We start from the raw sequence: 72089 nt of genomic DNA, 5'->3' as shown, positions 1-72089 counted from the left end.
GCGCAATGCCTCAATTGAAATCCACAGAGTGCAGCGCTTGTAGAAAATACGACCGTCAGAGTTTTGTCGAGAGGCGGCCGCCTCATAGTTCTCTATGCAGGAAAAACCCTGCTACTCTCCTCTATCCATGCCCAGCGCCATTTATTCCTTACTCCTCGTTCTAGTATAGCTGTGTCTTCGCCAGGTTTAAGAAACTTGGCTTCCATTTTAATAGACTCTTACTAAAGTTAGCGAGATAGCGGGCTGGTAAAAGCGAACGTCTCTACAAGCTAACATTACACTCATTTAAACTTCTTAAGGCCCGCCCCACTACTCTGCCTCCGATTGGCTAGAAGTCGTTGGTTGGCTTGAGCAATGTGATTGGTAGGCGGAACTGTCTCTTTGCTGAAGATGACTCTTTAAATTACGATGTAAACAAATAGCATGTGAATTTGTTTTGCTCAAAGTTCCCCCGCGCCGGAAATCCGGCACCGTGCCGGAGAACTTTAAGCCCTGGATTTTAGACAAACAGCCTCCCTAATCCAGCTACACTCACCTGGGGTGCTCTGACCCTGTTTGACCCAGGAAGCAAACGACTGCTGGAAGTTCTTGTTCTGCTGGAATGTCACCGGCTTCCCCAGCTTGGTGGCCAGGACCACCTTGGTGCCTTGGGTCACCTGGCTGCTCAGAGAGCCCACCATGACCTTCTGGGTGGCCGGGGTGGTGGGAGTGCCGGTGGAGGGGTTGATGGCACCAGCCTTCTGCTGCTCCAACCGTTTCTAAAACATAAACAGTGATTTAACGAACGAGCAGGTGAAGGACTGCACACAGAATACAAATACTGACTCAAAGTAAGATGATTTTGCATCCTTCAACACAAATTTGCAATGACACTATGAATTTATATTGGACAGTGTACATTAAGAATGGTTCTACTAAAGAATCATTGACACACAACTGCCAAAGTTAGCCCTTTAGAACTACTCTTTCCCAGCTCCCTGTGTTTTGTGTTTGTGGCCCCCTAGGTTTACACTGAGGGGGGGGGGGCTACACAAAAGCCAACATCACAACAGGACAACACAAAAGCCACCATCAAGAAGGCACAACAGCGGCTATACATCCTGAGAGTCCTCAGGAAGGAACACAGCAAGCAGGAGATACTGGTGACCTTCTACCGCGGCGCAGTGGAGAGCATCCTCACCTACGGCATCTGCAACTGGTTCTCCAGCTGCACAACCGCGGAGAGAAATGCGCTACAGAGAGTCGTGAGAACAGCCCAGAAGATCACCGGCGCCCCCCTCCCCTCTCTGGAAGAGCTGTACAAAACACGCTGTCTCAGGAAGGCCTCCAAGATCTCCAGGGACCCAACCCACCCTGGGTACGAACACTTTACCCGGCTGCCCTCGAAAAGGCGGTTCAGGACCATGGCCGCAAGGACAAACAGACTGAAGAACAGCTTCTACCCCAGGGCCGTCCAGGCCCTGAACACAGCAAAGACCTAGGTTCTGGGCCCTGGACAGTCTGGACGGATTGATGGCAGCTGCTGGACTAAAAAAGCAGGTGTAGTGCTGAGGCACAAATATGTACATTTCAAGCCTGCAAACTGCGACACTTTAAATAAATGTGCAATAACACTATGTGCAATATGACAACCCTAGTCGTCTATCTGTACAGTATAGTATAGTGGATAGTGTACATAGCCTTTATTTATGTAAACCAGCTCCTTCCCTTCTTGTGTTTTTTTAAAGTGTTTTTTTAAAGTTTTTTTTTCTTTCCTAACACCAGGGGAGCCACCCCTCCTAAATGTCGTTGTTTGGTACCTGTACTGTAGCAATGACAATAAAGACCATTCATTCATATGTTGGGAGTCTAGGTGTCACACCGTAGTGCATGGTGGACAATTGTCTGATCTTCCCACCTGCTGAGAAGCCAATCTCTGTTGCTTTAGCTGAATCTCCAATTGGGCCTTGACCTCCTCTGCTGTCTTCAGAGCACTACTAACCTTAACCTGGTCTGCCGCCTGGGCCTTCTCCCTCTCAACCCTGCATCAGGAAAGAGGAAAAGGTTAGAAGGCAACTGACATTCAGTGGGTTACAGTTAAAAGACCACACAACCGGTGTCTCACATTAACTCTAGCTCCAGCCCAAGGCTGAACCAACATCTCCTCACCTTTCTGAAAAGGCTCTGATCTCCCAAAGGTCCAGTTCCTCCTCAGAGAGCCACGTCTCCATGACGATAGGCCCAGTCTGCTTGGCTGGCTCAGGCTTCTTGGGCCTCAGAGCGCTGGACCTCAGGCCTTTCCTCTGGGGAGTGTGAGCCTCTGCTCAAGACAAAAAAGAGAATAGGGAATTGGGAAAGAGATATACAACCCCACAAAAAGATAGAAGACTTTGATGCCATTATGCCTTCACTTTAATGAGTAGATAGAGAACAACAGTAACTCCATTGGTACTGTGTCTCACGTTGCTTGGGTAGGCATTAGCCTGGACAGGTGCTTTATCTAACTTGAGAGAGGACACTAGATGGGAATAAGGAACAAGCTGACCGAGGCAAGGCAAAGCTTCCAAGATTCATGAGGCCACTGTAGGGACCGGAACAGCGGGATCTTGGGCGAATTTGAAGATGCCGTGTGTTTTCTCTTTTTTACCTTTGGGAGTGTCGGGAACGCCGAGGTTCTACGACGCTCTAGTGTTTCTAGTAATCATCACCTCATTACGTATATATATTACTGCCACTGTCTGCATTGTGGTTGGTAAGCTAAGCTTATGATTAAAAGGATATGACATTGATTCAGTGTCCTTGCACAAGGAGAGTGCGGGGGGGGGAAGAGAGGTACAGAGGCAGAAACAGGAGGGGGAGGACAGAAAGAGAGAGGGAGTGAGAGGAAGATGAAATAGCTGTGCACTCACCTGTGCGGGTGGTCCCCACAGCAGCGGAGGGCTTGACTGCCATGTCATCCCACCTCAGGCAGGCCCACAGCAGCCGCAGCATCAGGCTCACCCCTGCCAGAGACTTGACAGTCTGGAGACGGTACCTGCAGGGGGGGACACGGTGTGACTCATTGACCCATTAGGTGTGACTCGACCAAAATCACCCATCACCAGACAGAGACACGGAGAGACATGGTTCTCCTAAATGGTTTCAATTAATTAATTAATTTTGCCATTTAGCAGACACTTTTATCCAAAGCGACTTACAATTACGAATTACAGGGACATTCCCCCTGGAGTAACTGAGGGCTAAGTGCCTTACCCAAGGGCACACTAGTAGTGGTGTGGCTTCAGGCGGGATTTGAACTCACAACCTTCCGATCACAAGTCCAACTCACTATCCACTAGACCACCACTACCCCTTTCAGTTTCAGTTCTTAGTGTCGTGGCAATTTCACCCACCTCCATGTGATTCCATAGGTGGGTCTGGGGGAGGGATAGGGCCAGATGTCCAGGGCAGGCTTGGCGTTGTAATTGAAGATGGGCACCTCTCTGATGCCCCCTCTCCTCGCCAGTTTCTTCAGGTCGTCGTTGGGCAGGACGAAGATGCTCTTCTTGCTGCTCTTGGTGGACAAACTTGCGGTACGAGGGGAGGGCCGTGCCCGAGCGGGTCTTCTTGGAGCGGACGTACTTGAGCAGTGTGACCCTGTCTCTGGTGGAGTACCCTTTGCTGACCGTCATGGAGGTCACCGTAGACCCGGAGGGGCCCGACTTGGTGTCCGTCACCGTCGCCGTGACAACGGTCTTGGTCTCCTGGGAGACGGCTGCTCTGCCGACGGTGGCCGTGGTGACGGTGGTCGTGGTCATGGTGGTGAGGGTGGAGACGGCGCTGCTCCCTGCGGTAGACACCACTGGGGCAGGCTTACTGCTGCTGGACACCTCCGCTATCTGCACCGTCCGTGACTCTGTGGTCACACTACTGGTGGTGGTGGTGGTCGTGGTCACCTGGGTGATGGTCTTTAGAGCACCGGCATTACTACTACTACTGCTGCTGTTCTCTGTGGTGTCATTACTCAGACTAGAATCTTCCGTAGACAGGATAGGGGACGGGGTGAGCTTATTGGCTGCTGTCTCTCCTGTCTCCATGGGCTCGGTCTTGGTGCGGTTGGTTACCGTGGGGACACCAGCGGTTGGAGCTAAACATGATGAGGTGACAGTGGAATCAACTGTCCCAGCAAAGTTATTCTCTAGCCTGGGCATCTTCAAAGGCGGCAAGTAGTCAGAGTCGGACATAGCGGGGCTTGTGGGTAATGTAGTACTGTTGACCATTAGCCCCTCCTGAGAGAGGTTACCGTTCATGAGTGACTTTACAGGGTCCTTCTGCGGCAGTACTTTGATCTCACCCTCTAGAGTCTGGAGCATCGTCTTGGGGTCGACTTTGTTGGCCAAGTCTAAGTGCATCTTTAAGTCTATAGAAGCCTTGGTGTCAGCCGCATCTTTCCCGTTAACCTGCACCGGATGGGTTCTGGTTTGGTCTACATCCACGCTCTCCCTCTTGGTCTGTCCATTGCCCTGCTCGGTCTCCTCATACCCATGCTTCTTACCGTTCTCCCCTTCTATCGTTACCTCCGGTTTGAAAGATTTTTCGGCACTTATGACAGACTCTACTGGGGTTTTATCAGATGTTGAATTTGCTTTGCTACTGACGTCGATGCTTTTCTGAGACCCTCCGTTAAGTTCTGTTTGGGGTATTACACCCCCGCCGTTTCCCTGAACGCTCTCTGATGGTTGGCCGTCGCCCCTGTGCTGACGTTGGGGTGAGCAGCATCCTTCTGCTCTCTGCAGTAAGAAAGGTATGAGAAACAGATGGATATTACTGAATAAAGTACCTTTTTCTTTATCTAGACAGGTGGTGGGTGGACTTGAGACAACATCCATCTTGTCTTCAGTCTTCTCCTCCACCTGATCTTTATTATCCTCCATCTTCTCTGTGACGTTCTCCTCTTGCTTCTCTTTCAGCACCTGCCCCTCTCCTGGTGAGGTGCTCTGAGATGACTCTACGACCGACTTTAGCTTGTTGTCTTTTTCTGAAGCGGCTGGGACGGGCTCTTCTTTTTCCTGGGTTTCTGAGCCTGTCTCTGTTTTTAGCAAATCTTTCCGCTTGTTTGGGCCAGATGCTGCATTTTCTTTGCCCGTCTTAGCTGCTGTAAAAAGATGGCATTTACATAACATGAAGCAATATACATCCACTGAGCCATGCTGGAGGCATAGTTTCTGCCTCAACACCACAGATCATTAGCAGCAACATGAGACAATGGGGAATAAACAAACAGACAAGCTAAAAAATAGCCCTTTACCCTCCAGTGCTTTGCGGTAGTTGGCGTTGGTGTTCCCTGGTAGCCTGGTAACAAAGCGATGGACATGGGTCCTACTGACCCAGCTCCAGCCCCCGTACCCCGTCACTCTGTACTCCTCCCCCTTCTGCTTCCACACCTACACACAGAGACAAGCACAGAGGACAACAAATAGAAGTAGGACAAATCTACAGCGTGTCACAAACAATAACACAACATGTATTGAGGAACACAATATTTTTGGCTAATTACATTAATTTTAATTTAATTAATTATATGAATCATATAAAACACATTCAAAGGTCTCTCTATCTGAAGAATGTGTGCGGTCTAAGATACATAGTACGAAACTTAACACGGTCATTATGTCAGAAAAGGGGCTCAGATGTACCTGGTGTTTGATGGGGATGGTGTAATTCACCCAGGTGGCCTGCAGCAGAGTCTCCTCATCCTCCAACTTTTTCTCTCTCTTTTTCACCTTCTCTTTCTCCTCCCGCTCCATGGAAGTCATGCGATGCAGCCTGAGGCGAGAGAGAGAGAGAGAGAGAGCGAGAGAGCGAGAGAGAGAGAGAGAGAGAGAGAGAGAGAGAGAGAGAGAGAGAGAGAGAGAGAGAGAGAGAGAGAGAGAGAGAGAGAGAGAAAAAACAGAGAGGATAAAAATAAAACTGTTAGATAAAAACAGCAAGGTGACTCTGGCTTGTTTAGTCAGCAGCGATCCATTATGTTGTACAATGAGCTTTTTTTCACACCGTGGAAAAGCGTGTGCTACCCAGCATACATTGCTCACACCACTCTGCATTTAAAAGAGGAACAAAAGGCTTCAATGCAGTAGAGTGGTGTTGCAAATCATAATTAGTCTGCTTTTGCTTTTCCTCCAAAAACAACCTCTTATCCTATTAAAAGCAACATGTGTTAGGTGTTATGTGCAAGGTCCATGTGTTAAAGAATGACGGATTTCTGACAGTCACCCCCCCCCCCCCCCATCATGGTGGTGTCCTTACATGGTGTGTCCAAGGGCATCTTTCCAGACTTGCAACATGACTACAGGTTTGATGGCACACTCCAGAATGGCCAGAGCCAAGGCAAACTCCCGGGCCTTACTGCACATCTGGACAGCTTTGATCCAATTGGTCCTGGAAATACACAGGGAGAGAAATAAGTCATTGTGTGATGGAATGACATGGCCTCCTTGCATTGCCAATTCCCAACGCATCAGGGATCATCACTACATTTGCTCCACAGAGTAAGGGGGCTGTTAGACAGTAGCCTACCTGTGAGAGGCCCAGTTGGGGTGCATGAAGGGGGCGGGCACGTTGTTCACCAGCTGGACGATGGTGAGCCTCAGCGTGGAGACGGTCAGCACCTTGGAACCGTGGATGGAGCCGTTCCACTTGAAGTCCCCGGCGGGGGTCAGGCTGAACTTGTGGGAGAGGTGGCGCCGCTTGTCGTGGTCCTCGCGGTGCTGGTGCTTGTTGAGGGCCAGCGTGTTGGTGCTGTACTGGTTGTGGTAGACCCGGTACTTCCCCTCCTGGCCCAGTTTGAAGAAGTTGTTCAGGTTACTCTTCACGGCCAAATCTTTCTTGGCGGCGGCGACCGGGCGGGAGGCTTCACCCTCGGTACAAGAGGGAGACGTCTGAGAGAGAGAGAGAGAGAGAGAGAGAGAGAGAGAGAGAGAGAGAGAGAGAGAGAGAGAGAGAGAGAGAGAGAGAGAGAGAGAGAGAGAGAGAGAGAGAGAGAGAGGGGATAACAGACACAGAGATAAGAGGAGATGACCAACTTCAATGGGATTCTTCAATTTGATGACTGGCTGCGTCAATCGATTTGAGAGGTCCTGGTACATTTGCTGATTAAGCATCAACCTCTGGACAGACCACAGTGAGTCATACACTAGACTACTGGTATCCATTCAATGCTAATACTGCAGAGAAGGCCCACGGTGAGAGACTAGCCTCTGAATGAACCCTCAGGGCAGCAGGCTGAGTGAGGGACACCTGGTTGGGGTCTCACCTCCTTGCCGTCCCTGGGCGTAGGGCTGCCGTCCCGGGAGCTGCCCTCCTTCAGCGGGCTCGGCCTGCTATCCGGGTTAGGCGGGTGGGTCACTACGCGGTTGGGACCCTGTCCAGACCCCGCCCCTTCGCCGTTCACCCTCTCCTTGCCTTCACCTGCAGGTCATGAAACAGATAAGTATCAGGGATCATCGGTTGATAAGAGACAGAGAAACAGAAAGATAGGGAGTCAATGACGACAAACGCAAACACCGACGAAGACACAGTACATGAGAATATATATATAACTTAATTATTTTTATATATAAGTTATTAAAGGGCAAACTGCAAACACAACAAAAATATAATGCACAACAACTGACAAATCAACTGGAATAGTCTTTGTTAGCAGAGTAGACCTAATGTTAACAGAATGGACTTATACCCTTTGTCTATCTGTGCAGCGGTAAGGTGAATAATTCTAGCAGTACTGTCCAGACAGTTGTCTTGTTTAGCCATTCAACTAGGCATTATTTATTCAATGGAGAAAGACATGGAACACAATGCAATTGTGATAATAAATGTGTTCTTTGTTACTTCTTTAATTAAATTAAAGTGTACCTTTCTATTATCATACAATATTTCCTTGAACATGTAAACTCTATAATCATACAGTTGTCTTTCTATTAGTTGTCTCTGTCATACTGAACTGTTTGTTATCATCCTGAACTATCTCTGTTGCTCACCTCACCTCAGTTCTGTCTCTGTTGCTCTCCTCTCCTTGTTGTCTGTCTCTCTGTTGCTCTCCTCTCCTTGTTGTCTGTCTCTCTGTTGCTCTCCTCTCCTTGTTGTCTGTCTCTCTGTTGCTCTCCTCTCCTTGTTGTCTGTCTCTCTGTTGCTCTCCTCTCCTTGTTGTCTGTCTCTCTGTTGCTCTCCTCTCCTTGTTGTCTGTCTCTCTGTTGCTCTCCTCTCCTTGTTGTCTGTCTCTCTGTTGCTCTCCTCTCCTTGTTGTCTGTCTCTCTGTTGCTCTCCTCTCCTGTTGTCTGTCTCTCTGTTGCTGCTATTTTTTTTAACTTAGCTATTCGGTTGTTAAGTCGCGACGTGTTTCCGGGTCCAAAGTTGGCTGAGGCGCTGTCTTCGAAATGCCGCAATAATAATAATAATAAATTATATTTATATAGCGCTTTTCCGAGGCTCAAATACCCTGACAATATGGGGAAAACGGGAAAGTGCTGTGTCCCTTGTTGTATGAATAGATCCGAGTCTAAAAAACAATTAAACTGTCATTCTACCGCCGTAGTACACTGGTATTCTGGTGCGGAGAATTTCTGGTTTAGACCCGGAAATTGCAAAACGTCACGTTTGACGTCAGACTTAACAACCGGATATTCAGGGCTCTCAAGTCTCACGCATTTTTTTTTTTTTACTACCCCTAGTGGTAGTGGCCCTAGGCTGCAGCCTAGGTAAGCCTATAATCTGCGCATGCTCGCTGGCCGGGGCGCTGGCCGGGGTGGCGGGGCTTGGGGTGGCGGGGGTAGCGGTAGCAGAGGTCGGGGTGGTGACGGCGGCTGTAGGCGCTGAGGCCGGGGAAATGGGGGTGAAGAGGAAGCGCTGGACCTGGCCGCTGAGCATGGCCGCCTGCATGAGCTGCTGGCCGGGGCCGGGGATGACCGTCACGCCCTGGGGGATGACCTGCAGCTGGCCCGTGGTCTGGCCCTGCCCCTGGATCACCACCGTCAGACCCTGGTTCCCTCCCTAGAACCAACACACACCGTCAGCGGTAAAGAGCGGGACACAAACCCAGACATACCGTACCCATCTCACACTACCCTGCTGTATTGGACCAGGCTATACTGATCCAAGCTGTACTGAACCAGACTATACTGAACCAAGCTGTACTGAACCAGGCTATACTGAACCAAGCTATACTTAACCAAGCTGTACTGAACCAGGCTATACTGAACCAAGCTATACTGAACCAAGCTGTACTGAACCAAGCTGTGCTGAACCAAGCTATACTGGACCAAGCTGTACTGAACCAAGCTATACTGAACCAAGCTGTACTGAACCAGGCTATACTGAACCAAACTGTGCTGAACCAAACTGTACTGGACCAGGCTGTACTGAACCAGGCTGTACTGATCCAAGCTATACTGGACCAGGCTATACTGAACAAACTGTGCTGAACCAAGCTGTACTGAACCAGGCTGTACTGAACCAAGCTGTACTGAACCGAGCTGTACTGAACCAAGCTGTACTGAACCAAGCTGTACTGAACCAGGCTATACTGAACCAGGCTATACTGAACCAAGCTATACTGAACCAAGCTGTACTGAACCAGGCTATACTGAACCAGGCTATACTGAACCAGGCTATACTGAACCAGGCTATACTGTACTGAACTATGCTGTGCTGATGTGCTGTGTTACGGCCAAGCTCCACCATGGCCATCGAGCGTTGCGTCAAATGTGCGTTGCGTCCGAAATTGGGATCAAATGCATTGTAATCAATGAAATGTGCTCCACTTGCTGCGTTGCGTCAGCGTTGCGTTGCGTCCGATGGCTGCGTCAAAAGTAGACATTCAAAAAAGTTAGATTTTTGACGGTGGACGCAGACGTCACAATGAGACCAATTGACAATTGACCAATGACAGTGGAGGTAGAGTAGAACGTTGACGTTGACGCAACGCAGTAGGTGGAGCTTGGACAACGGGAAGTTGACGCAACGCCGATGGCGAGTTGACGCAACGCAGCAGGTGGAGCTTGGCCTTTAGACGTCCACCACAGTTGCCAGAACTGTGCCAGAGAGGACGATGGGAAAAGAAAACATCCAAGCCAGCACAGTACCGTTTGGGTCCACGTCGGCCCGATGGTGAGAAAGAGGTTACAGACATAGATAGAACACAGCTACAGTGAGAGGGGGGGCAGTCAGTGAGCCAGAACACAAAACTAAGACAAATCACACAATCCACGGGAAAAGGGAGAGATTGTAGAAACACCAGCCCCAGATCTACCCAGGTGATGATGAACTTGCTAACCTTTTGTCTGTCCATAGAGTTTCCTGGCTGCTGAGTGAAGTTTCAAGAGAAAACGATAAATGTATGGGCTGTTATGAGGCAGACATACAATAAAGAACGGCATGGCATAGTAGCATATGCTAACACCATCACCATAACTACCAGCACCGTCATCAAAGAGACGTTTGGGTGAGTCAGTCAAATGAAAACACTGATTGAATAAGCAACCTCTACCGCAGGGGTCGGCAATTAGGTTTGGCCTCGGGCCAATTTTTTTTTGAGCCACTAGATGGCGGGCCCGAACGTTTTTTTTTCTTCTATTTTCTATTTTTTTTTTCCTAACACCAGGGGAGCCACCCCTCCTAAATTTCGTTGTTTGGTACCTGTACTGTAGCAATGACAATAAAGACTGATATGATGCGTTTTGTGTAGCTATGTGCAAGATGCTGTGTGCCTATCAAATATTGCAATACTCATTGTGTAACCTTAAACATACTTTAAGTGTGTCCACTCTCAGGACATAAGCTGACCACTCTGAGTCAGCATGCGTTTCTGTAACTGGACCTGAGCCAAATATAGAGACCACAGCTAGTGGGGACCAGCATAGAACCTGGGTCAATAGGTCAGTATATTTAGGACCAGCCAGTCAGCTGACCAGGGTCAGGTAGCTGGGTTGTCAGGATAATCAGCCACTTTTGGGAGATGGGGACTTCTCGTCAACAACCCTACCTAGACTCAACGGAGCCCTGTCTTTGGGGATGATTTGCATGACAAACAGTTGGCTGCTTGATCAGCAACTTTTGCCTATATCAAGCCACTGTAAGTGTCATTAGGTACGAGTCTCTCACCGTTGCTTGCCGTGTATTGAGAGGCTGGTCCAGCGCTGTATGGGAATAAATCTATCTTCATTGTCTACCTTGAGCATTAATTCATTATCATAAGGAAGCAACAAATCTAGGCCGCCGCCTATCATCTGAACATTCTCCTACTATCAAAGACCATTCATTCATTCCATTCATTCATTCATTCATTCATTCATTCATAAGTAATTGATTGTTAAAAAATGTGACACGTTCTAATGCTTTGACTTTTCTTTCGAAAAATGTACACATCGCTAGTCAACTAACACAGCTTGTTTTGTGAGCCTGCTAACAATGTAAAGTAGTGTTGTAGTTAACTAGGTAACAATGTAAAGTAGTGTTCTAGTTAACTAGATAACAATGTAAAGTAGTGTTGTAGTTAACTAGGTAACAATGTAAAGTAGTGTTGTAGTTAACTAGGTAACAATGTAAAGTAGTGTTGTAGTTAACTAGGTAACAATGTAAAGTAGTGTTCTAGTTAACTAGGTAACAATGTAAAGTAGTGTTGTAGTTAACTAGGTAACAATGTAAAGTAGTGTTGTAGTTAACTAGGTAACAATGTAAAGTAGTGTTGTAGTTAACTAGGTAACAATGTAAAGTAGTGTTGTAGTTAACTAGGTAACAATGTAAAGTAGTGTTGTAGTTAACTAGGTAACAATGTAAAGTAGTGTTGTAGCTAACTAGGTAGCAGTCCAATCCATTACGTTGCAGTATTTTGGCTTGACTAGCAAGTTTGTGTTGTGATTCTCAACAACGTTGAAACGTAGTTTCACCCTTTTCCATAGTTTTGAATAATAAATGTGTGGACTGACGATGTAGCGCAGCCTAGCTTATTCTAATAATTATTTAACATACTTTCATTCTGAATGATTCCCCCCTCCTCCCAGACAAGGTCACATTATTATTGGATTGGTTGTTTGCCTGCCGGGTGAAGTTAGCTAAACATTTAACCTGCTAACTAGCAAGAGAAACATCATGTCACTCTCCAAAGGTGTAAAGAGGAAAGTTGACGGTGAAAACAGGGCATTTAAAGAGGAATGGACAGCGAACTATAATGTTCATCCTACCTGGTTTCATCAACGCAAAGCCGTTGTGAGACTCACATCTTCCGTGCTCACAATGTTCCCTTTCTATACATGCGAGTCGTCCTTTTCCTCAATGAATGTGATAAAGACGCATGAGAGGAATCGATTGATGCAAAAAAAAACTTGAGAACTGCCTGCGGATTAAAGTGACGTCCATATAACCAGATATCAAGCAAATACTGACCGATGGGAGATGCCACTTTTCACATTAAGTGAGTACCAAGCCTGTCGTTATTGTATTTAATAACCTAATTGTATTTTTTATATTTTGAATGAATGGCTCATTGTAATTATTATCCCTAATAGCGTGTTTGCTCTGTCGTTTCAGGAGCATAGGCCTATGCACCACCACCCCTCGCATAAGCGGATTACTTTTCTTTCTTTTCTTTTTTTCACCGATTTTGTTGTCAATGTTTTTCAGAATATTAAACTGAATTTGCTTTGTTACTGTTCATATGTGTGTTGCAGTCACATATACGTAAACATTACGTTTGAATTATTTACTGAGCTGGTGTTATTTTTTTCAAACCACACACGGCTATTTCAGCACTACATGTTGTCCACCTACTTATGATTCACTATGAGGGGTTCAGCGTCAGTGCGCTTCGGTGCACCCCGCTGCCTGATTGTCTGTCCCTGTGTCATTCACTCTCAACATGGATAAAAGTACAATAAGCATTATTCAGGTGGAGGTAGATTCTCTATTCGGACATTATAGGCGCTATATGTGGGACTGTCGGTCCGATATTGTAAAAAAAAAAAAAAAAAAAAAAAAAAGTGGATTCTCAAAATATTCTGCTGGGCCAAATATTATTGGTGATGGGCCAGCAATGGCCCGCGGGCCGCCTATTGCCGACCCCTGCTCTACCGAATCAAGAGGAGCTCTGTGTGTGTGTGTGAGAGAGAGAGAGAGAGAGAGAGAGAGAGAGAGAGAGAGAGAGAGAGAGAGAGAGAGAGAGAGAGAGAGAGAGAGAGAGAGAGAGAGAGCACCCTCACCTGTGCTCCCTGCGTTAGCTGGCCTTGCTGTGGTCGTGGACCCTGGGGGGTGGGCGGGGCCGGGGACTGCCCTGGGGCTGGGGGGGCAGCGCGGGGGGGAGGCATGGCCCCCACCAGCCTCTGTCCTGCAGTGGTCTGCATGGGACTGGCACTAGAGACGGCCGTGGACACAGGCTGGCCCCGGATGATCTGAGTCACCACCTGCTGGGACTGGCCTGGAGAGGAGAGACAGGATCAACAAGAAATTGTAAAATGATAAATGGACTGCACTTATATTAGCGCCTTTATCCAAAGCGCTTTACGACGGCCTCTCATTCACCCATTCACACATACATTCACACAGCAATGGAGGCAAGCTACCATGCAAGGCGCCGGCCCGCTCACTGGGAGCAATTTGGGGTTCAGTGTCTTGCACAAGGACACTTCGACATGTGGCCAGCCGGGGCTCAAACCGCCGATCTGCCAACCTTGCGATCATTAGACGGCGTAATGTAGGTATAAATGTAGGTATAATCAACATGTTTCTAGTTCAAATTTGACACCAACAAGCAAGCCACGTGAAATGAGGGTAGAAAACAAAAGCAGCATTTATTAGGCCGAATCGATATTTGCTCTACGTATAATTTAATATAGTTTAATAAAGTTTGCGTTTTCATAGCAGCGGTCCACCGACGCCCATGCTGAGTGGGAGAGTCATGCAGCCACGGGGGGTTGGGACGAGGGAGGGACAGACCGCAGAGAAGAGAGGGAGACCTACTGGCTGGGAGAATACCTTGTTGTACCACCAGGGGGGTTCTGATGATGGTTTTGCCCATGGCGGTGGCCTGCTGCAGGGGCGAGCGGATCCCCGTCATGCCTGGCCGGATCTGGGCTCCGGTGGTGATCACCTGGGCAAGAGAACCACCAGGGATAAGTGACACTGTACACTCATTTACACTCACTTAAGTTAATTAAAGTTACCCCTCTTTCACACAGACAGAGAGACCGACAGAGAGAGAGAGAGAGAGAGAGAGAGAGAGAGAGAGAGAGAGAGAGAGAGAGAGAGAGAGAGAGAGAGAGAGAGAGACAGAGAAAGAGAGAGACAGAGAGAGAGAAACAGAGGGAGAGAGAGAGACACAGAGAGAGAGAGAGTCAGAGAGAGACACAGAAAGAGAGAAAAGGAGAGAGAGACACAGAGAGAGAGAGTCAGAGAGAGACACAGAGAGAGAGAGAAGGAGAGAGAGACACAGAGAGAGAGAGTCAGAGAGAGACACAGAGAGAGAGAGTCAGAGAGAGAGACACAGAGAGAGAGAAAAGGAGAGAGAGACACAGAGAGAGAGAGAGAGAAGGAGAGAGATACACGCACAGAAGTAGAGAGATAGCGACATGGCTAAGGCTAGATGGACGTAGAGAGAGAGGAGAGACAGGGAGCCGGGTGTCTACCTGCTGAGTGGTGGAGGCGGCGGTGTTGGGCCTGATGTTGATGGCGGCGGTGCGGGGCTGGAATGTGGAGTAGGTCTGCATCCCCAGGACCTTCTGCTGGACCTGCACCACACCTGAGGAGGAGAGGCAGCATGTTACTGGCCATTCACACCCAGGCCTGGAGCAGCAGTGGAGAATAAACAGTGGCGAGGCATGTGTGTGTGTGGGTGGTTCACTTCTGTCACTGCTTTAATAATGAGTCTAACAAGAGGCGAAAAGACAGAGGCAGTTCATTTTAGGAAAAGCTTTTGGAGGAGCTGTTCCACTTTGACAGGAACACTATCCCCATGGTAACAACACGTTCATCAGTGTGGTAGGAGAGACTTTTCTTTTCTTTTTTTTCTTTTTTTTTTAAAAACGAATGATGTGGAGGAAAGACAATCTGCTTGTTCTGTCCACAAACAAAGGGTTCTATTTTGCCTGGACAGTGTTTATGCCTAATGCATCGCCTCAAAATCAGAATAACATGTCTTTTCTGTGCGCAAATCTGCCTCACATCCCCCTCGTTCAGGCAGGGAGTCAATGTGCCAGTGTACCAAAGTAGGTCAAATGACAACCAAACTGTCAATCAGAGCCATCTGCTGTAGAAATTCCTCTGCCCCTCTTGCAGATGATCTGAGCAGATTTCATTGACCAAGCACGGCAGGTCTCATGTGTTTTGTCAGTGGGACTGAGTCCAAGACACCAAGAGGAAGCCTCCGTGGGATCAATATTCTGACAGGACAACCTGTATCTATTACAGACAGGCTGGGGATCCCAGAGGAGTCTTTCACTGTAAAAAAGAACCTGTCCCATTTCCCCTTTAGGGCAGTGCAGTAAAACCGACAGCACAACTAAATCTAAAAACTCCAATGGACATTTAGGGTGAATCCCAATTCACCACTCCGGCTCCCTTTTCACCCCTCCGCTCCGTTTTGCGCGTTCACGTGTAGCCGTAGTGGCGTCCCAATTCATTACTCATTTAGGGTTAGGGTTAGGGTTTTCCATGGCTCCGTTCTGAGAAAATCTTGACCCTCGTTCGATTCGGAGCCATGAGACTCCCTTCCGGCATGCATTGCGAAACATCTACAGAAATGTTCTTTTCGCTCTCGTAATACGGAAGCGAGGCTGAAATGTCATTTACTTTTTCTGGAATTACTTACTTGAAAAAGACTTGAAAAATGATGATAACCATCGTATTATCTTAGTTCAATGTCATTACAATGCATTATAGACCTTTTATTTATAACAAGCATAACCAAAATATCGCTTTTATGTCGGTGCTGTGTCTAACGTTACAGTAACGCAACGCTGCATGACAGTCGAGCATTTCAGAGATGTACAATCATAAATCAATTATTACCAGTGGCGTTTGACAGCGGATGATGGTACACATATGTAAAGTTATCTATCAAACGTTCGTCTGACTTGTACATGATGCGCATTTTGACCTATTTCCACCCGCAATCTAATCCGAGCAGTTGTTATTAGGTAATATTATTAATGGGTTGTATCATTCATTTAAATGCATTATAGACCTTTTCTTTATAACAAGCACAACAACAACAAAACGTTATTATGCCGATGTGCTGTGTGTCTAACGTTACAAGCTGATTTGTGCATGACAGCCGCGCATTGACATATTTCCATGTCTGATGTCTAATGTCTGATGTACTAATGTCATTTCAATGCATTATAGACCTTTTCTTTACACGCTTCGCGCACTAGGTGGGCCGCGAATACTGTAGAGATTTGTAAAGTGGGCCGTGAGTCCAAAAAGGTTGGGAACCGCTGCATTAGACTATCAAAGCAGGACACCGGTCCGGAGCACTCATATCTGCGCGTTTGTCAAACGGCGACAGTCCCTGTTCCTCTGCCCGGCGTCAGTCCAATGGAATCGTCAAGCACAGCCTTCCCCATATAAATACATCGGTGCGCGATTACAGAGATGTACAATCATGTTTATTTAAAAAATAAATTGTGGTGTTTGACAGCGGATGATGGTAGACATATTTAATGTAAAGTTATTTATCTAAAGTTATCTATCCACAGGCAGATATGTGCATGATAGGCGCAAATCCCCCCCCCCCCCTGTGGTATATGACGCTATCTGTATTGCGGCACTTATTATACCACTACAACTCACAATCTAATCCGAGCAGTTGTTATTATGTAATATTATCGATGGATGTGCCATCGATTAACATAGTTAATTAATGCAGTGGACAGCTGTTTCTCCAGCGTTCCTGTCACATCGGATTTCGTAACGCCATAAAAATATATCTGTGCTGTTATATATATATAAATTACATGTTATAAGGCTGATCTGCGCATGATAGTGCTGCATTTTGACATATTTCATGTTTCCGCCCGTTGATGGTATATGACGCTATAGTCAGTCCCAATGGTCCAAAAGTCAAGCGCTTCGTAACACAGACGGGGTGAATTTGATGAATGAAAGTGAAAGTTCTGTCACAAAACGCCGTTACGTATCCTCACACATTTTTAAGTGGGTATACGGAAGTCCTTGCCCTTTCCTAGTGGGTATACTACACCACTGGAGCACAGGTTTCAGACAGGTTAGACCTTATTCTGTCATGGTCTGATAATGAAGCATTGTTCTTTTTTATTTGATGACTTGTTTGATCGATTGATAGCGTTCAAGTTCATTCAAGTTGTGAATGAATCGCGAGCGTCAATGCTTTTCTACGATACTACGTGTAATGTCACTTGGACATAGAATAATAAGACACTTGAGTCTGGGTTCAACAAAGGTATAACCAGTTTACTTCGGTTCTCTCGACACCTGTCAGTCACCTTCTGGTATCACGAACTCTCTCTAAGGCGCATGCGCTGTCCTGACTATGAATTAACCCATTCATTACACTACGGATGACGTCGTGAAGGGTTGTCCCATTTCCCCCGGGGAACCACTACGGCTATGGCTCCAAAACGAGTGACTCCAAAACGAGTGACTCCAAAACGAGTGACTCCAAAACGAGCCGAAGTGGTAAAAAAGAGAATCGGGATTGGGCCTGTGTCTCATGGGGGTTCCATTTCCACGGTGGTGACATAGCTCATCCATGAACCGTTACGTGGGGGGGTAGACCTTAACGAACGCACGGCGAGACCCTCCATCCATACCTCCTTGCGTGGTCGGCATGTTGACCGTGACAATCTTGCTGTTAGGCGGCAGCGGTAGCTTGGCAGTGATGACCTTGGTCGCCATGGTCACCTGGCCGGCAGCGATCTGGAACGTTTGCCCAGAGGTGGTGACGCTGCTGGCCACGGTGGCCACCACGCCGGTGGAGGCTGCAACACACACACGTGACCTGCAGTCACACCCAGACCAGCGGGCAACCACAACAGCTACCGTCTATAGCAGTGGTGTCCACTGGGTTGGTTTTAGCAGCGTTGATATACAGTATAATCAAGACCATTTGCTTGAATTTTGGGGCATTTATTGACCTAAAGGTTGACACTCCACATTGACAGTTTGGGAGTCTTGTTATTGTTAAGGTGTATAGGGAATTCACCTTTCCCTGATTATCAGAATTACTCTGGGAGATAAGAGTGGACACCACCGGCCAAAAAGGCACTCTGACAAAACTTAAATATATCTATTGTAATATGGTATAGCGACAAAAATGAAAAAACGAAAGCCGTGCTGATGGTTGACATAGATGGTTACATTCACTAGGAGTGAAGATCCAATTAACCATTCAAAAGAACAAAAAATGGGGATTGAAAGAGCCATCAACTCCACTCACGATCCTTTTCCCACAGCGCTTTCACATCACATCAACGACGGGGAAACTTCATCAGACACACACACACCACAGTCACATCATGTGATTTTAGACAAACAGCCTCCCTAATCCAGCTACACTCACCTGAGGTGCTCTGACCCTGTTTGACCGAGGAAGCAAACAACTGCTGGAAGTTCTTGTTCTGCTGGAATGTCACCGGCGTCCCCAGCTTGGTGGCCAGGACCACCTTGGTGCCTTGGGTCACCTGGCTGCTCAGAGAGCCCACCATGACCTTCTGGGTGGCGGAGGCCGGGGTGGTGGGAGTGCCGGTGGAGGGGTTGATGGCACCAGCCTTCTGCTGCTCCAACCGTTTCTAAAACATAAACAGTGATTTAACGAACGAGTAGGTGAAGGACTGCACACAGAATACAAATACATATTTTGCATCCTTCAACACAAATTTGCAATGACACTATGAATTTCTATTGGACAGTGTACATTAAGAATGGTTCTACTAAAGAATCATTGACACACAACTGCCAAAGTTAGCCCTTTAGAACTACTCTTTCCCAGCTCCCTGTGTTTTGTGTTTGTGGCCCCCTAGGTTTACACTGAGGGGGGGGTGCTATGTTGGGAGTCTAGGTGTCACACCGTAGTGCATGGTGGAAAATTGTCTGATCTTCCCACCTGCTGAGAAGCCAATCTCTGTTGCTTTAGCTGAATCTCCAATTGGGCCTTGACCTCCTCTGCTGTCTTCAGAGCACTACTAACCTTAACCTGGTCTGCCGCCTGGGCCTTCTCCCTCTCAACCCTGCATCAGGAAAGAGGAAAAGGTTAGAAGGCAACTGACATTCAGTGGGTTACAGTTAAAAGACCACACAACCGGTGTCTCACATTAACTCTAGCTCCAGCCCAAGGCTGAACCAACATCTCCTCACCTTTCTGAAAAGGCTCTGATCTCCCAAAGGTCCAGTTCCTCCTCAGAGAGCCACGTCTCCATGACGATAGGCCCAGTCTGCTTGGCTGGCTCAGGCTTCTTGGGCCTCAGAGCGCTGGACCTCAGGCCTTTCCTCTGGGGAGTGTGAGCCTCTGCTCAAGACAAAAAAGAGAATAGGGAATTGGGAAAGAGATATACAACCCCACAAAAAGATAGAAGACTTTGATGCCATATGCCTTCACTTTAATGAGTAGATAGAGAACAACAGTAACTCCATTGGTACTGTGTCTCACGTTGCTTGGGTAGGCATTAGCCTGGACAGGTGCTTTATCTAACTTGAGAGAGGACACTAGATGGGAATAAGGAACAAGCTGACCGAGGCAAGGCAAAGCTTCCAAGATTCATGAGGCCACTGTAGGGACCGGAACAGCGGGATCCTGGGCGAATTTGAAGATGCTGTGTGTTTTCTCTTTTTTACCTTTGGGAGTGTCGGGAACGCCGAGGGGACAGATGATTTTCCTGATGCAGTATTCCGACCGGATGCCGTACGCTCCCACGTCTCGCCGTTTGATGATCTCCGTGGTTGTGATCTCAGTGTCTGAGGTTTCTAGGGAGAGAATCAGATAGATCTGTGCATCTGCACATACCAATGACTCTCATCTTCAAAATGGACACTGCTTCATAGGCATGCATGGGCTACTAAACCACAGGACAACCACACAAGCGTATCTGATCAGTTACTGACGCTCTAGTGTTTCTAGTAATCATCACCTCATTACGTATATATATTACTGCCACTGTCTGCATTGCGGTTGGTAAGCTAAGCTTATGATTAAAAGGATATGACATTGATTCAGTGTCCTTGCACAAGGAGAGTGCGGGGGGGGGGAAGAGAGGTACAGAGGCAGAAACAGGAGGGGGAGGACAGAAAGAGAGAGGGAGTGAGAGGAAGATGAAATAGCTGTGCACTCACCTGTGCGGGTGGTCCCCACAGCAGCGGAGGGCTTGACTGCCATGTCATCCCACCTCAGGCAGGCCCACAGCAGCCGCAGCATCAGGCTCACCCCTGCCAGAGACTTGACAGTCTGGAGACGGTACCTGCAGGGGGACACACAGTGTGACTCATTGACCCATTAGGTGTGACTCGACCAAAATCACCCATCACCAGACAGAGACACAGAGAGACATGGTTCTCCTAAATGGTTTCAGTTCTTACTGTCGTGGCAATTTCACCCACCTCCATGTGATTCCATAGGTGGGTCTGGGGGAGGGATAGGGCCAGATGTCCAGGGCAGGCTTGGCGTTGTATTTGAAGAAGGGCACCTCTCTGATGCCCCCTCTCCTCGCCAGTTTCTTCAGGTCGTCGTTGGGCAGGACGAAGATGCTCTTCTTGCTGCTCTTGGTGACAAACTTGCGGTACGAGGGGAGGGCCGTGCCCGAGCGGGTCTTCTTGGAGCGGACGTACTTGAGCAGTGTGACCCTGTCTCTGGTGGAGTACCCTTTGCTGACCGTCATGGAGGTCACCGTAGACCCGGAGGGGCCCGACTTGGTGTCCGTCACCGTCGCCGTGACAACGGTCTTGGTCTCCTGGGAGACGGCTGCTCTGCCGACGGTGGCCGTGGTGACGGTGGTCGTGGTCATGGTGGTGAGGGTGGAGACGGCGCTGCTCCCTGACGTCGATGCTTTTCTGAGACCCTCCGTTAAGTTCTGTTTGGGGTATTACACCCCCGCCGTTTCCCTGAACGCTCTCTCATGGTTGGCCGTCGCCCCTGTGCTGACGTTGGGGTGAGCAGCATCCTTCTGCTCTCTGCTCCCTGGTCCTGTAACAGCCGTCTGCGTTGTTACCGCCGAACCTAATCTGACGTCCAGGTTATCCGTCTTTCCTGAGGTCTCAGACTTTACTGACTGCTGCTGGTCAGAGTCAAGTCTTTTGACAACCTGGTCTTTCGCTGCTGAGTCTACCTGCCCGTCCTGCGCCTTCAGACTCGTTAACGGTGTCACCGCTGACTTCACCGCCTGCTCCGTTTTGACAGAGGTCCCTGTGTTGTTGAGCTTCTCCTGGGGCTTGGAAGCGGCAGGCTTGGGCTGCAGAGCTGCCTGCTTGAGCTTCTCCAGCCTCTGCTTCTCCTCCATGGTGAACTGCTTCACCCGTCTCTCCAGCAGCCCGTCCAGCTTGGAGGCCTTGACTTTCTTCTTGCAGGCCGTGCGCAGCTGGAAGCCCTCGCTGACGTTCACCACGTCGTAGTTGAAGGGTCGGACAGGGGGCTTGGTTTCAGACTCCTCCTCCTTTTTGGGCTCGTCTTCTTCCATAGGCTTCTCCTTCACAGCAGGTTTCGTCGGCGATGAGGGGCCTCTGCTGTTCACTTCACCTGAGAGATGGAGAGAACTCCGTTAACGATCAGCCGACATGACATGACAAAGTTAATGTTTGGCAATGAAAGAGAATAAAAGGACAGTTACGACTTCTGTGTTTAAGGAATCTTTTACTTGTATATTAGGCAGCAGAGCAGGTCCATACTCTGGGTCCAGCTGTGTGGTCTGAACCAAGAACTGAGCTTTACATCAGCTCTTTTTACCCTTCGATCTATCACCCAGTCTGAAGCGGTATACAAAGCCCTAACATCTTCATGTTATATGCATCTGCATTTTATTTGGTTTGATAGTTCTTGTAAGTAAGTAAGTAAGTAAAGCTTTATTTATATAGCACCTTTCATACAAGAAATGCAGCTCAAAGTGCTTTACAACAGGAATAAGAACATAAAGTGAATATAAAAACATATACAAGCATAGAATGAATATAAAAGCAGGGGAAAACAGTCAAAATAAAAGGTAAAGATTTACATTTCTTACACACTATGTGATACATGTCATACATTCATACACTACTATATATTAGTAGTCTCACTTAACTTGATCACTAACCATCAAAGATTTTGTGAAAACAAGTTCCAAATGGTTGGCCTGATTAGCATGTCTCCTAACGGCCAAGCTCCACCATGGCCATCGAGCGTTGCGTCTAATGTGCGTTGCGTCCAAAATTGGGATCAAATGCATTGTAATCAATGAAAGGTGCTCCACCTGCTGCGTAGCGTCGCGTCAGCGTTGCGTCCGATGGCTGCGTCCAAAGTAGACTTTCAAAAAAGTGGGGCGCCCATGTGGGGCGTAAATCACCGCACCTGTGGTGAACTCTTGTTGCAGGAATGGATACTCTATGTATCAGATGAATAAACGTTGGTATGATCATCATCTGACATGTCTGGAGTTTAGAATGATAAGGTTCTATCTCCGTTTAGAATGATAAGGTTCTATCTCCGTTTAGAATGATAAGGTTCTATCTCCGTTTAGAATGATACGGTTCTATCTCCGTTTAGAATGATAAGGTTCTATCTCCGTTTAGAATGATAAGGTTCTATCTCCGTTTAGAATGATAAGGTTCTATCTCCGTTTAGAATGAGAAGGTTTTATCTCCGTTTAGAATGAGAAGGTTCTATCTCCGTTTAGAATGAGAAGGTTCTATCTCCGTTTAGAATGAGAAGGTTCTATCTCCGTTTGTATGTAACTAGATTTATGGTTAAGGATAGGGTTAGATTTAAGGTTAGGGCAAGGTTTAGGATTAGTGGTTAGTTAGTTGAAATGTTGTTGACAGTTAGTTGAACATCTACTGAACTAGCAACTATCTATTTGGGAATATGTAGATAAAATATTACCCTGATTGGAAAATGTTCTGTATGATGTTGTTATTGTTGTGGACATAATTGCAGTCAAGGGTGAAATTATTCCTGTATACAAAAAATGCCAGTGGAGCTAGAGTAGAACGTTGACGTTGACGCAACGTTGACGCGACGCAGCAGGTGGAGCTTGGACAACGGGAAGTTGACGCAACGTCGATGGCGAGTTGACGCGACGCAGGAGGTGGAGCTTGGCCGTAACAGTCTAAATCTTACAGCAAGCATCAGGAAATGTTAAGCGTTTGTTATTCAAATGATTCACCTTGAGACATCTGGATTGTCGATGAAAGGTATGAGAAACAGATGGATATTACTGAATAAAGTACCTTTTTCTTTATCTAGACAGGTGGCGGGTGGACTTGAGACAACATCCATCTTGTCTTCAGTCTTCTCCTCCACCTGATCTTTATTATCCTCCATCTTCTCTGTGACGTTCTCCTCTTGCTTCTCTTTCAGCACCTGCCCCTCTCCTGGTGAGGTGCTCTGAGATGACTCTACGACCGACTTTAGCTTGTTGTCTTTTTCTGAAGCGGCTGGGACGGGCTCTTCTTTTTCCTGGGTTTCTGAGCCTGTCTCTGTTTTTAGCAAATCTTTCCGCTTGTTTTGGCCAGATGCTGCATTTTCTTTGCCCGTCTTAGCTGCTGTAAAAAGATGGCATTTACATAACATGAAGCAATATACATCCACTGAGCCATGCTGGAGGCATAGTTTCTGCCTCAACACCACAGATCATTAGCAGCAACATGAGACAATGGGGAATAAACAAACAGACAAGCTAAAAAATAGCCCTTTACCCTCCAGTGCTTTGCGGTAGTTGGCGTTGGTGTTCCCTGGTAGCCTGGTAACAAAGCGATGGACATGGGTCCTACTGACCCAGCTCCAGCCCCCGTACCCCGTCACTCTGTACTCCTCCCCCTTCTGCTTCCACACCTACACACAGAGACAAGCACAAAGGACAACAAATAGAAGTAGGACAAATCTACAGCGTGTCACAAACAATAACACAACATGTATTGAGGAACACAATATTTTTGGCTAATTACATTAATTTTAATTTAATTAATTATATGAATCATATAAAACACATTCAAAGGTCTCTCTATCTGAAGAATGTGTGCGGTCTAAGATACATAGTACGAAACTTAACACGGTCATTATGTCAGAAAAGGGGCTCAGATGTACCTGGTGTTTGATGGGGATGGTGTACTTCACCCAGGTGGCCTGCAGCAGAGTCTCCTCATCCTCCAACTTTTTCTCTCTCTTTTTCACCTTCTCTTTCTCCTCCCGCTCCATGGAAGTCATGCGATGCAGCCTGAGGCGAGAGAGAGAGAGAGAGAGAGAGAGAGAGAGAGAGAGAGAGAGAGCGAGACAGAGAGAGAGAGAGAGAGAGAGAGAGAGAGAGAGAGAGAGAGAGAGAGAGAGAGAGAGAGAGAGAGAGAGAGAGAGAGAGAGAGCGAGCAAAAACAGAGAGGATAAAAATAAAACTGTTAGATAAAAACAGCAAGGTGACTCTGGCTTGTTTAGTCAGCAGCGATCCATTATGTTGTACAATGAGCTTTTTTTCACACCGTGGAAAAGCGTGTGCTACCCAGCATACATTGCTCACACCACTCTGCATTTAAAAGAGGAACAAAAGGCTTCAATGCAGTAGAGTGGTGATGCAAATCATAATTAGTCTGCTTTTGCTTTTCCTCCAAAAACAACCTCTTATCCTATTAAAAGCAACATGTGTTAGGTGTTATGTGCAAGGTCCATGTGTTAAAGAATGACGGATTTCTGACAGTCACCCCCCCCCCCCCCCCCATCATGGTGGTGTCCTTACACCAGAGCCAAGGCAAACTCCCGGGCCTTACTGCACATCTGGACAGCTTTGATCCAATTGGTCCTGGAAATACACAGGGAGAGAAATAAGTCATTGTGTGATGGAATGACATGGCCTCCTTGCATTGCCAATTCCCAACGCATCAGGGATCATCACTACATTTGCTCCACAGAGTAAGGGGGCTGTTAGACAGTAGCCTACCTGTGAGAGGCCCAGTTGGGGTGCATGAAAGGGGCGGGCACGTTGTTCTCCAGCTGGACGATGGTGAGCCTCAGCGTGGAGACGGTCAGCACCTTGGAACCGTGGATGGAGCCGTTCCACTTGAAGTCCCCGGCGGGGGTCAGGCTGAACTTGTGGGAGAGGTGGCGCCGCTTGTCGTGGTCCTCGCGGTGCTGGTGCTTGTTGAGGGCCAGCGTGTTGGTGCTGTACTGGTTGTGGTAGACCCGGTACTTCCCCTCCTGGCCCAGTTTGAAGAAGTTGTTCAGGTTACTCTTCACGGCCAAATCTTTCTTGGCGGCGGCGACCGGGCGGGAGGCTTCACCCTCGGTACAAGAGGGAGACGTCTGAGAGAGAGAGAGAGAGAGAGACAGAGAGAGAGAGAGAGAGAGAGAGAGAGAGAGAGAGAGAGAGAGAGAGAGAGAGAGAGAGAGAGAGAGAGAGAGAGAGAGAGAGAGAGAGAGAGAGAGAGAGAGAGAGAGAGAGAGAGAGAGAGAGAGAGAGAGAGAGAGAGAGAGAGAGAGAGAGAGAGAGAGAGAGAGAGAGAGAGAGGGGATAACAGACACAGAGATAAGAGGAGATGACCAACTTCAATGGGATTCTTCAATTTGATGACTGGCTGCGTCAATCGATTTGAGAGGTCCTGGTACATTTGCTGATTAAGCATCAACCTCTGGACAGACCACAGTGAGTCATACACTAGACTACTGGTATCCATTCAATGCTAATACTGCAGAGAAGGCCCAAGGTGAGAGACTAGCCTCTGAATGAACCCTCAGGGCAGCAGGCTGAGTGAGGGACACCTGGTTGGGGTCTCACCTCCTTGCCGTCCCTGGGCGTAGGGCTGCCGTCCCGGGAGCTGCCCTCCTTCAGCGGGCTCGGCCTGCTATCCGGGTTAGGCGGGTGGGTCACTATGCGGTTGGGACCCTGTCCAGACCCCGCCCCTTCGCCGTTCACCCTCTCCTTGCCTTCACCTGCAGGTCATGAAACAGATAAGTATCAGGGATCATCGGTTGATAAGAGACAGAGAAACAGAAAGATAGGGAGTCAATGACGACAAACGCAAACACCGACGAAGACACAGTACATGAGAATATATATATAACTTAATTATTTTTATATATAACTTATTAAAGGGCAAACTGCAAACACAACAAAAATATAATGCACAACAACTGACAAATCAACTGGAATAGTCTTTGTTAGCAGAGTAGACCTAATGTTAACAGAATGGACTTATACCCTTTGTCTATCTGTGCAGCGGTAAGGTGAATAATTCTAGCAGTACTGTCCAGACAGTTGTCTTGTTTAGCCATTCAACTAGGCATTATTTATTCAATGGAGAAAGACATGGAACACAATGCAATTGTGATAATAAATGTGTTCTTTGTTACTTCTTTAATTAAATTAAAGTGTACCTTTCTATTATCATACAATATTTCCTTGATTATGTAAACTCTATAATCATACAGTTGTCTTTCTATTAGTTGTCTCTGTCATACTGAACTGTTTGTTATCATCCTGAACTATCTCTGTTGCTCACCTCACCTCAGTTCTGTCTCTGTTGCTCTCCTCTCCTGTTGTCTGTCTCTCTGTTGCTCTCCTCTCCTTGTTGTCTGTCTCTCTGTTGCTCTCCTCTCCTTGTTGTCTGTCTCTCTGTTGCTCTCCTCTCCTTGTTGTCTGTCTCTCTGTTGCTCTCCTCTCCTTGTTGTCTGTCTCTCTGTTGCTCTCCTCTCCTTGTTGTCTGTCTCTCTGTTGCTCTCCTCTCCTTGTTGTCTGTCTCTCTGTTGCTCTCCTCTCCTTGTTGTCTGTCTCTCTGTTGCTCTCCTCTCCTTGTTGTCTGTCTCTCTGTTGCTCTCCTCTCCTTGTTGTCTGTCTCTCTGTTGCTCTCCTCTCCTTGTTGTCTGTCTCTCTGTTGCTCTCCTCTCCTTGTTGTCTGTCTCTCTGTTGCTCTCCTCTCCTGTTGTCTGTCTCTCTGTTGCTGCTACTTAGCTATTCGGTTGTTAAGTCGCGACGTGTTTCCGGGTCCAAAGTTGGCTGAGGCGCTGTCTTCGAAATGCCGCAATAATAATAATAATAAATTATATTTATATAGCGCTTTTCCGAGGCTCAAATACCCTGACAATATGGGGAAAACGGGAAAGTGCTGTGTCCCTTGTTGTATGAATAGATCCGAGTCTAAAAAACGATTAAACTGTCATTCTACCGCTGTAGTACACTGGTATTCTGGTGCGGAGAATTTCTGGTTTAGACCCGGAAATTGCAAAACGTCACGTTTGACGTCAGACTTAACAACCGGATATTCAGGGCTCTCAAGTCTCACGCATTTTTTTTTTTTTACTACCCCTAGTGGTAGTGGCCCTAGGCTGCAGCCTAGGTAAGCCTATAATCTGCGCATGCTCGGGGCGCATTTTTTGCGCCCCGACCGAGAAATAGGAGACAGCCAATTGGAGCGCTGCTACAGCTCACGTGTAAGCGAAAAGTATTTGGACTGCCATAGACTGCCATTCGGCCGGCGCCCCGACTCCTCCCCTATGTATTTTCACAGTGAATTTTACACACACACACAGATAACACTGTTTATTTTTTAAGTAACATAAGTAACAAGTAACATAACATAACATACAGTATATATGGGGCTGCGTTGAAAGGTGGGGGCGGCGCCCTAGCGCCCTTTATTGGCCTGCCGCCACTGACTAAGGTGCCTCTTACCTGGCACTGAGGGAGTGGTGGTGGCAGCTGTGACGGGGGTTACAGCAGCGCTGGCCGGGGTGGCGGGGCTTGGGGTGGCGGGGGTAGTGGTAGCAGAGGTCGGGGTGGTGACGGCGGCTGTAGGCGCTGAGGCCGGGGAAATGGGGGTGAAGAGGAAGCGCTGGACCTGGCCGCTGAGCATGGCCGCCTGCATGAGCTGCTGGCCGGGGCCGGGGATGACCGTCACGCCCTGGGGGATGACCTGCAGCTGGCCCGTGGTCTGGCCCTGCCCCTGGATCACCACCGTCAGACCCTGGTTCCCTCCCTAGAACCAACACACACCGTCAGCGTTAAAGAGCGGGACACAAACCCAGACATACCGTACCCATCTCACACTACCCTGCTGTATTGGACCAGGCTATACTGATCCAAGCTGTACTGAACCAGACTATACTGAACCAAGCTGTACTGAACCAGGCTATAGTGAACCAAGCTATACTGAACCAAGCTGTACTGAACCAGGCTATACTGAACCAAGCTATACTGAACCAAGCTGTACTGAACCAAGCTGTGCTGAACCAAGCTATACTGGACCAAGCTGTACTGAACCAAGCTATACTGAACCAAGCTGTACTGAACCAGGCTATACTGAACCAAACTGTGCTGAACCAAACTGTACTGGACCAGGCTGTACTGAACCAGGCTGTACTGATCCAAGCTATACTGGACCAGGCTATACTGAACAAACTGTGCTGAACCAAGCTGTACTGAACCAGGCTGTACTGAACCAAGCTGTACTGAACCGAGCTGTACTGAACCAAGCTGTACTGAACCAAGCTGTACTGAACCAGGCTATACTGAACCAGGCTATACTGAACCAAGCTATACTGAACCAAGCTGTACTGAACCAGGCTATACTGAACCAGGCTATACTGAACCAGGCTATACTGAACCAGGCTATACTGTACTGAACTATGCTGTGCTGCTGTGCTGTGTTACGGCCAAGCTCCACCATGGCCATCGAGCGTTGCGTCAAATGTGCGTTGCGTCCGAAATTGGGATCAAATGCATTGTAATCAATGAAATGTGCTCCACTTGCTGCGTTGCGTCAGCGTTGCGTTGCGTCCGATGGCTGCGTCAAAAGTAGACATTCAAAAAAGTTAGATTTTTGACGGTGGACGCAGACGTCACAATGAGACCAATTGACAATTGACCAATGACAGTGGAGCTAGAGTAGAACGTTGACGTTGACGCAACGCAGTAGGTGGAGCTTGGACAACGGGAAGTTGACGCAACGCCGATGGCGAGTTGACGCAACGCAGCAGGTGGAGCTTGGCCTTTAGACGTCCACCACAGTTGCCAGAACTGTGCCAGAGAGGACGATGGGAAAAGAAAACATCCAAGCCAGCACAGTACCGTTTGGGTCCACGTCGGCCCGATGGTGAGAAAGAGGTTACAGACATAGATAGAACACAGCTACAGTGAGAGGGGGGGCAGTCAGTGAGCCAGAACACAAAACTAAGACAAATCACACAATCCACGGGAAAAGGGAGAGATTGTAGAAACACCAGCCCCAGATCTACCCAGGTGATGATGAACTTGCTAACCTTTTGTCTGTCCATAGAGTTTCCTGGCTGCTGAGTGAAGTTTCAAGAGAAAACGATAAATGTATGGGCAGTTATGAGGCAGACATACAATAAAGAACGGCATGGCATAGTAGCATATGCTAACACCATCACCATAACTACCAGCACCGTCATCAAAGAGACGTTTGGGTGAGTCAGTCAATTGAAAAGACTGATTGAATAATCTGACAGAGAAGCAACCTCTACCGAATCAAGAGGAGCTCTGTGTGTGTGTGTGAGAGAGAGAGAGAGAGAGAGAGAGAGAGAGAGAGAGAGAGAGAGAGAGAGAGAGAGAGAGAGTGAGAGAGAGAGAGAGAGAGAGAGAGAGAGAGAGAGCACCCTCACCTGTGCTCCCTGCGTTAGCTGGCCTTGCTGTGGTCGTGGACCCTGGGGGGTGGGTGGGGCCGGGGACTGCCCTGGGGCTGGGGGGGCAGCGCGGGGGGGAGGCATGGCCCCCACCAGCCTCTGTCCTGCAGTGGTCTGCATGGGACTGGCACTAGAGACGGCCGTGGACACAGGCTGGCCCCGGATGATCTGAGTCACCACCTGCTGGGACTGGCCTGGAGAGGAGAGACAGGATCAACAAGAAATTGTAAAATGATAAATGGACTGCACTTATATTAGCGCCTTTATCCAAAGCGCTTTACGACGGCCTCTCATTCACCCATTCACGCATACATTCACACAGCAATGGAGGCAAGCTACCATGCAAGGCGCCGGCCCGCTCACTGGGAGCAATTTGGGGTTCAGTGTCTTGCACAAGGACACTTCGACATGTGGCCAGCCGGGGCTCAAACCGCCGATCTGCCAACCTTGCGATCATTAGACGGCGTAATGTAGGTATAAATGTAGGTATAATCAACATGTTTCTAGTTCAAATTTGACACCAACAAGCAAGCCACGTGAAATGAGGGTAGAAAACAAAAGCAGCATTTATTAGGCCGAATCGATATTTGCTCTACGTATAATTTAATATAGTTTAATAAAGTTTGCGTTTTCATAGCAGCGGTCCACCGACGCCCATGCTGAGTGGGAGAGTCATGCAGCCACGGGGGGTTGGGACGAGGGAGGGACAGACCGCAGAGAAGAGAGGGAGACCTACTGGCTGGGAGAATACCTTGTTGTACCACCAGGGGGGTTCTGATGATGGTTTTGCCCATGGCGGTGGCCTGCTGCAGGGGCGAGCGGATCCCCGTCATGCCTGGCCGGATCTGGGCTCCGGTGGTGATCACCTGGGCAAGAGAACCACCAGGGATAAGTGACACTGTACACTCATTTACACTCACTTAAGTTAATTAAAGTTACCCCTCTTTCACACAGACAGAGAGACCGACAGAGAGAGAGAGAGAGAGAGACAGAGAAAGAGAGAGACAGAGAGAGAGAAACAGAGGGAGAGAGAGAGACACAGAGAGAGAGAGAGTCAGAGAGAGACACAGAAAGAGAGAAAAGGAGAGAGAGACACAGAGAGAGAGAGTCAGAGAGAGAGACACAGAGAGAGAGAGTCAGAGAGAGAGACACAGAGAGAGAGAGAGAGAGAAGGAGAGAGATACACGCACAGAAGTAGAGAGAGAGCGACATGGCTAAGGCTAGATGGACGTAGAGAGAGAGGAGAGACAGGGAGCCGGGTGTCTACCTGCTGAGTGGTGGAGGCGGCGGTGTTGGGCCTGATGTTGATGGCGGCGGTGCGGGGCTGGAATGTGGAGTAGGTCTGCATCCCCAGGACCTTCTGCTGGACCTGCACCACACCTGAGGAGGAGAGGCAGCATGTTACTGGCCATTCACACCCAGGCCTGGAGCAGCAGTGGAGAATAAACAGTGGCGAGGCATGTGTGTGTGTGTGGGTGGTTCACTTCTGTCACTGCTTTAATAATGAGTCTAACAAGAGGCGAAAAGACAGAGGCAGTTCATTTTAGGAAAAGCTTTTGGAGGAGCTGTTCCACTTTGACAGGAACACTATCCCCATGGTAACAACACGTTCTTTTTTTTTTTTTTTTTTTTTTTAAACGAATGATGTGGAGGAAAGACAATCTGCTTGTTCTGTCCACAAACAAAGGGTTCTATTTTGCCTGGACAGTGTTTATGCCTAATGCATCGCCTCAAAATCAGAATAACATGTCTTTTCTGTGCGCAAATCTGCCTCACATCCCCCTCGTTCAGGCAGGGAGTCAATGTGCCAGTGTACCAAAGTAGGTCAAATGACAACCAAACTGTCAATCAGAGCCATCTGCTGTAGAAATTCCTCTGCCCCTCTTGCAGATGATCTGAGCAGATTTCATTGACCAAGCACGGCAGGTCTCCTGTGTTTTGTCAGTGGGACTGAGTCCAAGACACCAAGAGGAAGCCTCCGTGGGATCAATATTCTGACAGGACAACCTGTATCTATTACAGACAGGCTGGGGATCCCAGAGGAGTCTTTCACTGTAAAAAAGAACCTGTCCCATTTCCCCTTTAGGGCAGTGCAGTAAAACCGACAGCACAACTAAATCTAAAAACTCCAATGGACATTTAGGGTGAATCCCAATTCACCACTCCGGCTCCCTTTTCACCCCTCCGCTCCGTTTTGCGCGTTCACGTGTAGCCGTAGTGGCGTCCCAATTCATTACTCATTTAGGGTTAGGGTTAGGGTTTTCCATGGCTCCGTTCGGAGAAAATCTTGACCCTCGTTCGATTCGGAGCCATGAGACTCCCTTCCGGCATGCATTGCGAAACATCTACAGAAATGTTCTTTTCGCTCTCGTAATACGGAAGCGAGGCTGAAATGTCATTTACTTTTTCTGGAATTACTTACTTGAAAAAGACTTGAAAAATGATGATAACCATCGTATTATCTTAGTTCAATGTCATTACAATGCATTATAGACCTTTTATTTATAACAAGCATAACCAAAATATCGCTTTTATGTCGGTGCTGTGTCTAACGTTACAGTAACGCAACGCTGCATGACAGTCGAGCATTTCAGAGATGTACAATCATAAATCAATTATTACCAGTGGCGTTTGACAGCGGATGATGGTACACATATGTAAAGTTATCTATCAAACGTTCGTCTGACTTGTACATGATGCGCATTTTGACCTATTTCCACCCGCAATCTAATCCGAGCAGTTGTTATTAGGTAATATTATTAATGGGTTGTATCATTCATTTAAATGCATTATAGACCTTTTCTTTATAACAAGCACAACAACAACAAAACGTTATTATGCCGATGTGCTGTGTGTCTAACGTTACAAGCTGATTTGTGCATGACAGCCGCGCATTGACATATTTCCATATCTGATGTCTAATGTCTGATGTACTAATGTCATTTCAATGCATTATAGACCTTTTCTTTACACGCTTCGCGCACTAGGTGGGCCGCGAATACTGTAGAGATTTGTAAAGTGGGCCGTGAGTCCAAAAAGGTTGGGAACCGCTGCATTAGACTATCAAAGCAGGACACCGGTCCGGAGCACTCATATTCTGCGCGTTTGTCAAACGGCGACAGTCCCTGTTCCTCTGCCCGGCGTCAGTCCAATGGAATCGTCAAGCACAGCCTTCCCCATATAAATACATCGGTGCGCGATTACAGAGATGTACAATCATGTTTATTTAAAAATAAATTGTGGTGTTTGACAGCGGATGATGGTAGACATATTTAATGTAAAGTTATCTATCTAAAGTTATCTATCCACAGGCTGATATGTGCATGATAGGCGCAAATTCCAAAAGTCAAGCGCTTCGTAACACAGACGGGGTGAATTTTATGAATGAAAGTGAAAGTTCTGTCACAAAACGCCGTTACGTATCCTCACACATTTTTAAGTGGGTATACGGAAGTCCTTGCCCTTTCCTAGTGGGTATACTACACCACTGAAGCACAGGTTTCAGACAGGTTAGACCTTATTCTGTCATGGTCTGATAATGAAGCATTGTTCTTTTTTATTTGATGACTTGTTTGATCGATTGATAGCGTTCAAGTTCATTCAAGTTGTGAATGAATCGCGAGCGTCAATGCTTTTCTACGATACTACGTGTAATGTCACTTGGACATAGAATAATAAGACACTTGAGTCTGGGTTCAACAAAGGTATAACCAGTTTACTTCGGTTCTCTCGACACCTGTCAGTCACCTTCTGGTATATCACGAACTCTCTCTAAGGCGCATGCGCTGTCCTGACTATGAATTAACCCATTCATTACACTACGGATGACGTCGTGAAGGGTTGTCCCATTTCCCCCGGGGAACCACTACGGCTATGGCTCCAAAACGAGTGACTCCAAAACGAGTGACTCCAAAACGAGTGACTCCAAAACGAGCCGAAGTGGTAAAAAAGAGAATCGGGATTGGGCCTGTGTCTCATGGGGGTTCCATTTCCACGGTGGTGACATAGCTCATCCATGAACCGTTACGTGGGGGGGTAGACCTTAACGAACGCACGGCGAGACCCTCCATCCATACCTCCTTGCGTGGTCGGCATGTTGACCGTGACAATCTTGCTGTTAGGCGGCAGCGGTAGCTTGGCAGTGATGACCTTGGTCGCCATGGTCACCTGGCCGGCAGCGATCTGGAACGTTTGCCCAGAGGTGGTGACGCTGCTGGCCACGGTGGCCACCACGCCGGTGGAGGCTGCAACACACACACGTGACCTGCAGTCACACCCAGACCAGCGGGCAACCACAACAGCTACCGTCTATAGCAGTGGTGTCCACTGGGTTGGTTTTAGCAGCGTTGATATACAGTATATTCAAGGCCATTTGCTTGAATTTTGGGGCATTTATTGACCTAAAGGTTGACACTCCACATTGACAGTTTGGGAGTCTTGTTATTGTTAAGGTTTATAGGGAATTCACCTTTCCCCGATTATCAGAATTACTCTGGGAGATAAGAGTGGACACCACCGGCCAAAAAGGCACTCTGACAAAACTTAAATATATCTATTGTAATATGGTATAGCGACAAAAATGAAAAAACGAAAGCCATGCTGATGGTTGACATAGATGGTTACATTCACTAGGAGTGAAGATCCAATTAACCATTCAAAAGAACAAAAAATGGGGATTGAAAGAGCCATCAACTCCACTCACGATCCTTTTCCCACAGCGCTTTCACATCACATCAACGACGGGGAAACGTCATCAGACACACACACACCACAGTCACGTCATGTGATTTTAGACAAACAGCCTCCCTAATCCAGCTACACTCACCTGGGGTGCTCTGACCCTGTTTGACCGAGGAAGCAAACAACTGCTGGAAGTTCTTGTTCTGCTGGAATGTCACCGGCGTCCCCAGCTTGGTGGCCAGGACCACCTTGGTGCCTTGGGTCACCTGGCTGCTCAGAGAGCCCACCATGACCTTCTGGGTGGCGGAGGCCGGGGTGGTGGGAGTGCCGGTGGAGGGGTTGATGGCACCAGCCTTCTGCTGCTCCAACCGTTTCTAAAACATAAACAGTGATTTAACGAACGAGTAGGTGAAGGACTGCACACAGAATACAAATACATATTTTGCATCCTTCAACACAAATTTGCAATGACACTATGAATTTCTATTGGACAGTGTACATTAAGAATGGTTCTACTAAAGAATCATTGACACACAACTGCCAAAGTTAGCCCTTTAGAACTACTCTTTCCCAGCTCCCTGTGTTTTGTGTTTGTGGCCCCCTAGGTTAACACTGAGGGGGGGGTGCTATGTTGGGAGTCTAGGTGTCACACCGTAGTGCATGGTGGAAAATTGTCTGATCTTCCCACCTGCTGAGAAGCCAATCTCTGTTGCTTTAGCTGAATCTCCAATTGGGCCTTGACCTCCTCTGCTGTCTTCAGAGCACTACTAACCTTAACCTGGTCTGCCGCCTGGGCCTTCTCCCTCTCAACCCTGCATCAGGAAAGAGGAAAAGGTTAGAAGGCAACTGACATTCAGTGGGTTACAGTTAAAAGACCACACAACCGGTGTCTCACATTAACTCTAGCTCCAGCCCAAGGCTGAACCAACATCTCCTCACCTTTCTGAAAAGGCTCTGATCTCCCAAAGGTCCAGTTCCTCCTCAGAGAGCCACGTCTCCATGACGATAGGCCCAGTCTGCTTGGCTGGCTCAGGCTTCTTGGGCCTCAGAGCGCTGGACCTCAGGCCTTTCCTCTGGGGAGTGTGAGCCTCTGCTCAAGACAAAAAAGAGAATAGGGAATTGGGAAAGAGATATACAACCCCACAAAAAGATAGAAGACTTTGATGCCATATGCCTTCACTATAATGAGTAGATAGAGAACAACAGTAACTCCATTGATACTGTGTCTCACGTTGCTTGGGTAGGCATTAGCCTGGACAGGTGCTTTATCTAACTTGAGAGAGGACACTAGATGGGAATAAGGAACAAGCTGACCGAGGCAAGGCAAAGCTTCCAAGATTCATGAGGCCACTGTAGGGACCGGAACAGCGGGATCCTGGGCGAATTTGAAGATGCCGTGTGTTTTCTCTTTTTTACCTTTGGGAGTGTCGGGAACGCCGAGGGGACAGATGATTTTCCTGATGCAGTATTCCGACCGGATGCCGTACGCTCCCACGTCTCGCCGTTTGATGATCTCCGTGGTTGTGATCTCAGTGTCTGAGGTTTCTAGGGAGAGAATCAGATAGATCTGAGCATCTGCACATACCAATGACTCTCATCTTCAAAATGGACACTGCTTCATAGGCATGCATGGGCTACTAAACCACAGGACAACCGCACAAGCGTATCTGATCAGTTACTGACGCTCTAGTGTTTCTAGTAATCATCACCTCATTACGTATATATATTACTGCCACTGTCTGCATTGTGGTTGGTAAGCTAAGCTTATGATTAAAAGGATATGACATTGATTCAGTGTCCTTGCACAAGGAGAGTGCGGGGGGGGGGGGGGAAGAGAGGTACAGAGGCAGAAACAGGAGGGGGAGGACAGAAAGAGAGAGGGAGTGAGAGGAAGATGAAATAGCTGTGCACTCACCTGTGCGGGTGGTCCCCACAGCAGCGGAGGGCTTGACTGCCATGTCATCCCACCTCAGGCAGGCCCACAGCAGCCGCAGCATCAGGCTCACCCCTGCCAGAGACTTGACAGTCTGGAGACGGTACCTGCAGGGGGGGACACGGTGTGACTCATTGACCCATTAGGTGTGACTCGACCAAAATCACCCATCACCAGACAGAGACACGGAGAGACATGGTTCTCCTAAATGGTTTCAGTTCTTAGTGTCGTGGCAATTTCACCCACCTCCATGTGATTCCATAGGTGGGTCTGGGGGAGGGATAGGGCCAGATGTCCAGGGCAGGCTTGGCGTTGTATTTGAAGAAGGGCACCTCTCTGATGCCCCCTCTCCTCGCCAGTTTCTTCAGGTCGTCGTTGGGCAGGACGAAGATGCTCTTCTTGCTGCTCTTGGTGACAAACTTGCGGTACGAGGGGAGGGCCGTGCCCGAGCGGGTCTTCTTGGAGCAGACGTACTTGAGCAGTGTGACCCTGTCTCTGGTGGAGTACCCTTTGCTGACCGTCATGGAGGTCACCGTAGACCCGGAGGGGCCCGACTTGGTGTCCGTCACCGTCGCCGTGACAACGGTCTTGGTCTCCTGGGAGACGGCTGCTCTGCCGACGGGGTGAGCAGCATCCTTCTGCTCTCTTCTCCCTGGTCCTGTAACAGCCGCCTGCGTTGTTACCGCCGAACCTAATCTGACGTCCAGCTTATCCGTCTTTCCTGAGGTCTCAGACCTTACTGACTGCTGCTGGTCAGAGTCAAGCCTTTTGACAACCTGGTCTTTCGCTGCTGAGTCTACCTGCCCGTCCTGCGCCTTCAGACTCGTTAACGGTGTCACCGCTGACTTCACCGCCTGCTCCGTTTTGACAGAGGTCCCTGTGTTGTTGAGCTTCTCCTGGGGCTTGGAAGCGGCAGGCTTGGGCTGCAGAGCTGCCTGCTTGAGCTTCTCCAGCCTCTGCTTCTCCTCCATGGTGAACTGCTTCACCCGTCTCTCCAGCAGCCCGTCCAGCTTGGAGGCCTTGACTTTCTTCTTGTAGGCCGTGCGCAGCTGGAAGCCCTCGCTGACGTTCACCACGTCGTAGTTGAAGGGTCGGACAGGGGGCTTGGTTTCAGACTCCTCCTCCTTTTTGGGCTCGTCTTCTTCCATAGGCTTCTCCTTCACAGCAGGTTTCGTCGGCGATGAGGGGCCTCTGCTGTTCACTTCACCTGCGAGATGGAGAGAACTCCGTTAACGATCAGCCGACATGACATGACAAAGTTAATGTTTGGCAATGAAAGAGAATAAAAGGACAGTTACGACTTCTGTGTTTAAGGAATCTTTTACTTGTATATTAGGCAGCAGAGCAGGTCCATACTCTGGGTCCAGCTGTGTGGTCTGAACCAAGAACTGAGCTTTACATCAGCTCTTTTTACCCTTCGATCTATCACCCAGTCTGAAGCGGTATACAAAGCCTTAACATCTTCATGTTATATGCATCTGCATTTTATTTGGTTTGATAGTTCTTGTAAGTAAGTAAGTAAGTAAAGCTTTATTTATATAGCACCTTTCATACAAGAAATGCAGCTCAAAGTGCTTTACAACAGGAATAAGAACATAAAGTGAATATAAAAACATATACAAGCATAGAATGAATATAAAAGCAAGGGAAAACAGTCAAAATAAAAGGTAAAGATTTACATTTCTTACACACTATGTGATACATGTCATACATTCATACACTACTATATATTAGTAGTCTCACTTATCTTGATCACTAACCATCAAAGATTTTGTGAAAACAAGTTCCAAATGGTTGGCCTGATTAGCATGTCTCCTAACAGTCTAAATCTTACAGCAAGCATCAGGAAATGTTAAGCCTTTGTTATTCAAATGATTCACCTTGAGACATCTGGATTGTCGATGAAAGGTATGAGAAACAGATGGATATTACTGAATAAAGCACCTTTTTCTTTATCTAGACAGGTGGCGGGTGGACTTGAGACAACATCCATCTTGTCTTCAGTCTTCTCCTCCACCTGATCTTTATTATCCTCCATCTTCTCTGTGACGTTCTCCTCTTGCTTCTCTTTCAGCACCTGCCCCTCTCCTGGTGAGGTGCTCTGAGATGACTACGACCGACTTTAGCTTGTTGTCTTTTTCTGAATCGGCTGGGACGGGCTCTTCTTTTTCCTGGGTTTCTGAGCCTGTCTCTGTTTTTAGCAAATCTTTCCGCTTTCCGCTATTCTTCCGGTAATGACGCGGAGCTGATCAGACGCATTTGTTTGCTCCGCTACAAGTTTGAAATAAATTCTTAAAAGAAAGCTCACATTCAAAGATCTTACATTAATAATTTAGTATTAAAAGGTTAGCCGCAAGAAATATACTATGCCACCTAAGAAAAAGGCCACCAAAGACATTACTATAGTATAGGCCTAATGACTGGTTCTGAGGATGAAAGCGCCGCGCGAGCTCCAGAGAACACTGAGGAAAGCAGTACGAACAGTGCCGTGGGCTCGGAGGATATTCTCAAGGCCATCCTCGACATGAAAACAGAATTCTCTGGTAAACTCGAAAAAGTTTTGTCTGTAATGGACAATATCAGCAGAGAAGTCAAAGAGTGTGCTGGCCGAGTCTCACAGGCGGAGCTACGCATTTCGGAGGCCGAGGACAGCATCGGAACCCTGAACGCAACCACCAGCGCTCTGGAAGAAAAAGTTACAAGGCTCACCTCCAAACTAGTTGATCTAGAAGGCCGCAGTCGGAGATCGAACCTGAGGCTGGTCCACCTCCCGGAGGGTGCGGAGGGAAAAGATGCTTGCTAATTTTTGGAGCAGTGGATTCCCGACGCCCTGGATATGGGGACACTACGCTTTCCTTTGATCATCGAGGGAGCTCACCGAATCTCTGGCCCAAGGTCCAATCCCGACGCACCACCGAGGGCTCTGATAATGAAATTCCTAAACTACAAAGATAAGGTGCGCGTCGCGAATGCAGCCAGGGCGAAAGGGAGAGTTCTCTACAAGAATCAGCACGTTATGTTTTTCCCAGATCTACCCATGGAAGTTCATAAACAGCAGAAGCGATTTGACGGCGTTAAACAGCGGCTACGGGCCAAGGCTATACGATATGGAATAATCTTCCCGGCGCGCCTGAGGATAACCCACAACGACCGTTCATATGTTTTTGAAACAGAGGTAGAGCATTTTTTGGAGACACTAAGCAATGATGGAGTAGCAGAACAACGATGAACAACGCACAGTAAGACTCTTTTTTTCTTTTCCTGTGTGTGTATGCCTGATCAAGACTGATCTCCTTTGACTTTGTTTGAAGAGGAAAGTTATGGCTGGAAGTATATTTCCATTCTTTTTTATTGTAAACATTTGACTTTTTTCAAACGCCTAACTCTTAGCCTACTTCAACACGGCGAATAATAACGATCTATGCTGGCTTTGTTTGAAGAGGAAAGCGACGTCTAGAACACTATCTCCATCCCCTTTTTTTTTTTTACTTTTTTTTTTAAATTATTTGTGTGTGTGTGTGTGTTCTAGACACCTGTCCTTTTTTTCCACAATGTTTAACTCTTAGCTGTACGGGACTATATGAACAGGGCGAACAATGTAAGATCTTGGCTTGAATTATTTGTATGAAATTGGTCCTTGTTTAAAATGATATGCTACGTTTCCGTTTAATGCATAGACGATGAATTGTATGATATATGCTTGTTTTGTTTCATTTGCTCACTATGCTTGGGCTGTCATTAAAGTGAGAATAGAACTATGTACTTGATTAGACCTGATTAAAGACTTTGGGGTCTTTTCGGGATATAAAATAAACAACACAAAATCCTCAATCATGATGCTGAAGGAGGAGGAAAGACTCTGTCCTATACATGTCACTCCTTTTCTCAATACAACAGAAGGTTTTACCTACCTTGGTATTCACATTACACCAGAGATTGACCACATAGTCTCAATTAATTATGACCCTATCGTGGACTCCATAATAAAATCGATAGATAGGTGGTCATCCTTACCTATATCCCTGATTGGTCGGATCAATATTCTAAAAATGAATGTTCTGCCAAAGCTGTTGTATCTATTTCAGAATATTCCTTTGCCCCCTCCAACATCGCTCTTTACAAAGCTTAAAAGAATGTTCACTTCTTTCATATGGACTGATAGACGCCCCAGAGTTCGCTTATCCTTACTGTACCTTCCATATGACAGAGGAGGTCTCCACCTGCCTAATATCCAGTGGTACTACCGGGCTGCTCAGCTTCGCTCTACTATGTATTACTTTAGTTCTGACTACATCCCTTCGTGGCTAGATATTGAGATGTCCTCTGTTACTCCGAAACTACCCCTTAATCTATTTATCTACTCAGCGGATATCAAGAAACTGAGAAAACAAACAAACAATCCCTTTGTTCTTAACACAATTAAAGTCTGGTATGATGTGCGGAAATTTCTTGGTGAAACACAATCTCCGTCAGGTTTCACTCCTATTTGGGGAAATCAAAGTTTCATTCCAGGGAGAGAAGATTCGGGTTTCCAAATATGGGCCAGTAAGGGCTTAAGGAAAGTACAAGATTTATACAAAGAAAGTACTTTCATGTCATTTGAACAACTTATTGCTAAATTTGATATTCCTAGAAAACACTTTTTTAAATATTTGCAGCTAAGGAGCTTCCTCTCAACTGCCCAGAATGATTATTTAAAAGAACCCCCATTGTCCACTTTAGAAAGAACCATATCGTCCAATTGTAACGGTAGGGGAAGAATATCCGCTATATATATCATGTTAGAGACTGGCTCATCAGACTCGTCCATAGACAAACTAAATGCTTGGAGGGAAGAATTTCAGGAGGATATCACTTTGGACGAATGGAGTAGTATATGCACAAAGGCTCAGACACAGACTGTGAAAACACGACTAAAGCTATTACAATACAACTGGCTGATGCAAACTTATGTGACCCCTGTTAAATTAAATAAGTTTAATAACAAAAATCCAGATGTATGTTTTAAGTGTAATACATGTAAAGGTACTTTATCTCACTGTCTCTGGGACTGCGAAAAGATCAAAGATTCTTGGAAGGAGGTATCTCAAATGATATTCCAGATAACATCGGTCTCCTTACCTCTCACTCCTAAAGTGTTTATCCTGGGGTTGTACCCAACTCATCTTCGTCTACAGCAATATCAACAAACACTCATAAATATGAGCCTGTTGCAAGCAAAACGGTTAATAGCTTTGTCTTGGAAAAATGTGAACAGGCCCAGTATTGCCCGATGGCTTAGGGAAATGTCATCCTCTTTAACAATGGAAAGGATGACATACATGATTAAAGGTTAAACAAGACTCCTTTAAAAAGATATGGGGACCATTTTTGGAATATGTCCAGCAAAATGATGTGGGGAACTTATTAGCTAACGAGGGGAATTCTGGGTGATACAGAGAGCTCTATGGACATTTACACTTCTGACAAGGCGCTCTACTTGTAATATATCACAACCAACCTATGCCCTATCTTTACTTGATCAAAATATTGTAAACATGTATTTTGTTTGTCTTGCCCTCTGGTAGCACCTGTGTGTGTTTTTTGCTTGTTTGTTTGTTTATTTGTTTGTTTTAGTTTTTTGTTCTGTTTTTTTTTGTTTGTTGCTGTTTTGTTTTGTTGCTGTTTTTGTTTTATTCGTTTTTTCTGTGTTCTTTTGTCTGTTTTGTTTTGTTTTTCCCAGATTGCGATGTGGGTATTAATGTGTGTCTGTCTTTCTTGTTGGATGTTGTATTGTCCTAATCTCAAGAAAAAAAATGAAAAAATGAAAAAAATAAAATAAAAAATAAAAAATCTTTCCGCTTGTTTGGGCCAGATGCTGCATTTTCTTTGCCCGTCTTAGCTGCTGTAAAAAGATGGCATTTGCATAACATGAAGCAATATACATCCACTGAGCCATGCTGGAGGCATAGTTTCTGCCTCAACACCACAGATCATTAACAGCAACATGAGACATAGGGAATAAACAAACAGACAAGCTAAAAACTTAAAATAGCCCTTTACCCTCCAGTGCTTTGCGGTAGTTGGCGTTGGTGTTCCCTGGTAGCCTGGTAACAAAGCGATGGACATGGGTCCTACTGACCCAGCTCCAGCCCCCGTACCCCGTCACTCTGTACTCCTCCCCCTTCTGCTTCCGTACCTACACACAGACAAGCACAGAGGACAACAACTAGAAGTACGACAAATCTACAGCTTGTCACAAACAATAACACAACATGTATTGAGGAACACAATATTTTTGGCTAATTATATTAATTTTAATTTAATTTATTATATGAATCATATAAAACACATCTCAGATGTACCTGGTGTTTGATGGGGATGGTGTACTTCACCCTGGTGGCCTGCAGCAGAGACTCCTCATCCTTCAACTTTTTCTCTCTCTTTTTCACCTTCTCTTTCTCCTCCCGCTCCATGGAAGTCATGCGATGCAGCCTGAGGCGAGAGAGAGAGAGAGAGAGAGAGAGAGAGAGAGAGAGAGAGAGAGAGAGAGAGAGAGAGAGCAAAAACAGAGAGGATAAAAAAAAAGCTGTTAGATAAAAACAGCAAGGTGACTCTGTCTTGTTTAGTCAGCAGCGATCCATTATGTTGTACAATGAGCTTTTTTTCACACCGTGGAAAAGCGTGTGCTACTCAGCATACATTGCTCACACCACTCTGCATTTAAAAGAGGAACAAAAGGCTTCAATGCAGTAGAGTGGTGATGCAAATCATAATTAGTCTGCTTTTGCTTTTCCTCCAAAAACGACCTCTTATACTATTAAAAGCAACATGTTAGGTGTTATGTGCAAGGTCCATGTGTTAAAGAATGACGGATTTCTGACAGTCACCCCCCCCCCCCCCCCCCCCCCATCATGGTGGTGTCCTTACATGGTGTGTCCAAGGGCATCTTTCCAGACTGGCAACATGACTACAGGTTTGATGGCACACTCCAGATTGGCCAGAGCCAAGGCAAACTCCCGGGGCTTACTGCACATCTGGAAAGCTTTGATCCAATTGGTCCTGGAAATACACAGGGAGAGAAATAAGTCATTGTGTGATGGAATGACATGGCCTCCTTGCATTGCCAATTCCCAACGCATCAGGGATCATCACTACATTTGCTCCACAGAGTAAGGGGGCTGTTAGACAGTAGCCTACCTGTGAGAGGCCCAGTTGGGGTGCATGAAGGGGGCGGGCACGTTGTTCTCCAGCTGGACGATGGTGAGCCTCAGCGTGGAGACGGTCAGCACCTTGGAGCCGTGGATGGAGCCGTTCCACTTGAAGTCCCCGGCGGGGGTCAGGCTGAACTTGTGGGAGAGGTGGCGCCGCTTGTCGTGGTCCTCGCGGTGCTGGTGCTTGTTGAGGGCCAGCGTGTTGGTGCTGTACTGGTTGTGGTACACCCGGTACTTCCCCTCCTGGCCCAGTTTGAAGAAGTTGTTCAGGTTAGAGGGAGACGTCTGAGAGAGAGAGAGAGACAGAGAGAGAGAGAGAGAGAGAGAGAGAGAGAGAGAGAGAGAGAGAGAGAGAGAGAGAGAGAGAGAGAGAGAGAGAGAGAGAGAGAGGATAACAGACACAGAGATAAGAGGAGATGACCAACTTCAATGGGATTCTTCAATTTGATGACTGGCTGCGTCAATCGATTTGAGAGGTCCTGGTACATTTGCTGATTAAGCATCAACCTCTGGACAGACCACAGTGAGTCATACACTAGACTACTGGTATCCATTCAATGCTAATAATGCAGATGAGGCCCCAGGTGAGAGACTAGCCTCTGAATGAACCCTCAGGGCAGCAGGCTGAGTGAGGGACACCTGGTTGGGGTCTCACCTCCTTGCCGTCCCTGGGCGTAGGGCTGCCGTCCCGGGATCTGCCCTCCTTCAGCGGGCTCGGCCTGCTATCCGGGTTAGGCGGGTGGGTCACTACGCGGTTGGGACTCTGTCCAGACCCCGCCCCTTCGCCGTTCACCCTCTCCTTGCCTTCACCTGCAGGTCATGAAACAGATAAGTATCAGGGATCATCGGTTGATAAGAGACAGAGAAACAGAAAGATAGGGAGTCAATGACGACAAACGCAAACACCGACGAAGACACAGTACATGAGAATATATATATAACTTAATTATTTTTATATATAACTTATTAAAGGGCAAACTGCAAACACAACAAAAATATAATGCACAACAACTGACAAATCAACTGGAATAGTCTTTGTTAGCAGAGTAGACCTAATGTTAACAGAATGGACTTATACCCTTTGTCTATCTGTGCAGCGGTAAGGTGAATAATTCTAGCAGTACTGTCCAGACAGTTGTCTTGTTTAGCCATTCAACTAGGCATTATTTATTCAATGGAGAAAGACATGGAACACAATGCAATTGTGATAATAAATGTGTTCTTTGTTACTTCTTTAATTAAATTAAAGTGTACCTTTCTATTATCATACAATATTTCCTTGATTATGTAAACTCTATAATCATAAAGTTGTCTTTCTATTAGTTGTCTCTGTCATACTGAACTGTTTGTTATCATCCTGAACTATCTCTGTTGCTCACCTCACCTCAGTTCTGTCTCTGTTGCTCTCCTCTCCTGTTGTCTGTCTCTCTGTTGCTCTCCTCTCCTTGTTGTCTGTCTCTCTGTTGCTCTCCTCTCCTTGTTGTCTGTCTCTCTGTTGCTCTCCTCTCCTTGTTGTCTGTCTCTCTGTTGCTCTCCTCTCCTTGTTGTCTGTCTCTCTGTTGCTCTCCTCTCCTTGTTGTCTGTCTCTCTGTTGCTCTCCTCTCCTTGTTGTCTGTCTCTCTGTTGCTCTCCTCTCCTTGTTGTCTGTCTCTCTGTTGCTCTCCTCTCCTGTTGTCTGTCTCTCTGTTGCTGCTATTTTTTTTAACTTAGCTATTCGGTTGTTAAGTCGCGACGTGTTTCCGGGTCCAAAGTTGGCTGAGGCGCTGTCTTCGAAATGCCGCAATAATAATAATAATAAATTATATTTATATAGCGCTTTTCCGAGGCTCAAATACCCTGACAATATGGGGAAAACGGGAAAGTGCTGTGTCCCTTGTTGTATGAATAGATCCGAGTCTAAAAAACGATTAAACTGTCATTCTACCGCTGTAGTACACTGGTATTCTGGTGCGGAGAATTTCTGGTTTAGACCCGGAAATTGCAAAACGTCACGTTTGACGTCAGACTTAACAACCGGATATTCAGGGCTCTCAAGTCTCACGCATTTATTTATTTTTACTACCCCTAGTGGTAGTGGCCCTAGGCTGCAGCCTAGGTAAGCCTATAATCTGCGCATGCTCGGGGCGCATTTTTTGCGCCCCGACCGAGAAATAGGAGACAGCCAATGGGAGCGCTGCTACAGCTCACGTGTAAGCCAAAAGTATTTGGACTGCCATAGACTGCCATTCGGCCGGCGCCCCGACTCCTCCCCTATGTATTTTCACAGTGAATTTTACACACACACACAGATAACACTGTTTATTTTTTAAGTAACATAAGTAACAAGTAACATAACATAACATACAGTATATATGGGGCTGCGTTGAAAGGTCTGGCCCGTGGTCTGGCCCTGCCCCTGGATCACCACCGTCAGACCCTGGTTCCCTCCCTAGAACCAACACACACCGTCAGCGTTAAAGAGCGGGACACAAACCCAGACATACCGTACCCATCTCACACTACCCTGCTGTATTGGACCAGGCTATACTGATCCAAGCTGTACTGAACCAGACTATACTGAACCAAGCTGTACTGAACCAGGCTATACTGAACCAAGCTATACTTAACCAAGCTGTACTGAACCAGGCTATACTGAACCAAGCTATACTGAACTAAGCTGTACTGAACCAAGCTGTGCTGAACCAAGCTATACTGGACCAAGCTGTACTGAACCAAGCTATACTGAACCAAGCTGTACTGAACCAGGCTATACTGAACAAACTGTGCTGAACCAAACTGTACTGGACCAGGCTGTACTGAACCAGGCTGTACTGATCCAAGCTATACTGGACCAGGCTATACTGAACAAACTGTGCTGAACCAAGCTGTACTGAACCAGGCTGTACTGAACCAAGCTGTACTGAACCGAGCTGTACTGAACCAAGCTGTACTGAACCAAGCTGTACTGAACCAGGCTATACTGAACCAGGCTATACTGAACCAAGCTATACTGAACCAAGCTGTACTGAACCAGGCTATACTGAACCAGGCTATACTGAACCAGGCTATACTGAACCAGGCTATACTGAACCAGGCTATACTGTACTGAACTATGCTGTGCTGCTGTGCTGTGTTACGGCCAAGCTCCACCATGGCCATCGAGCGTTGCGTCAAATGTGCGTTGCGTCCGAAATTGGGATCAAATGCATTGTAATCAATGAAATGTGCTCCACTTGCTGCGTTGCGTCAGCGTTGCGTTGCGTCCGATGGCTGCGTCAAAAGTAGACATTCAAAAAAGTTAGATTTTTGACGGTGGACGCAGACGTCACAATGAGACCAATTGACAATTGACCAATGACAGTGGAGCTAGAGTAGAATGTTGACGTTGACGCAACGCAGTAGGTGGAGCTTGGACAACGGGAAGTTGACGCAACGCAGATGGCGAGTTGACGCAACGCAGCAGGTGGAGCTTGGCCTTTAGACGTCCACCACAGTTGCCAGAACTGTGCCAGAGAGGACGATGGGAAAAGAAAACATCCAAGCCAGCACAGTACCGTTTGGGTCCACGTCGGCCCGATGGTGAGAAAGAGGTTACAGACATAGATAGAACACAGCTACAGTGAGAGGGGGGGCAGTCAGTGAGCCAGAACACAAAACTAAGACAAATCACACAATCCACGGGAAAAGGGAGAGATTGTAGAAACACCAGCCCCAGATCTACCCAGGTGATGATGAACTTGCTAACCTTTTGTCTGTCCATAGAGTTTCCTGGCTGCTGAGTGAAGTTTCAAGAGAAAACGATAAATGTATGGGCTGTTATGAGGCAGACATACAATAAAGAACGGCATGGCATAGTAGCATATGCTAACACCATCACCATAACTACCAGCACCGTCATCAAAGAGACGTTTGGGTGAGTCAGTCAATTGAAAACACTGATTGAATAATCTGACAGAGAAGCAACCTCTACCGAATCAAGAGGAGCTCTGTGTGTGTGTGTGAGAGAGAGAGAGAGAGAGAGAGAGTGAGAGAGTGAGAGAGAGAGAGAGAGCACCCTCACCTGTGCTCCCTGCGTTAGCTGGCCTTGCTGTGGTCGTGGACCCTGGGGGGTGGGCGGGGCCGGGGACTGCCCTGGGGCTGGGGGGGCAGCGCGGGGGGGAGGCATGGCCCCCACCAGCCTCTGTCCTGCAGTGGTCTGCATGGGACTGGCACTAGAGACGGCCGTGGACACAGGCTGGCCCCGGATGATCTGAGCCACCACCTGCTGGGACTGCCCTGGAGAGGAGAGACAGGATCAACAAGAAATTGTAAAATGATAAATGGACTGCACTTATATTAGCGCCTTTATCCAAAGCGCTTTACGACGGCCTCTCATTCACCCATTCACACATACATTCACACAGCAATGGAGGCAAGCTACCATGCAAGGCGCCGGCCCGCTCACTGGGAGCAATTTGGGGTTCAGTGTCTTGCACAAGGACACTTCGACATGTGGCCAGCCGGGGCTCAAACCGCCGATCTGCCAACCTTGCGATCATTAGACGGCATAATGTAGGTATAAATGTAGGTATAATCAACATGTTTCTAGTTCAAATTTGACACCAACAAGCAAGCCACGTGAAATGAGGGTAGAAAACAAAAGCAGCATTTATTAGGCCGAATCGATATTTGCTCTACGTATAATTTAATATAGTTTAATAAAGTTTGCGTTTTCATAGCAGCGGTCCACCGACGCCCATGCTGAGTGGGAGAGTCATGCAGCCACGGGGGGTTGGGACGAGGGAGGGACAGACCGCAGAGAAGAGAGGGAGACCTACTGGCTGGGAGAATACCTTGTTGTACCACCAGGGGGGTTCTGATGATGGTTTTGCCCATGGCGGTGGCCTGCTGCAGGGGCGAGCGGATCCCCGTCATGCCTGGCCGGATCTGGGCTCCGGTGGTGATCACCTGGGCAAGAGAACCACCAGGGATAAGTGACACTGTACACTCATTTACACTCACTTAAGTTAATTAAAGTTACCCCTCTTTCACACAGACAGAGAGACCGACAGAGAGAGAGAGAGAGAGAGAGAGAGAGAGACAGAGAAAGAGAGAGACAGAGAGAGAGAAACAGAGGGAGAGAGAGAGACACAGAGAGAGAGAGAGAGTCAGAGAGAGACACAGAAAGAGAGAAAAGGAGAGAGAGACAGAGAGAGAGAGAGTCAGAGAGAGAGAGACACAGAGAGAGAGAAAAGGAGAGAGAGACACAGAGAGAGAGAGAGAAGGAGAGAGATACACGCACAGAAGTAGAGAGAGAGCGACATGGCTAAGGCTAGATGGACGTAGAGAGAGAGGAGAGACAGGGAGCCGGGTGTCTACCTGCTGAGTGGTGGAGGCGGCGGTGTTGGGCCTGATGTTGATGGCGGCGGTGCGGGGCTGGAATGTGGAGTAGGTCTGCATCCCCAGGACCTTCTGCTGGACCTGCACCACACCTGAGGAGGAGAGGCAGCATGTTACTGGCCATTCACACCCAGGCCTGGAGCAGCAGTGGAGAATAAACAGTGGCGAGGCATGTGTGTGTGTGTGGGTGGTTCACTTCTGTCACTGCTTTAATAATGAGTCTAACAAGAGGCGAAAAGACAGAGGCAGTTCATTTTAGGAAAAGCTTTTGGAGGAGCTGTTCCACTTTGACAGGAACACTATCCCCATGGTAACAACACGTTCATCAGTGTGGTAGGAGAGACTTTTCTTTTCTTTTCTTTTTTGTTGAAAAAAACGAAAGATGTGGAGGAAAGACAATCTGCTTGTTCTGTCCACAAACAAAGGGTTCTATTTTGCCTGGACAGTGTTTATGCCTAATGCATCGCCTCAAAATCAGAATAACATGTCTTTTCTGTGCGCAAATCTGCCTCACATCCCCCTCGTTCAGGCAGGGAGTCAATGTGCCAGTGTACCAAAGTAGGTCAAATGACAACCAAACTGTCAATCAGAGCCATCTGCTGTAGAAATTCCTCTGCCCCTCTTGCAGATGATCTGAGCAGATTTCATTGACCAAGCACGGCAGGTCTCCTGTGTTTTGTCAGTGGGACTGAGTCCAAGACACCAAGAGGAAGCCTCCGTGGGATCAATATTCTGACAGGACAACCTGTATCTATTACAGACAGGCTGGGGATCCCAGAGGAGTCTTTCACTGTAAAAAAGAACCTGTCCCATTTCCCCTTTAGGGCAGTGCAGTAAAACCGACAGCACAACTAAATCTAAAAACTCCAATGGACATTTAGGGTGAATCCCAATTCACCACTCCGGCTCCCTTTTCACCCCTCCGCTCCGTTTTGCGCGTTCACGTGTAGCCGTAGTGGCGTCCCAATTCATTACTCATTTAGGGTTAGGGTTAGGGTTTTCCATGGCTCCGTTCGGAGAAAATCTTGACCCTCGTTCGATTCGGAGCCATGAGACTCCCTTCCGGCATGCATTGCGAAACATCTACAGAAATGTTCTTTTCGCTCTCGTAATACGGAAGCGAGGCTGAAATGTCATTTACTTTTTCTGGAATTACTTACTTGAAAAAGACTTGAAAAATGATGATAACCATCGTATTATCTTAGTTCAATGTCATTACAATGCATTATAGACCTTTTATTTATAACAAGCATAACCAAAATATCGCTTTTATGTCGGTGCTGTGTCTAACGTTACAGTAACGCAACGCTGCATGACAGTCGAGCATTTCAGAGATGTACAATCATAAATCAATTATTACCAGTGGCGTTTGACAGCGGATGATGGTATTATGTAAAGTTATCTATCAAACGTTCGTCTGACTTGTACATGATGCGCATTTTGACCTATTTCCACCCGCAATCTAATCCGAGCAGTTGTTATTAGGTAATATTATTAATGGGTTGTATCATTCATTTAAATGCATTATAGACCTTTTCTTTATAACAAGCACAACAACAACAAAACGTTATTATGCCGATGTGCTGTGTGTCTAACGTTACAAGCTGATTTGTGCATGACAGCCGCACATTGACATATTTCCATGTCTGATGTCTAATGTCTGATGTACTAATGTCATTTCAATGCATTATAGACCTTTTCTTTACACGCTTCGCGCACTAGGTGGGCCGCGAATACTGTAGAGATTTGTAAAGTGGGCCGTGAGTCCAAAAAGGTTGGGAACCGCTGCATTAGACTATCAAAGCAGGACACCGGTCCGGAGCACTCATATTCTGCGCGTTTGTCAAACGGCGACAGTCCCTGTTCCTCTGCCCGGCGTCAGTCCAATGGAATCGTCAAGCACAGCCTTCCCCATATAAATACATCGGTGCGCGATTACAGAGATGTACAATCATGTTTATTTAAAAATAAATTGTGGTGTTTGACAGCGGATGATGGTAGACATATTTAATGTAAAGTTATCTATCTAAAGTTATCTATCCACAGGCTGATATGTGCATGATAGGCGCAAATTCCAAAAGTCAAGCGCTTCGTAACACAGACGGGGTGAATTTTATGAATGAAAGTGAAAGTTCTGTCACAAAACGCCGTTACGTATCCTCACACATTTTTAAGTGGGTATACGGAAGTCCTTGCCCTTTCCTAGTGGGTATACTACACCACTGGAGCACAGGTTTCAGACAGGTTAGAGCTTATTCTGTCATGGTCTGATACTGAAGCATTGTTCTTTTTTATTTGATGACTTGTTTGATCGATTGATAGCGTTCAAGTTCATTCAAGTTGTGAATGAATCGCGAGCGTCAATGCTTTTCTACGATACTACGTGTAATGTCACTTGGACATAGAATAATAAGACACTTGAGTCTGGGTTCAACAAAGGTATAACCAGTTTACTTCGGTTCTCTCGACACCTGTCAGTCACCTTCTGGTATATCACAAACTCTCTCTAAGGCGCATGCGCTGTCCTGACTATGAATTAACCCATTCATTACACTACGGATGACGTCGTGAAGGGTTGTCCCATTTCCCCCGGGGAACCACTACGGCTATGGCTCCAAAACGAGTGACTCCAAAACGAGTGACTCCAAAACGAGTGACTCCAAAACGAGCCGAAGTGGTAAAAAAGAGAATCGGGATTGGGCCTGTGTCTCATGGGGGTTCCATTTCCACGGTGGTGACATAGCTCATCCATGAACCGTTACGTGGGGGGGTAGACCTTAACGAACGCACGGCGAGACCCTCCATCCATACCTCCTTGCGTGGTCGGCATGTTGACCGTGACAATCTTGCTGTTAGGCGGCAGCGGTAGCTTGGCAGTGATGACCTTGGTCGCCATGGTCACCTGGCCGGCAGCGATCTGGAACGTTTGCCCAGAGGTGGTGACGCTGCTGGCCACGGTGGCCACCACGCCGGTGGAGGCTGCAACACACACACGTGACCTGCAGTCACACCCAGACCAGCGGGCAACCACAACAGCTACCGTCTATAGCAGTGGTGTCCACTGGGTTGGTTTTAGCAGCGTTGATATACAGTATATTCAAGGCCATTTGCTTGAATTTTGGGGCATTTATTGACCTAAAGGTTGACACTCCACATTGACAGTTTGGGAGTCTTGTTATTGTTAAGGTTTATAGGGAATTCACCTTTCCCTGATTATCAGAATTACTCTGGGAGATAAGAGTGGACACCACCGGCCAAAAAGGCACTCTGACAAAACTTAAATAAATCTATTGTAATATGGTATAGCGACAAAAATGAAAAAATGAAAGCCATGCTGATGGTTGACATAGATGGTTACATTCACTAGGAGTGAAGATCCAATTAACCATTCAAAAGAACAAAAAATGGGGATTGAAAGAGCCATCAACTCCACTCACGATCCTTTTCCCACAGCGCTTTCACATCACATCAACGACGGGGAAACGTCATCAGACACACACACACACCACAGTCACGTCATGTGATTTTAGACAAACAGCCTCCCTAATCCAGCTACACTCACCTGGGGTGCTCTGACCCTGTTTGACCGAGGAAGCAAACAACTGCTGGAAGTTCTTGTTCTGCTGGAATGTCACCGGCTTCCCCAGCTTGGTGGCCAGGACCACCTTGGTGCCTTGGGTCACCTGGCTGCTCAGAGAGCCCACCATGACCTTCTGGGTGGCCGGGGTGGTGGGAGTGCCGGTGGAGGGGTTGATGGCACCAGCCTTCTGCTGCTCCAACCGTTTCTAAAACATAAACAGTGATTTAACGAACGAGCAGGTGAAGGACTGCACACAGAATACAAATACTGACTCAAAGTAAGATGATTTTGCATCCTTCAACACAAATTTGCAATGACACTATGAATTTCTATTGGACAGTGTACATTAAGAATGGTTCTACTAAAGAATCATTGACACACAACTGCCAAAGTTAGCCCTTTAGAACTACTCTTTCCCAGCTCCCTGTGTTTTGTGTTTGTGGCCCCCTAGGTTTACACTGAGGGGGGGGTGCTATGTTGGGAGTCTAGGTGTCACACCGTAGTGCATGGTGGAAAATTGTCTGATCTTCCCACCTGCTGAGAAGCCAATCTCAGTTGCTTTAGCTGAATCTCCAATTGGGCCTTGACCTCCTCTGCTGTCTTCAGAGCACTACTAACCTTAACCTGGTCTGCCGCCTGGGCCTTCTCCCTCTCAACCCTGCATCAGGAAAGAGGAAAAGGTTAGAAGGCAACTGACATTCAGTGGGTTACAGTTAAAAGACCACACAACCGGTGTCTCACATTAACTCTAGCTCCAGCCCAAGGCTGAACCAACATCTCCTCACCTTTCTGAAAAGGCTCTGATCTCCCAAAGGTCCAGTTCCTCCTCAGAGAGCCACGTCTCCATGACGATAGGCCCAGTCTGCTTGGCTGGCTCAGGCTTCTTGGGCCTCAGAGCGCTGGACCTCAGGCCTTTCCTCTGGGGAGTGTGAGCCTCTGCTCAAGACAAAAAAGAGAATAGGGAATTGGGAAAGAGATATACAACCCCACAAAAAGATAGAAGACTTTGATGCCATATGCCTTCACTTTAATGAGTAGATAGAGAACAACAGTAACTCCATTGGTACTGTGTCTCACGTTGCTTGGGTAGGCATTAGCCTGGACAGGTGCTTTATCTAACTTGAGAGAGGACACAAGATGGGAATAAGGAACAAGCTGACCGAGGCAAGGCAAAGCTTCCAAGATTCATGAGGCCACTGTAGGGACCGGAACAGCGGGATCCTGGGCGAATTTGAAGATGCCGTGTGTTTTCTCTTTTTTACCTTTGGGAGTGTCGGGAACGCCGAGGGGACAGATGATTTTCCTGATGCAGTATTCCGACCGGATGCCGTACGCTCCCACGTCTCGCCGTTTGATGATCTCCGTGGTTGTGATCTCAGTGTCTGAGGTTTCTAGGGAGAGAATCAGATAGATCTGAGCATCTGCACATACCAATGACTCTCATCTTCAAAATGGACACTGCTTCATAGGCATGCATGGGCTACTAAACCACAGGACAACCGCACAAGCGTATCTGATCAGTTACTGACGCTCTAGTGCAGGGGTCGGCAATAGGCGGCCCGCGGGCCATTGCTGGCCCATCACCAATAATATTTGGCCCAGCAGAATATTTTGAGAATCCACTTTTTTTTTTACAATACCGGACCGACAGTCCCACATATAGCGCCTATAATGTCCGAATAGAGAATCTACCTCCACCTGAATAATGCTTATTGTACTTTTATCCATGTTGAGAGTGAATGACACAGGGACAGACAATCAGGCAGCGGGGTGCACCGAAGCGCACTGACGCTGAACCCCTCATAGTGAATCAGTAGGTGGACAACGTGTAGTGCTGAAATAGCCGTGTGTGGTTTGAAAAAATTAACACCAGCTCAGTAAATAATTCAAACGTAATGTTTACGTATATGTGACTGCAACACACATATGAACAGTAACAAAGCAAATTCAGTTTAATATTCTGAAAAACATTGACAACAAAATCGGTGAAAAAAAGAAAAGAAAGAAAAGTAATCCGCTTATGCGAGGGGTGGTGGTGCATAGGCCTATGCTCCTGAAACGACAGAGCAAACACGCTATTAGGGATAATAATTACAATGAGCCATTCATTCAAAATATACAAAATACAATTAGGTTATTAAATACAATAACGACAGGCTTGGTACTCACTTAATGTGAAAAGTGGCATCTCCCATCGGTCAGTATTTACTTGATATCTGGTTATATGGACGTCGCTTTAATCCGCAGGCAGTTCTCAAGTTTTTTTTTGCATCAATCGATTCCTCTCGTGCGTCTTTATCACATTCATTGAGGAAAAGGACGACTCGCATGTATAGAAAGGGAACATTGTGAGCACGGAAGATGTGAGTCTCACAACGGCTTTGCGTTGATGAAACCAGGTAGGATGAACGTATAGTTCCCTGTCCATTCCTCTTTAAATGCCCTGTTTCACCGTCAACTTTCCTCTTTAGACCTTTGGAGAGTGACATGATGTTTCTCTTGCTAGTTAGCAGGTTAAATGTTTAGCTAACTTCACCCGGCAGGCAAACAACCAATCCAATAATAATGTGACCTTGTCTGGGAGGAGGGGGGAATCATTCAGAATAAAACTATGTTAAATAATTATTAGAATAAGCTAGGCTGCGCTACATCGTCAGTCCACACATTTATTATTCAAAACTATGGAAAAGGGTGAAACTACGTTTCAACGTTGTTGAGAATCACAACACAAAATTGCTAGTCAAGCCAAAATACTGCAACGTAATGGATTGGACTGCTACCTAGTTAACTACAACACTACTTTACATTGTTACCTAGTTAACTACAACACTACTTTACATTGTTACCTAGTTAACTACAACACTACTTTACATTGTTACCTAGTTAACTACAACACTACTTTACATTGTTACCTAGTTAACTACAACACTACTTTACATTGTTACCTAGTTAACTACAACACTACTTTACATTGTTACCTAGTTAACTACAACACTACTTTACATTGTTACCTAGTTAACTACAACACTACTTTACATTGTTACCTAGTTAACTAGAACACTACTTTACATTGTTACCTAGTTAACTACAACACTACTTTACATTGTTACCTAGTTAACTACAACACTACTTTACATTGTTACCTAGTTAACTACAACACTACTTTACATTGTTACCTAGTTAACTAGAACACTACTTTACATTGTTACCTAGTTAACTACAACACTACTTTACATTGTTACCTAGTTAACTACAACACTACTTTACATTGTTAGCAGGCTCACAAAACAAGCTGTGTTAGTTGACTAGCGATGTGTACATTTTTCGAAAGAAAAGTCAAAGCATTAGAACGTGTCACATTTTTTAACAATCAATTACTTATGAATGAATGAATGAATGAATGAATGAATGGAATGAATGAATGGTCTTTATTGTCATTGCTACAGTACAGGTACCAAACAACGAAATTTAGGAGGGGTGGCTCCCCTGGTGTTAGGAAAAAAAAAGAAAAAAAAAATCGGGCCCGCCATCTAGTGGCTCAAAAATGTTTTGGCCCGAGGCCAAACCTAATTGCCGACCCCTGCTCTAGTGTTTCTAGTAATCATCACCTCATTACGTATATATATTACTGCCACTGTCTGCATTGTGGTTGGTAAGCTAAGCTTATGATTAAAAGGATATGACATTGATTCAGTGTCCTTGCACAAGGAGAGTGCGGGGGGGGGGGGGGGAGAGGTACAGAGGCAGAAACAGGAGGGGGAGGACAGAAAGAGAGAGGGAGTGAGAGGAAGATGAAATAGCTGTGCACTCACCTGTGCGGGTGGTCCCCACAGCAGCGGAGGGCTTGACTGCCATGTCATTTCACCTCAGGCAGGCCCACAGCAGCCGCAGCATCAGGCTCACCCCTGCCAGAGACTTGACAGTCTGGAGACGGTACCTGCAGGGGGGGACACGGTGTGACTCATTGACCCATTAGGTGTGACTCGACCAAAATCACCCATCACCAGACAGAGACACGGAGAGACATGGTTCTCCTAAATGGTTTCAGTTCTTAGTGTCGTGGCAATTTCACCCACCTCCATGTGATTCCATAGGTGGGTCTGGGGGAGGGATAGGGCCAGATGTCCAGGGCAGGCTTGGCGTTGTATTTGAAGAAGGGCACCTCTCTGATGCCCCCTCTCCTCGCCAGTTTCTTCAGGTCGTCGTTGGGCAGGACGAAGATGCTCTTCTTGCTGCTCTTGGTGACAAACTTGCGGTACGAGGGGAGGGCCGTGCCCGAGCGGGTCTTCTTGGAGCAGACGTACTTGAGCAGTGTGACCCTGTCTCTGGTGGAGTACCCTTTGCTGACCGTCATGGAGGTCACTGTAGACCCGGAGGGGCCCGACTTGGTGTCCGTCACCGTCGCCGTGACAACGGTCTTGGTCTCCTGGGAGACGGCTGCTCTGCCGACGGGGTGAGCAGCATCCTTCTGCTCTCTTCTCCCTGGTCCTGTAACAGCCGCCTGCGTTGTTACCGCCGAACCTAATCTGACGTCCAGGTTATCCGTCTTTCCTGAGGTCTCAGACCTTACTGACTGCTGCTGGTCAGAGTCAAGCCTTTTGACAACCTGGTCTTTCGCTGCTGAGTCTACCTGCCCGTCCTGCGCCTTCAGACTCGTTAACGGTGTCACCGCTGACTTCACCGCCTGCTCCGTTTTGACAGAGGTCCCTGTGTTGTTGAGCTTCTCCTGGGGCTTGGAAGCGGCAGGCTTGGGCTGCAGAGCTGCCTGCTTGAGCTTCTCCAGCCTCTGCTTCTCCTCCATGGTGAACTGCTTCACCCGTCTCTCCAGCAGCCCGTCCAGCTTGGAGGCCTTGACTTTCTTCTTGTAGGCCGTGCGCAGCTGGAAGCCCTCGCTGACGTTCACCACGTCGTAGTTGAAGGGTCGGACATGGGGCTTGGTTTCAGACTCCTCCTCCTTTTTGGGCTCGTCTTCTTCCATAGGCTTCTCCTTCACAGCAGGTTTCGTCGGCGATGAGGGGCCTCTGCTGTTCACTTCACCTGAGAGATGGAGAGAACTCCGTTAACGATCAGCCGACATGACATGACAAAGTTAATGTTTGGCAATGAAAGAGAATAAAAGGACAGTTACGACTTCTGTGTTTAAGGAATATTTTACTTGTATATTAGGCAGCAGAGCAGGTCCATACTCTGGGTCCAGCTGTGTGGTCTGAACCAAGAACTGAGCTTTACATCAGCTCTTTTTACCCTTCGATCTATCACCCAGTCTGAAGCGGTATACAAAGCCTTAACATCTTCATGTTATATGCATCTGCATTTTATTTGGTTTGATAGTTCTTGTAAGTAAGTAAGTAAGTAAAGCTTTATTTATATAGCACCTTTCATACAAGAAATGCAGCTCAAAGTGCTTTACAACAGGAATAAGAACATAAAGTGAATATAAAAACATATACAAGCATAGAATGAATATAAAAGCAGGGGAAAACAGTCAAAATAAAAGGTAAAGATTTACATTTCTTACACACTATGTGATACATGTCATACATTCATACACTACTATATATTAGTAGTCTCACTTAACTTGATCACTAACCATCAAAGATTTTGTGAAAACAAGTTCCAAATGGTTGGCCTGATTAGCATGTCTCCTAACAGTCTAAATCTTACAGCAAGCATCAGGAAATGTTAAGCCTTTGTTATTCAAATGATTCACCTTGAGACATCTGGATTGTCGATGAAAGGTATGAGAAACAGATGGATATTACTGAATAAAGCACCTTTTTCTTTATCTAGACAGGTGGCGGGTGGACTTGAGACAACATCCATCTTGTCTTCAGTCTTCTCCTCCACCTGATCTTTATTATCCTCCATCTTCTCTGCGACGTTCTCCTCTTGCTTCTCTTTCAGCACCTGCCCCTCTCCTGGTGAGGTGCTCTGAGATGACTCTACGACCGACTTTAGCTTGTTGTCTTTTTCTGAAGCGGCTGGGACGGGCTCTTCTTTTTCCTGGGTTTCTGAGCCTGTCTCTGTTTTTAGCAAATCTTTCCGCTTTCCGCTATTCTTCCGGTAATGACGCGGAGCTGATCAGACGCATTTGTTTGCTCCGCTACAAGTTTGAAATAAATTCTTAAAAGAAAGCTCACATTCAAAGATCTTACATTAATAATTTAGTATTAAAAGGTTAGCCGCAAGAAATATACTATGCCACCTAAGAAAAAGGCCACCAAAGACATTACTATAGTATAGGCCTAATGACTGGTTCTGAGGATGAAAGCGCCGCGCGAGCTCCAGAGAACACTGAGGAAAGCAGTACGAACAGTGCCGTGGGCTCGGAGGATATTCTCAAGGCCATCCTCGACATGAAAACAGAATTCTCTGGTAAACTCGAAAAAGTTTTGTCTGTAATGGACAATATCAGCAGAGAAGTCAAAGAGTGTGCTGGCCGAGTCTCACAGGCGGAGCTACGCATTTCGGAGGCCGAGGACAGCATCGGAACCCTGAACGCAACCACCAGCGCTCTGGAAGAAAAAGTTACAAGGCTCACCTCCAAACTAGTTGATCTAGAAGGCCGCAGTCGGAGATCGAACCTGAGGCTGGTCCACCTCCCGGAGGGTGCGGAGGGAAAAGATGCTTGCTCATTTTTGGAGCAGTGGATTCCCGACGCCCTGGATATGGGGACACTACGCTTTCCTTTGATCATCGAGGGAGCTCACCGAATCTCTGGCCCAAGGTCCAATCCCGACGCACCACCGAGGGCTCTGATAATTAAATTCCTAAACTACAAGGATAAGGTGTGCGTCGCGAATGCAGCCAGGGCGAAAGGGAGAGTTCTCTACAAGAATCAGCACGTTATGTTTTTGCCAGATCTACCCATGGAAGTTCATAAACAGCAGAAGCGATTTGACGGCGTTAAACAGCGGCTACAAGCCAAGGCTATCCGATATGGAATAATCTTCCCGGCGCGCCTGAGGATAACCCACAACGACCGTTCATATGTTTTTGAAACAGAGGTAGAGCATTTTTTGGAGACACTAAGCAATGATGGAGTAGCAGAACAACGATGAACAACGCACAGTAAGACTCAGTAAGACACAGTAAGACTCTTTTCCTGTGTGTGTATGCCTGATCAAGACTGATCTCCTTTGACTTTGTTTGAAGAGGAAAGTTATGGCTGGAAGTATATTTCCATTCTTTTTTGTTGTAAACATTTGACTTTTTTCAAACGCCTAACTCTTAGCCTACTTCAACACGGCGAATAATAACGATCTATGCTGGCTTTGTTTGAAGAGGAAAGCGACGTCTAGAACACTATCTCCATCCCCTTTTTTTTTTAAACTTATTTTTATTTCTTATTTGTGTGTGTGTGTGTGTGTTCTAGACACCTGTCCTTTTTTTCCACAACGTTTAACTCTTAGCTGTACGGGACTATATGAACACGGCGAACAATGTAAGATCTTGGCTTGAATTATTTGTATGAAATTGGTCCTTGTTTAAAATGATATGCTACGTTTCCGTTTAATGCATAGACGATGAATTGTATGATATATGCTTGTTTTGTTTCATTTGCTCACTATGCTTGGGCTGTCATTAAAGTGAGAATAGAACTATGTACTTGATTAGACCTGATTAAAGACTTTGGGGTCTTTTCGGGATATAAAATAAACAACACAAAATCCTCAATCATGATGCTGAAGGAGGAGGAAAGACTCTGTCCTATACATGTCACTCCTTTTCTTAATACAACAGAAGGTTTTACCTACCTTGGTATTCACATTACACCAGAGATTAACCACATAGTCTCAATTAATTATGACCCTATCGTGGACTCCATAATAAAATCGATAGATAGGTGGTCATCCTTACCTATATCCCTGATTGGTCGGATCAATATTCTAAAAATGAATGTTCTGCCAAAGCTGTTGTATCTATTTCAGAATATTCCTTTGCCCCCTCCAACATCGCTCTTTACAAAGCTTAAAAGAATGTTCACTTCTTTCATATGGACTGATAGACGCCCCAGAGTTCGCTTATCCTTACTGTACCTTCCATATGACAGAGGAGGTCTCCACCTGCCTAATATCCAGTGGTACTACCGGGCTGCTCAGCTTCGCTCTACTATGTATTACTTTAGTTCTGACTACATCCCTTCGTGGCTAGATATTGAGATGTCCACTGTTACTCCGAAACTACCCCTTAATCTATTTATCTACTCAGCGGATATCAAGAAACTGAGAAAACAAACAAACAATCCCTTTGTTCTTAACACAATTAAAGTCTGGTATGATGTGCGGAAATTTCTTGGCCAGTAACGGGCAAGGTTGTAAACTGTTATTCAACAATATCAAGAAGACATAAAAAAAATAGAAAGACCAATATGTTCCCACCTTTGGGCAAGACCAGAACACATGTGAGAGGTCTGCCTGTAGACTGCCGCAATGATCACATTTGGGATCGGAATCAGGGTACATTTCATGTAGTTTAGATTTAGTTCTGTGCACCACCTTTAGTGGGCTCTGTGCACCACCTTTAGCTGGATCAGACTAAGTCAAGCACAGGATGAATTCATCCTATCTAAAGCCAGCTCCCACCAGTCTCCCGCCAGCTTCACCTCCAGTTCCGCCTACCTCATGGACTTTGACTTGGAGACTGTGTCACTGTTTAAAGACATGGTGTTTCACTGTTTCACTGTTCAAAGAAATGTCAGCCACCTCTGAGCCTGGGACTCAAACTTTGTACATACGAAGTGACGGACCTGACGATACCGGAACAGATTTGTGGTATGAAAAAGTGGCATGAATTCAATCATGAATAGCATGATTGCACCTCTTGCACCAGTTAGCCTCAGGGGTTTTTAACCAGTAAATCCGTTTTTGAATGTTGGCAGCCCAGTAATAGTGCATAGAATTAGGGAGCGCGAGACGGCCACAGATTAACAGTGCCATCTTTTTTTGCCAAAGTTTGGATCCTTTCTACCTGGACCAGTACCTTAGTTTGGGAAGAGAGGTTAACCTTAAGAATATTTCAGATGAAACTAAACCAATATAACCACAATGATTTCATAAAACACACAACCTCTAGAAAACACAAAACCTTTAAAAAAAAAAAAAAAAAAAAAAATTCTCTTGGAACAATAGTGAACGTTCTGTCTTGATGGAACACACCAAGTGTGTGGACATTCACTGAGGGCTTCTCTGCATGGCTTTCGTCACTACTTTCGTCACTGCTGACGTCCCACTGGGGTGAGTGGCCAGCTGTACCCCACCACTGGACAGGCGGGTGCCCGGGGCCGCGGGGAGAAGAACGGGGAGTGAAACGGACTCGACACAGCCCTCAAACGGGCCTCAGCAAGACACCTCAACATAACCCTATCCCCCAACAGAAAAGATCAGCAAAATATATACAGATATCATGGATATATGATGAGATTTTGTGTGTATTGTCTGTTTTCCCTCAAACACCACCGCAATGCATTGTGGGAGATATGGAGAGATATGTAGAGAGCAATAAGGAACGCTTCACGAATTTGGGTTAGGGTTAGGGTAACACAGTGTCATAATGGTCCTTGAGGATGTTCAAGTTGTTAAACATCCACTCATCTGTGTTGAGTTTGACTCTGTGGTTTGTGTCAGGATGGGGAGATGAGGGTTTAATAAAGAATGTTAATCTATTAACTTGTCTCATCATTCCCACTGGAAACTGTCCTGTTTCCAGAGATCTACTGATCACTTCAGCATGGTGAGTAGCCTGGAGTAATTTAAAAAGTTGTTTTTCAGCTCTGGGAGGTTGATGTTGTTGTTGTTTTTTAGCAGATACTGCGCTTGAGGCCCTCCGGACCCCCCCAGATAGATGCCCCTGCCGAGAGGGCCGTCTATAGCCCTGTCCGGATGGCATATAAATTACCCGAGGACCTCGGTAATATTTTTTCACCCTAGGACCCCAGTGATTTTAATGACCGATCCGGATGGAATAAAACATATCCATGCATGTTTGCGTTTCGGGTGCAAGCTGCCATTTAACATCACAGAAGAAGAAGCTGTTCCCGCCGGATGTTTTGTCAGACCCACAACACAACGCACGTGTAGCAACAACAAGTAATTTGATTACTTGATCAGAGACATTCCATGACTGCTGATCAGATTTCCAGAGCGAATTTACGAACGCAGCCGAAACCACTCGTAGACTCGGTTTTTTTCATAACATGAAACTTTACGTTTTAAAGTACCCACTCGATATAATAAACAGCAGTTTAATGATCACAACATACTCATCATTTGTTGATTGGATTTACTATTCTCCTTTGCCATAGGCTACTGGTAAGGGAGACTTTTGTAAATACGTTCGTTTTGGGATGTGTTCGCGTTTGGGGCTGTGTGATAATCTAATTATGTGTAGTTATGTGTTTCTAGCATGTCGATGTTCTATCAGAATGTTGTGATGTTATCAAAATTAAGAAGATGAATGGCTGAAATGGCGCAAAGCGGGGAAAAACAGATACGACATCTAAAGTCTGGAACGATTATATTTCAAAACAAGGCTTCCCTTTAACTCTGGTACGGGGGGCAAAATATTGTACGGTTATCAATACGTGAGTTACCTTGCGATTCCCACCCCTAACTTCATCCCTGTGTGTTGTCAGACACCGTGATTTATAGAGTGCCAGACCATACAAGCTGCACAGTTTACAAGCTAATGTTAGGTAAATTCGCTAGAACTGGTTCAGAAGAAGAAATCAGTCCATCGTCACTTACATCGTCATCGTCGAAAACCTCGATGGTTTTATTTACAATGATGAGTGTCTCTCTCTTACTGAGACAAATGTACTTATTGTAACTCGGTTTTTAAAAATTTAAATAAAGCAATAATTCATTTTCCTCATAGTTTCATTTTGGTTGGCATGCAGAAATCCCCCCATCGAGTAAAAGTACAATGGCGCCAAAATGAACTATACCCTCCTGAGATGCTGCTAGCTAACTGACTGATGTTTGAAGTCAATGTTATCAAACTTTTAAACAATTATATCGCACACCACTCAAATAACTTCCGAGCTGCGTGAAAATAACGTTGGAAGTTTCCCCGAAAATGATCCACACTTATCATCTAAGATCATCGGCACCCCTCTCCCATCAGTTGAATCACTGTATCTCAAACGCACCACAAATAGAGCACATGAAATTATCTCTGACCCCTCCCACCCTGCTCACCACCTGTTTCAACTGTTGCCCTCTGGATGGCGCTACCGATCCCTGGCCACCAAAACATCCCGCTTCAAAAACAGTTTTTTCCCCTCTGCCATAAGGACTCTCAACACCTGACTCACTGCACTGTATAAATTGTCAATTGTAAATATGTTCTGTCTTGTCTTGTGGTTATGTGTGTTCATGTCATGTACAATGTGTGTATGTTCTTTGACACTGTTTATGAGCTGTACCGACAACAAATTCCACCGACCTAGGTCGTGTGGTCATTAAGCCCCCATCACCATCAAGGGGGTGGAAGTCGAGAGGGTGGACTCCTACAGGTACCTGGGAGTACAAATTAATAACAAACTGGACTGGACTGACAACACCGAGGCTCTTCTCAGGAAAGGGCAGAGCAGACTGTTTTTCCTGAGAAGGCTGAGGTCTTTCGGTGTCTGCAACAAGCTGCTGCAAATGTTTTATCAGTCGGTGGTTGCCAGCGTTCTGTTCTTCGCGGTGGCCTGCTGGGGTGGAAACATCTGTGCCAGGGATGCTGCGAAGCTAAACAAACTGGTGAAGAAGGCCAGCTCTGTGGTGGGGACCGGGCTGGACAGCCTAGAGGTGGTGGCAGAACAGAGGATGGGGAAAAAACTGGCGGCCATGCTGGCCAATCCCTCCCACCCGATGTACTGCGAGCTGGCGGGGATGAGGAGCAAGTTCAGCCACAGATTTGTTCTCCCCCGTCAAAGTACAAAAAGATTTGGACAGTCCTTTGTTCCAGCTGCACTCCGACTCTACAACCAGGCCCTGCAGGGTGGGGGAGACCTGGAGCTGGAACTTTTGGAACTTTTTACTTATTGAGCCTGCACTGTTTTATGTATTTTATTGAATGTTTTCTGTTTTCTGTATTGAATGTTTTCTGCCCTAACTGAGCTGTTTGACAACAAAATTTCCCCATTGGGGACAATAAAGGTTTTCAATCAATCAATCAAAACTATTCTATTCTATTCTATTCTATTCTATTACCGGGACTCATCATAAGAGGCGTCTCATCATTCCTGTGCGAGAAACCGTCGCGTCCCTCGGTTCTGTCGTCTGTCCCGCTGCTATGACCCCCGTCTGCCTGGGTGGCCTTCCTCTGAGACCACGGTGGGCTCATGCTTATTACTCCTTCCACCACCGGAGGTTTGTCCAGAGTGGAGACCTCCAGCTCGGCAAAATTCTATCACAGCACTTTTGTTGACATCTAAAATGACTCTGAATGTCAGTTTTGATATTAAGAAACCACCTGAGATGGCTCAAGATGGCCACCACAATAGCATTGATTTCAATGACATTGGATTCCCTGTAGCAGCTCGCATCCAGTTTAAGACTCTGGTACTAGCCTACAGGGCAGTGAGATAAACAGCTCCTTCCTACCTCCAGGCCAGTGTCAAGCCCTACACCGCCGCCCGACCACTTCGCTGTGCTGACTCAAGATGTTCGGTTGCCCCGTCGCTCTGAGGCCCTCTCTAGATGCTTGTTTAGAAAGGTTGCACAATTTCTCTTGACTACAGATGTTGAATTTATAATTAATAAATTCTGTGTTATTATTAAATTATATGTTAATTTATAATTAATTATTATTGAATGTAAGTCGCTTTGGATAAAAGCATCTGCTAAATGACTAATGAATGTAATGTACTATTATCAGATGTCAGAATCAGTTCATATTTAGCTCTGAATACTCTCACAGACTTGCACATGATTTCGGATCTTACATTATTACAAATGATGTAGGTCCTAAATTAAATGACAATAAGAAATGTTTCCAAGTTGAAGAAAATAGTTTATTATAATTTAAACACTTATTCCAGGCTACTGTGTTTTTCAACTTTAAGTTAACTTTCCTTTCCCCTTATTCTGCTAGTACAGCCTCTTTGAAATGGTACCGGCCCCTATTATCTACATAAGGATCAAGACAAGATAACTTGTCCTGTTACTACCCACGACAAGTCCTCCTTTGTTGGCAGCAAATAGACCAAGCCCAGTTCATCATTTCTTCTCAGAAACTGGACTTCCAGTCCCTCTGAATCTGAATCTGTTACAAGCCCGACAAACACCCTGCTGGACTTCTTGCCCTTGTAACTAATGAGCACGCAATCACCTGTTTTTATATTTTCTGATGGCTCACATGGGGGGCCTTGGGGCTCATACTCATCACTTGAGTCTGAGGAATCAGAGCTCTGTATCAGTGTATGTACTGATGACTCTGCTGCAGAGGAGTATGCTTTGTATTGCACTTGGCCCCATGATATTGGAGCAACACAGTGCACGTTTAGAGTACCTAGGAGAGGTGCTACCAGCTCCCAGTGCTTCTCAATGCCATGTTCTCCACAGAACTTTGAGATGTCTTCTTTATAGATGAGACACACTTCCAGTTTTGGACGGATACTTTTAGCTGTCTCAGCAAATTACTTTGCGTTTACTTGCGCCAGTTGTCTGCTAAGCACGGCGGTGCTGACAGCCCTCTTCACCGTGCCCCCCACTCCATCCACTGCACCTTTGCCATGGCTGGTGGCAAAAAAATGCCATTCAACGTTCACTTCTGGGATAATCTGCTTAAGGGTAGTTGAGAGGAAGAACCAGTTATATTTATTTTTGAATTGTGATGCTGCCCCATCGCTGAAAATGTGTAGTTCGTTGATGACTGGATGTTTCTTCTTCATGTCTTTCAGGATCTCTGAGAGGAAAGTAGTGACAGCCTTTTTGTCATGGTGTAGGTCATCACTTATCACAACATAGGACTGTGCTTCTTCTTTGAGCCAGGCTACAGCCGTGAAGATGGTAATCTGGCTCTGATTCCAATAAGCAGCCTGGATTTCATCTTGGTAGCCTGCTGTGAAGTTTTCTGCAAAGTCTACCTGAAGGACAGCACACCTCTCATCCCTCCCCCTCTTCTTCTCCTGAAAGAAGGCACTCTGTTGTTGTTTGATAAATGCATGTCGAATGAACTTGGGGGCAGTTTCAAGCAGTTTGTCAAGGACATCTCTGAGCAGTCCAGTCTTCTGGCTCTTCACATGCACTCCTCCTGCAGGCTCCCAGTAATACCAACTAGTGGCAATCTCTTTCTCCTCCTCTGTGATGTTAGAAGTAAGCTGCAGGAACTTGCGTGCATCGCAGCACTCATCACAGTCGTTCAACATGCACTCTGCATTGTTGCGACTGCAGACCACTGCATCAATGTAGTTCTCCACACTTCTAAATGCCTGCCTGGGAACATGTTTGTGGGCACAGTCAAGGAGGAGCTTGGTGTTCTCATGGTATTTGCAGAGGCAAACATTTCGTGGAGTGTCTGCTCTTGGGAGCACGCATGGTGGGCGCAGCTCTGAAAACTTTGATTTACCCACTATGGACTCAGGGTACTCTTCCTTGAATAAACGATAGGCCTCCATTAAGGACATGGTCATGTGGCGCTTTTGGACTTTACTTTTCAGCCCTCCTTCCCTGATGGTAACAGCATCCTTTTTACCTGGTGCCTGCCTGGAGATGTCGTCTCTGCTATAGAATTATTTTATTGATACCTTCATCTCATCTGATAGGCCTGATTTTCTCCTTTTCTTATCATGAATACAATTAATTTTTAATTATTTTTTCCAGTCTCTTCACCACATCACTCTTTTTTCTGGGACTTGAAGGTAGAGCCTTAAATACACGTTTCAGTGCTTTCCCTAAAGACTGCCTGGATTTAAAGGCGGATGATGGCTGTGATAGACTGGGTGGTGGAGTTGACTCTTTAAGACGGAGACGCCTGTGTCTCTGCCGTTCCCTTGCCTGTTCCCGTACCTTCTGTACCTCCTGCTTTGTTTGTGTCATTTTTTTCTCCAATCTCTCAGCCCTCTTCCTCTCTCTCTCTCTCTCTCTCTCTCTCTCTCTCTCTCTCTCTCTCTCTGGTGCCTGCCTGGAGATGTCGTCTCTGCTATAGAATTATTTTATTGATACCTTCATCTCATCTGATAGGCCTGATTTTCTCCTTTTCTTATCATGAATACAATTAATTTTTAATTATTTTTTCCAGTCTCTTCACCACATCACTCTTTTTTCTGGGACTTGAAGGTAGAGCCTTAAATACACGTTTCAGTGCTTTCCCTAAAGACTGCCTGGATTTAAAGGCGGATGATGGCTGTGATAGACTGGGTGGTGGAGTTGACTCTTTAAGACGGAGACGCCTGTGTCTCTGCCGTTCCCTTGCCTGTTCCCGTACCTTCTGTACCTCCTGCTTTGTTTGTGTCATTTTTTTCTCCAATCTCTCAGCCCTCTTCCTCTCTCTCTCTCTCTCTCTCTCTCTCTCTCTCTCTCTCTCTCTCTCTCTCTCTCTCTCTCTCTCTCTCTCTCTCTCTCTCTTTTTGAATACCTGGTCATTTTCTCTCACGAAAGGCCTTCTGCCTCTCATTAGGTGTTTTAGCCATTTCCTGAAATTGAAATCAAAACATACATTTACATTGACTGAGCTCAATTAACAGTGTAGATCACACACCGTAATGAAATGTTATTTAAGAGGATAGTCCACTTTTCAATGTATTTTGATTTAGAAACAGGTATTCCACTAGACCAGGGGTCGGTAACCTTAAATGTTGAAAGAGCCACATTGGACCAAAAAACAAAAAAACATGCTGTAAGTGTCTATATAAGCTATATTAGCCTACTATCAAAATAGTAGGCTAGAAATACATAAGCCTTAGCACATATGCATACAACCGAATGCAAACGTATTGTGCTTTACAAAAGTGAAACACTAGGATAGCGTAAAGGGGGTCTGGGGGGTTCCCCCCAAACATTTTTTTAACAGAGTAGATGCAATTTCGTGTATTCTGGTGCCTTTTAACAAGTGGGTTGATACTTTTATCTGGCTATACTAGCCTGAGAAAAAATATGGATAAGTTTGTAATTTCATCCGGAGGAAGTGAGCAAACCAAGAGATCATCATCCAAAAAATAGACAAATCTACAGACTGTAGACTACAGTACCAAATGAAAACTAGCCTCCCTCGTCCTCTTTTCACTATTTTAAGTTAAACCCTCTCAGACCCACAGGAACGCCGGCGCTCCCAAATATCATACCTTCTTTAGAAGTTCATAATTCGGAAACGGTTTGAGCTAAAGACAAGCCACTTTTTGCATTTAAAAGTAGGCAAATAGCGCTCACCGGGAAGCTCCCGTTCATCGATGTGCGTCGCCGATGTCCGTCTATAAATCTAGCCACAAATGTGTAGACAATGTGGATAGTTTCTTGCTTTGCCTGCCGCAGTACTTCGTCAATCCCTGTGGATATAGGTCTACTCTTGAAAAAAACCTGTCACATCCAGTCTCATGTTGGGTCCAGTCAAAATACTAGTCATGTGCCAACATATCCGAATCCTATTGGCCCTCGTACAACATTACAGCGTAAGCAGGGAGTTGTAGTTCAAGGAGAGACACCGCGGCAACGTAAAAAATAAATAATCGTTGTTAATTTCCATTTGTGGTCAAAGCCACAGGGAACCACTGAAGATGGGCAAAAGAGCCGCATGCGGCTCCGGAGCCGCGGGTTGCCGACCCCTGCACTAGACAGTGAACAAAAGCAAACTTTAAATTCAAAAGTTGGCTGGTTAGCTAGCTATCCTAACAGCTGTTATTCATTCATTCATTCATTCATTCATTCTTTCCTTCATAGGCCTACATTCATTTTAATCCCCACTCTTCTGTATGATCAAACATTAACTTACATTACCTACTTAAACAATATAATATTTACAATGATTTGCTATACATTACGTAACTTACCTTATGGATCTTACATTGATGCTGAGGAGTCCCCTGTCTAAGTTTGCCGCTTCACCGTCTCTCTCGCGCGCATAGGCTACTGACACACGTTCGCGCATACAGAAACACTATAGGCTACTTACCTGGCAGGAACTATAGCCTAGATAAACAATGGATGCATATGGAAACACATCAGGATGGACACGTAATGCAAATGTTAGATTTCATACCATTGTCTTGCATTTTCTGCACTTTGATGATGATCCGACTAACGTGAAGCAGCGGTACTTTTTTCTTCTGTGAGAACGCGATCGTATCCTTTCTGCTAGTCATCTTATTGACCGTATCTAGCCTACACTTCGGTAAGCAGGAGTTACACAAACATTAACACACAACGCAACATGTGGAATATGCTACAATGTAACGGTCATTATGTGCTTAACGCATATCCATTTGGTGTAGGCCTATTCGCAATTCTCTAGTTTGATTGTCACAAAAATAACATTTAGAAAGAGAGTAGAATGACTATTTGATGATCACATATACATCAGTGAATGTTAGCTTTGCACAGAAAGTTTGGGTAATATTGCATTTCAAATGCATGTTTTACAACAACTTTTCCTGAAAAACGTTATGGACGTGACATTGGCTGTCCTGTAAAAGCACATCACTTTAACCAGGTTCAACAGTTGAAGGAAAAACTCAAATTACACAATTGATTTACATATTGCTACACCAGCCTCTCATCTCTAAAGGAGAGGCTGGAGAATTGGTGTGGGTGAACATTTAGGCCTTTATCCCCTTTCAAGAAATCATGCAATTACGTTTATTTAAAAAGTAGTTTTTTTGTTTGTGATTCCTGTTAAATATGCAATTTCATAAATCATTTGGTCAGCTTAATTCTGTACTCCAAAATATCGACCTTGATGATACATTTTAAAGTGATTTTGTTATAAAAAGTGTTACTTTTTTTTTTCATGGTGAGGGTGACATTTACATGGAATTGCCCTCAACTCTCATTCCAGGAGTCCATTTGGCAAATTCTTTGATCCAGTTCTTGATGAGTGAGGTTGGCATGACAAGCAGAGTATGTTTCACCAATTCAGCATCATACATAGCAGAGAGAAATGATATCACCTGAATTGTCTTCCCTAAGCCCATGTCATCGGCAAGGATTCCTCCATTTTAAAGAGCTTTTTCTGCAACAGTTACCAGACCAGGTTCGTTTTTCAATGGCTAATTCCATCAAAACAGACTTTCGTCAGCTAGCCAAGGAAGCGGATATATTTTTCTCAGCTGGGAAGAAGTGTTTTACAGCCACCATGGATGAGTTTGGGTTCCAACCACTCTCCATCTCCGCTACTGCTGTGGCCCGACGGGTGAGGCCGTCGGGGTTGTGCTTTTACCATATGAAATTCGGGGACAAAGCTAAGAAGTGCCTGCCACCATGCAACTTCAGTGTGTCGGGAAACGCACAGGCCGCCACTCATTAGCAGCTGTGGGTGCCGGCCATTCTGCAGGCTTGCTGTACGTCACTGACTCCCTCTCCGGCCGCCGTTTTCTGTGTGACACAGGTGCCCAGGTGAGCGTGCTGCCTGTATCGGCAATAGACATTAAAACAGCGAAACGAGGACCCTCCCTTGAGGCTGCCAATGGCAGTGCTATCGCTACCTTCGGCAAGCGCACTGTGAGTTTGTGTTTTGCTGACCAGCGTTTTACCTGGAGTTTTGTGTTGGCCAAAGTGTCTACTCCCCTCTTAGGCGCTGACTTTCTCTACGCTAACAGCCTCCTGGTGGACGTGGGGAACCGCCGACTCGTCAACGCTGAGACATTCGGCTCCTTGTCATGTGAGCGCAGTGACGCAGCCACAATGAAGCTGTCCAGTACTGTCTCACCGGCTGACGATTTCTCTCCTCTTCTATTGGAGTTCTCAGACATCACAACACCTACCTTCTCGGCTGCTACCACCAAACACGGCGTCATGCATTACATCTCCACGGAAGGCCCACCAGTGCATGCCAGGGCCCGTCGCCTCGACCCACACAAGCTCACTATCGCGAAAGAGGAGTTTGCAGCCATGGAGGCACGTGGCATCATTCGCCGTTCTGACAGTCCTTGGGCCTCGCCTCTCCATCTCGTTCCCAAGTCCAACGGAGGCTGGCGTCCGTGCGGCGACTACCGGCGTCTAAATGATGTCACCACACCTGACCGTTACCCCGTTCCACACATTCAAGACTTTTCAGCCCATCTAGCGGGCGCGTCTATTTTTTCTAAAGTGGATTTGGTACGGGGATACCACCAGGTGCCAGTTAGCCCTCAGGACGTCCCCAAGACAGCGGTTATAACACCATTCAGACTTTTTGAGTTTTTGAGGATGCCGTTTGGCCTCAAGAATGCTGCCCAGACCTTTCAGAGGTTGATGGACGCCATGCTGGGCAACCTCCCTTTTGTGTTTGTCTACCTAGACGATATCCTGGTAGCTAGCACGTCCAAGGCAGAGCACCTATCCCACCTCCGTCTCCTCTTCAGTCGCCTCCGGGAACATGGATTAATCATCAACCCAGCAAAGTGCCAGTTTGGACTGCCTGCCATGGATTTCCTCGGCCACCACA

This window comes from Nansenia antarctica (genome assembly GCF_963989245.1).
Source record: "Nansenia antarctica genome assembly, chromosome: 2".
Lineage (NCBI taxonomy): Eukaryota > Metazoa > Chordata > Actinopteri > Argentiniformes > Microstomatidae > Nansenia > Nansenia antarctica.
The sequence above is the reverse complement of the archived record's forward strand: the minus strand, read 5'-3'. Positions refer to the sequence as shown.